Source organism: Nicotiana tomentosiformis, chromosome 11, assembly GCF_000390325.3.
Source record: "Nicotiana tomentosiformis chromosome 11, ASM39032v3, whole genome shotgun sequence".
NCBI classification, from domain to species: domain Eukaryota; kingdom Viridiplantae; phylum Streptophyta; class Magnoliopsida; order Solanales; family Solanaceae; genus Nicotiana; species Nicotiana tomentosiformis.
Window position 1 is genome coordinate 111,322,569 of NC_090822.1, and position 72,089 is coordinate 111,394,657.

Sequence of the window (72,089 nt, forward strand, 5' to 3'; positions counted from 1 at the left end):
GTGAGACCAGAAACCCAGCAACTTACCAGAGCTGACCCCGAACGCGAACTTTGCGGGGTTAAGTTTCATGTTATGCTTCCTCAGGATATCAAATATTTCTTGCAAATGCTTATGGTGGTCACCTGCATTCAAAGACTTAACGGGCATATCATCTATATAAACTTCCATCGTTTTTTCTATTTGCTTTTCAAACATCTTATTTATGAGCCATTGATAAGTGGCTCCGGTGTTTTTCAACCCGAAAGGCATTACATTGTAACAGTATGTACCGAAATTTGTTATAAACGATGTCTTTTACTGATCTTCGGGGTTCATCTTAATTTGGTTGTACCCAAAATAAGCATCAAAGAAACTCTTTAACTGGTGCCCGGCCATGGAATCAATTATTTGATCGATATTTGGCAGTGGAAACGAATCTTTCGGGCATGCCTTATTAAGATCTTTATAGTCTACACACATACAAAATTTATTATTCTTCTTAGGAACTACTATTACATTGGCTAGCCAGTCTCAATATCTTACCTCTCTGACCGAACCGATTTTAAGCAAGCGGGTTACCTCTTCTTTGATGAATTTATTCCTGGCCTCGGTAATAGGGCGCTTCTTCTGTCGTACCGGTGGTACGTTGGGATCCAAACTCAACTTGTGCACGGCTATTTTCGTCAGGATACCTGTCATATCCTCGTGCGATCATGCAAAATAATTAGCGTTAATTTTAAGAAATTTAATAAAACCAGACATGAGCTCGGGGTGTAGTCCTATTCCCAAGTGAAATTTTCTTTCTAAAAGTTCTTCGAACAATGACACTTGCTATAGTTCCTCTGCTGTGGATTTTGTTGCGTCCGTTTCTTCTGGAACTTAAAAATATCTCGGCACCTGATATTGTTCTGATGATTCTTCCCCTGGAATAACCTCTTCTAACTCAGGATTAGGCATCGGTTCCTGTTATTGTTATGTCGTTAGCTCCTTCCCTTTGCTGCTGGAAATTGAGATTGCATTCATTACCCTTGCTATCGGTTGGTCACCTCTTATCTACTTGATTCCTTCGAGCGTTGGAAACTTCAGTAATTGGTGATACGTCGAAGGTATGGCTTTCATCTCGTGTCGCCATAGCCTTCCCAAGATTATGTTATATCCCATATCACCATCCACTACTTCGAAGAGAGTTGTTTTCATTACTCCTTCAGCATTCGTGAGAAGCAGGATCTCTCCCAGGGTCGTCACGCTCGCAAGGTTGAATCCAGTAAGGAGTTTTGTTGCCGGAATAATGCTTCCGGTGAGTTTAGCTTGTTCCACTACCCTCAATTGTATGATATGAGCCGAACTTCCTGGATCCACTAGAACACACTTAATTTTAAAATCTAACACATTTAAAGAGATTACAAGTGTGTCATTGTGTGGTAACAGTAATCCGTCTGCGTCCTCCTCCGCTAAAGTGATATCTTCCTCCCGGAGTCTTTTGCTATGAGTTATTGATATTTTAGTCTTCTTTGTTGCCGAAAAGGTGACCCCATTAATTTCGTTCCCCCAAAAGATCATGTTGATCGTCTTTCGTGTGGCTTCTTCTCCTACTTTCGAAGATTCTACATTGTTGCGACCGTAATTGTTCTTAGCTCGATCAATGAAGAATTCTTGGAGATGACCATTCTTTAATAGCGTTGCCACCTCCCCCCGAGGATGTCGGCAGTCCCCTATCCAGTGACCGTTCGTCCCGTGATATTCGCACCATAAATTGGTATCCCTCTGGTTAGAATCGGATCTCATAGGTCTCGGGAATCGTGCTTCTTCAATGTTCTTCATGGCTCACACCAGTTCCACTACATTGACGTAGAAGTTATATTCTGATAAACTAGGGTAAGAAGGATCTCAAGACCCCGACATTTGTTTATCTTGAAGTGATCTATTGTTTCGATCATGATCAGTCCCTCCGTCAACGGTGAACTTGTTTGTTGCTCGAAAATTTCTGCAATGGCCTTCGGAATGCTCGTTGGGCAAAAACTGATCCCTTGTAGTCCGCCTATTCGCGTCGTATTCATCCTTTGATTTTTCTCTGTTCTTCTCCCGTCCTTTGGCCGATGATGTAAAACCGACCTGGTCATCTTCGATTCTTATCTTCGACTCGTACTGGTTGTGAACATCTACCCAGGTTGTTGCTTGATACTCAAGCAGGCTCTTCTTCAGCTTCCGGGAAGCGTTTGAATTTCTCGAATTCAATCCTTTAGTGAATGCTTAACCGGCCCATTCACCAGGGATGACCGGGAGCAACATTATTTCTTTCTGGAACTGGGTAACAAACACTCGTAATAATTTTGATTCTCCTTGTGCGATTCTGAATATGTCGGTCTGCCGGGCTTGCACCTTTCTGTCTATGGAATTAGCTTTAATGAAAGAATTCGCGAGTATTTCAAAAGAATCTATGGAATGCTCGAGCAGTAATGAATACCACGTTAAGGCTCCCCTTGTGAGAGTTTCACCGAATTTCTTTAGCAACACAGATTCAATTTCGTGAGGAGCTAGATCATTTCCTTTCACCGCCGTTGTGTAGGTGGTAATATGTTACCGGGGGTCTGAAGTTCCATCATACTTTGGTACTTCAGGCATTTTGAAACACTTCGGAATCAGTACTGGTGCCGCACTTGGCTTGTACGGTAATTGAACATACTTCTTCAAGTTCAGACCTTTCAATACTGGTGGTGCTCCTGGGATTTGATCATGCAGGCGTTCACTTCCCTCATAAATAGTAAAAGCTCATCTTTGAATGAATCGTTCTCGTTATTAAGACCTTTTATGCTCCCCCCCAGCCCCATCAGACCCAACTTCACCCCTGGGAGTATTTTTATCGACTCTCTATGTTGTTTGGTCTGCGGGAACAACGGGAGGAATCGAGTCATGCCTGTTTGCATTATTCGAAGCACTTGATAGCACCTGCTTTAGTTCCGTCATAACTTGATCCTCCCGCGTGAGATGGCTTAGAATGATTGCATGTTGCTCTTGCAGGATCCTCACAGCATCCACTACTTGTTCCTCGTCAGCATCATCAAGGGTTGTCTCCCGAACCTGTCGAGGGTACCGTCAGTCATGCATCGGCGTGGCGTCATTCCCCTCATTGCAGGTGTCACTGATCGAGTCCTCGAAATGAGGCTGATCTCCTCGAATTTCAAGGTTGCGTGCATCGTTAACAGTGTTGTCTGCCATTTTTTGCGATTTTTTCTAAGACAAAATAGTCAAAAAAAGTTAGTAAAAAAGGCAAGAATCAATTTAATTGCATGACTGTCTAGGCCCCACGATAGGCACCAAACTATTTACCCATAAAACAGTACAGTTGAATTTGTACGTGGTTTCTAGACAAGTGAACTAATTTGATCCTGAAATAATATAATAATTGAAGAAATACATAATACTTAGCCTTAGAACGTAGATGAAATAACAAAGATGATGATTCTGTGAACACGGTTCCCGAACACAGCAATGATGAGATCTAAAAGCAAGAAAGTAAAATTGTACAAAGCTTTGTATAGAATATAGTATAACTTCTTGCCAAAAATTCGTGTTCTTTACAATGGTAACTAAGCTCAATATTTATAGCTATGCCTAGGGAAAAAGGTCCTAGGTCATGCCCTCCTTTAATGTCAATTATGAGGGTCATTGATGAAGATGTAATGTTGAGTATAAATTCCAAATTCTGTGTAACGGACCGTCGCTCTTAATGCTGTAGAATATTCCTTAGTAAATGCTACCGGGCGCAGAACATTTAATACACTTTTATGAACGTTATCCATTCCGGTGACAAGCGCAGTGGCTGCGTTCGGTCCTCAACTATCCCATCTTGGATTTCACGTGTCCTCCTTTTAGTCAGCCACGTGTCATATCATATTTTACCATATACATTGAGTTATCTGTATTTCATGTAAAAGTTTGTGCATATATTTGTTTGAACTTGATTTTTTTTAAAGTTACGTTTAAAATAATTTTTGGAAGTTGAATTTATGTTTGAATATGTATTTTCTTAAAAAAAAAAGTTATAGTTTCGTGAGTGAAAGTAAAACTTTCATCCAAAAATTGTCTCATACTAGTCTTTAGAACTCGGAAATTTGTCTATAATTTTTAGAAGAACAAATAATATTTATAAATTTTTATTTTTGAAAAAAGTAAAAATAAACTATGTCCAAATAAGAGCTGTATCTTTAGGAATTCCCTCGCATTATTCTTTTTGTTTTGTTTTTTGTAGCTTAACTTTTAGGTTTTCTAATCCATTGAAGTTACTGAAATCTAACTTAATAAATTTTTAAGACAAATATAAAATATGAATCAAAGCTGCTAGGTTCCGCCCACTTGTACTCGTATTTTAGCTCCGCACTTACGAATACCCCTTGGAGCTTTTGTTTTCAAATTTTGCTGCATAAATCTGGTCAGTTTGAACATTTTTACTTGACTAATATGGATTAATTAAAGCGTTATAATTTGGGAGCGCAGCTCCTACATCCTGCACTTCAAACAAACAAACAAATAAAGCGATATTCACTACTAAAAATCTGCTAAAAATCGATCAACTATTTCCGACCAACGTTGGTCGGTCAAACAAAGCGACCAAAAATCATCCGGGTTGGACGAAAACTGGGGAAAAAAAATTATATTTTTTTAAATCTAAATACCGACCAACGTTGGTCGGTAAATTGGTCAACGAATTGACCCAACTGGTCAGACAAGAAAATTTTGGATTACCGACCAACGTTGGTCGGTAATCTGGATTCAATTTTTTAAATTTTAATAATTATTTTATTATTTAAAATATTTTATAATATTTAAGAATTTATATTTAAAATTACCCACGAACGTTGGTCGGTTAATGTAGGGAAAGCATTTACCGACCAACTTTGGTCGGTAATTGTTATTTTCTGCAAAATAATCGACCAAAGTTGGTCGGTTATTACGTCAACATTGATCAAACTTTCGAATTATTTTTATATTTACTATCTAAATAATATAAATGTAATTCGTTAACACTTTTATAATACAAATAATGAATACACTAACATATACTATATATAACATGCTATTTGTAAATTGATTCATCGACTTATAACTTACTTAGATGCATCGATGAATTTTAAAAATAAAACGTTTGACCTATATCGACTAATAGTAAAAACAAAACGTCTCGACTTATATCGATTAATCTAGCTATGCCATGCATTATTAGTGATGAATGAATGAAAAATAAAAGAATTAATACTAAACATCTTTGACATATATATATATATATGGATCACAAATTAAATAAACGAAAGAAGCTATTAGTATTAAGTGAACGAGTTAAATTAATAGGTCAAATATGGTCAAACTTTAACAAGCTATATATATACACACTAACATATACTATAACAAGCTATATATATATATAGTTAAAGTATTACAGTGAAGTGTGTTTGTGTGTGTATATATATATATATATATATAAGAACACGAAGCGCTAGGACCATAGGGTCGGGTTCTTTTAGGGATAGACTTGGAAAGATACTAATTAGTATATATACTTTATTATTAAATATATCTATTTGTAAATTGATTCATCGACTTATAACTTACTTAGATGTATCGATGAATATTAATCGATGATTCATCAAAACGTCTTGACCTATATATCGATTAATCTATGTCATGCATTATTAGTGATGAACGAATGAAAAAAGAAGTTATTAGCATCAATTACAATATAGTGTATGTGTGTGTGAGAGAAATTACTCACATACTTAATTATAACTTAGAAAATTTACTTAGATAGATGCTATTATAATTTATTAAAATTAAATAGTTAATATAATTATTTATAAAGATTATGCTTATAGTTTATAATTATTTATAATAATTGCATAGTTAAATAAAATAAATGCTTGTAGTTTATAATATATTTTTTTATAGTTTATAATATTTTAAGGAAAAAAAACACAAAAAAAAGAATTTAATTTTTTTTTTAAACGGTCAACACTTAATGTACCGACCAAAATTACCGACCAACTTTGGTCGGTAATTCTCAAATCAGAGAATTGAAAAACGGGGGAAACCCCCATTTCTCTGAAAAATTTTCCCATCTCTTCACTCAAAACCTTCCCCTCTCCTTCTCTATTTTCCTCACATTCCCCACCCCGCGTTGCCACCGCCCAGCCCTCGTCGTCGCCGCTGCCACTGTCGCCCCTCTCCTTCTCCATCTCCTAAAAATTCTAGGTTTGAATTACAATCCATTTATTTATTATTTCTAGGTTTTGTTAATTAGTTATGAATTAGTTTCAACTGATTAGTGTTTCAATTATTTGAACATTTTATTTTATTGAGGATTAGGGTTTAGGTCCTTTTTTAATTAGTTTTGTTAATTAGTTTTATTAACTAATTAGTTTTGTTAATTAGTTAATTAGTTATGAATTAGTTTAGTTTAGGGTATGGGTTGAATTTCTTTAGTTTAGTTAGTTTATGTTTAAACTCGTGGGATATGAATTGAAATTTTATTTTTTAGGATTTGTTCTTGTGAATTGAATTTTTAGAATATGAATTGAACTTTTAAGATATGAATTGGACCTTTTCAATATGAATTGAACTTTTAGGATATAAATTAGTATAATTAGGAAAAAATAATTATTTTGAATTAACTAAAAAAAATATAATTAATTTATAATTGTAGAATAAATTAATTTATTCTTGTGAATCGAACTTTTAAGGTATGGGTTGAATTTTTTTAGTTTAGTTAGTTTTTGTTTATACTCGTAGGATATGAATTGAAATTTTAGTTTTTAGGATTTGTTCTTGTGAATTGAACTTTTAGGATATGAATTGAACTTTTAAGATATGAATTGGATCTTTTGGATATGAATTGAACTTTTAGGATATAAATTGGTGTAATTAGGAAAAAATAATTATCTTGAATTAACTAAAAAAGATATAATTAATTTATAATTGTAGAATAAATTAATTTGTTCTTGTGAATCGAACTTTTAGGGTATGGGTTGAATTTCTTTAGTTTAGTTAGTTTATGTTTAAACTCGTAGGATATGAATTGAAATTTTAGTTTTTAGGATTTGTTCTTGTGAATTGAACTTTTAGGATATGAATTGAACTTTTAAGATATGAATTGGACCTTTTGGATATGAATTGAAATTTTAGGATATAAATTGGTGTAATTAGAAAAAAATAATTATCTTGAATTAACTAAAAAAGATATAATTAATTTATAATTGTAGAATAAATTAATTTGTTCTTATTTTATTTGTATAGATGGAACATCGTACTTGGATGTACAATAGAAATTATCCTAATCGGCGGGGATTGCGGGAGGATTTTGTAGAAGGGGTTGATGACTTTATTAGACATGCAATGTCACTTCCACCATACCAAAGTGAAGGAGTAATTAGGTGCCCTTGTGTCAGGTGCGATTGTATGAAGTTTAAAAAATCGGAGGAAGTTAAGCTTCATCTTTATAGGAAGGGGTTTATAGAGAATTACTTTGTGTGGACTAATCATGGAGAGATCGATGGTAGCCGTGGGATATTTCATAACATGGTTGTTGGTGAAAGTAGTAGGTCGGTGGAGAATACAAATCTTGATTCTAGAATTCAGGATATGGTTGCGGATGCTTTTGGGGGTGAGCCCAATGAAAATGTTGAACAAACTCTTAATGATGACGCAAAACGTTTTTATGAACAGTTAAAGAAAGCTAGTCGTCCACTACGTGAAGGAAGTTCGCACTCTGAGCTTTCTGTTGCAGTTAGATTACTAAGTATCAAATCTAATTGGAATATTTCTCAAGCAGCCATGGACTCTTTCATTGACCTTATGAGTGAACTAGTTGACCCTAATATCAACTTACCTGGTGATTTCTATAAGGCGAAGAGATTGGTTTCTAAGTTAGGACTTTCGTCAATGAGAATTGATTGTTGTGAAGATGGTTGCATGTTATATTATAAAGATGATGCAACTTTAGACAGTTGTAAATTTTGCGAAAAGCCTCGTTTCAAGAGGCTTTCCAGCGGGAATATGGTCGCTGTCAAGGCAATGCATTATTTACCTCTTATACCTAGGTTAAAGAGGTTATATGCGTCGATGAGTTCTGCTCCTCATATGAGATGGTACTTTGAAAATAGAAGACCACCTAGTGTTATGTGTCATCCTTCAGATGGAGAAGTTTGGAAGCACTTTGATAGGACATATCCAGATTTTGCTAGTGAACCAAGGAACATTCGGTTAGGTCTGTGTGCGGATGGCTTCACGCCTTTTTCTATATCTGCGACACCATATTCATGTTGGCCTGTCTTTCTTACACCTTATAATCTACCACCTGAGTTGTGTATGACTAGTCCATATATATTCTTAAATTGTAAATATCCCCGGTCCACGTAATTCGAAAAGTTTGATTGATGTATATTTGCAACCTTTGATTGATGAGCTAAAACAATTGTGGTATGATGGTGTTAAAACATATGACATATCAACCAAGCAGAATTTTAATTTGCGTGCTAATTTAATGTGGACTATTAATGATTTTCCTGCGTATGGAATGTTGTCTGGGTGGATGACTGCTGGGAAGCTAGCTTGTCCTTACTGCATGGAAAATAGTAAAGCGTTCACTTTGAAACATGGCCGAAAGCAATCATGGTTTGATTGTCACCGTCAATTCTTGCCTGATGATCATGAGTTTAGAAGGATGAAAAATGCATTCAAAAAGAATAAAGTGGAATATGATTCTCCACCTCCGATACTTTCAGGTGAGGAAATTTGGGAGAGGGTCCAGAACTTCAGTAAAGTTACTGAGGCTCCACCTTATAGATTCCCCGGATATGGTGTTAATCATAATTGGACGAAACAGAGTATATTTTGGGAGTTGCCTTATTGGAAGGATAATCTTCTCCGACACAACCTTGATATCATGCATATTGAGAAGAATTATTTTGATAATTTGTTCAACACAGTGATGGATGTTAAAGGTAAGACAAAAGATAACCCGAAGGCTAGAATGGACTTACAAGAATATTGCAGGTGGCCTGAATTATACTTGCAGACAGCAAACAATGGTAAGGTGTTCAAGCCCAAAGCAAGTTACATATTCACTTTGGAGGAAAGACGACAAATTTGTGATTGGGTTACGAAATTGAAGATGCCTGAGGGTTATGCGTCGAATCTTGGAAAAAAGTAGATATGGAGGTAGGGAAGTTGCGCCATTTGAAAAGTCATGACTGCCATGTTTTCATGGAGACCTTAGTGCCTATTGCATTTTGTGGTTTGCCTGAAAGAATCTGGAAACCCATCACAAAGATTAGTTTGTTTTTCAAAGACTTGTGTTCTACCACATTAAGGGAAGAAAACCTACTTCGGATGGACCAGAACATCCGTGTAATTTTTAATAAGATGGAAAGAATATTCCCATGTGGTTTCTTTGATGTGATGGAACACCTTCCAATACACCTTGTACACGAGGAACGACTTGGAGGGCATGTTCAATGCAAATGGATGTATCCCTTTGAGAGGTAATATTATAAGTTTGATGTAATATTCTATTTTATTTGAATGTTCTTGGCTAACATGAGATTATGTAGGATAATTGGCAAATGCAAATAATTTGTTAAGCAGAGGAATAAGATTGAAGGATCTATATGCGAAGCCTATCTTGCAAAGGAAACTGCACATTTTTGTTCTTATTATTTTGAGAGTAACGTGCCATGTTCTAGGAATATGCCCAATAGGCACACGGTCGAATGTGTGAATGATCCATTATATCCACCAATGTCTAGATTCAATCAATCGGGCCGATGTTCTAAGGATGTTAGAAAGAGAAGTTTGAGTGATATGGAGTACAAGTCAGCTACACTTCATGTGTTGCTAAATTGTCCCGAAGTTGTACCATTTCTCAAGTACTGATTTATTAGTTATCAAAATGTAAAATTTACTGTGACTACATATTGATGCAACTACTAAAAATATTTGATATGTCACAGTCACTTCGTGGGTCAATTTGGCTATGATTTGTATATACGAGATTTGATACGTGGTTCAAACAGTTTGTAAGTGTGTGTGTGTGTGTGTATATATATATATATATATATATATATATATATATATATATATAGTGAATGTATAAAAATTGATTCATAAGTTGTGCTAACTTATGAATTTTTTAACTCTATGTAGGTAAATAATCCAAATAATGGTGTAAATTAATTTTTGAAAGATATATCTTGGGGACCTGGGCTTCAGGTCACAATAATGTCTAAGTACGTAGTGAATGGTTATAAGTTTCATACAGAGGATTGCTCTAAAAATAAAAATACCAACAACAGCGGGGTGTGGGTTCAAGGTGGTGATGGCAACCAAGTTGGAGATATTGATTATTATGGTGTGGTCAAAGAAATATTACAACTAGAATATACAGGTTGGCCATAAGAAATTGATACTCTTTAGATGCAAGTGGTTTGACCCAAATCCAACAAGAGGTACAAGAGTACACAACCAATACAACATAATTGAGGTTAATCATACGAGGGAGTATGATCGCTATGATCCTTTCATAATTGCACATAACGTTAGGCAAGTGTATTATGCTCCTTATCCATTGCGGCGGAATAAGTCCGATTGGTGGGTTGTAATAAAAACTAAGCATGTAGGTAGGGTGGAAGTCGAGAATGTGTTAGATGTTGCATATCAAAACGATATCTCCAATGTTCACCAAATAGTGGACGATCAGTTAGAAAATGATTTGGAACATCCTGAATGCATATTGGAAGAAGTTGATATAAATGAAGTAACAATTATAGAAAATGAGGACGAAGAATCAACTGATGAAGCTCAAACAAGTGAGGACGAAGAATTCTCGGACGAGGAACAATACGTCGATGAGGATTAAAAAGTTGGTTTTTTAAAGCACTCTCGTTTTATAGCTAGTTTCTTATATGTTTCAATCTAAATGTGTATTATATTATGCAGATGGCAGGCAAGGGTCAAGGTAACAATGACCCTACTAGTTCTCGGGGTCGAGAAAAGGGTAGGAAGGGAAAGAGGAGGGTAGAAAATAATACTCCCTCTTGTCCACCCTTTTCAGAGATGCCTATGTCTTATCCTCCACCACACGGCTATACTGAGCTGCCACAGCATCACGAGCCGTACACCTTCATTCAGACACCCAGTCTTCCATCACAAGGCCATAGGACTATACATACGACATATAGTCCAGCTGCCTCACAGCTATCTGCATCACATCTACATGGATCACATCCCTACATATCACAGCCACATGGATCGCATCCACCCATGTCACAGCCACTCGGGTCACAGCCACTCGGGTCACAGCCATCGGTATCACATTAACTTGGGTCGCATCCAGCTATGTCGCAGTCACAGGGATCGCAACCATCTTCATCATCAACTCCATCTATTCTAGGCCTTCGCCTGTGAGGCATTAGCTCTAACCCGCCTACACCGTCTTCACATGCCTCTGATACACATGCTTCGGATGGTGATGATGAGGTAGTGCATTATGATCGATATGGCAGGATCATCATAGTCCCTGAGGGTGATGGGTAAGTGTTATTCATTATTTTTGCGTCTATTGATTTGTAACATTTTTACTAAGATATTAATGTGTTTTTATTGTTAAATTGCAGGTTCAGGCCGGGTAATAAGACTACGAGGATAATCACCAATGCCATCAGAAAGCTTTATGATGGCCCTTATGCGACTTGGACTGATTGCCCATTCTCACTGAAGGAGCAAATTTTCAATCAATTTAAGGTATAAATGTTCTTTTAAACAGTTTAATAATTTATATTTATGATGTTTCCATCTAATATTTAACTTTTGAAATACAGAGCAAGTGTGTATGGGAAGACCGCTATAGCGCGGAAGTGGCTACAAATTTTCATCATAAAGCTCGCAAGAGATTGGCGGATGCTTTCTCGGATGCTAGAAAGAAGAACAAGAGGCCTGGCTGGTTACTTGAGAATTTGTGGAATGATTTGCAAAGGCAATGGCTTACCGCAAAGTTCTTAGAGAGAAGCGAAATAGGAAATAAAGCTCGCGCATCCGAGAAGGGAAGCTCCTTGCACACTGGAGGTGCGATCAGCCTAGGGACAATAAAAAGAAGATTGGTACGTAATTGCTTAAATTATTTTACTTTTCTAAGTATATCTATTCTGTTTATTAACTAAATTAATTTGTTTTCAGGAAAAGAAGTATGGGCGTCCAATGAGTCATGATGAGCTATTCAAGGAGACACATGTTGTGAAGAAGAAGAAAGAGGGGGATCAAGATAGGTGGGTCGAGGACCGGGCCTCGACTGCATATGTAAGCTTTTCAATTTTATTTAAGTATTATAATTTACTTTTATAAACAACTTGAAATACTGATTTAATTTAAAATAATATAGGGTCGCTACCAAAGTAACGTGGAGGAATTCATCCGTAGTCATCCAGCTGGTGAATCGGGTGAGCCAACCCAACCTTCGGACGAGGATGCTGAAAGAATATGGTTGGAGTCTGTTGGCGGTCCAAAATGGGGGAAGGTATACGGGCTTCCTACTAAAAACTTCCATCGCTATAAGTGTGGAATGCGAGGAATAGGGACTTCCTCGCAAGGCGAGCAACTTAATAGGGAGAGCCTCTCCGCTATGCGGGAGACAGTGACAAAGCTCACATCAGAGCTAGAAGTGGCCAAGGAAAGAGAAAGGCTTAGAGATGCTCAATTCCTTGGCATGCAAGCTCAGATCAGAACTCTCCTATCTAGTGGAGCTTTTCCGTTGCCCCGATCTCATGAGTCATCTCCAGAGGGTCGACCTCCATGTGATCGTTCCTCCCGTCCTGCTCGTGATCGTTCCTCCAGTTCTCCCCGTGATCGTGCTTCCCGTCCTCCACAAGACCGTTCTCTATATCGTCTTGTAAATGAAAGTTCATCAGACGGTAATGATGATGTTGTAGAAAATACCCCTTGACTTTTATATACTTTGAACTAGACAAATAGAACCAGTTTTAAACTAGTTGTAATTAGTTTTAACTTGGTTTTGGATTTTTATGTTCAATTGAACTTTAATTTGTTAGTTTTAAAGTATTTATTGAATGTTTTGGTTGTTGTTGTTGTGTTGTTGTTGTTGTTGTTGTTGTGTTGTTGTTGTTGTTGTTGTTGTTGTTGTTGTTGTGTTGTGTTGTTGTTGTTGTTGTTGTTGTTGTTGTTATTGTTGTTGTTGTTGTTGTTATTGTTATTATTGTTGTTGTTGTGTTGTTGTTGTTGTTGTTATTGTGTTGTTGTATTGGTATGCTGACAGGTGGTGTAGCTGCCAAAACAGGCATTTTATGCCAAAATTAAACCCAGAAAAACCAACCAAAGTTCGTCGATTTTTAATAAAAAAAATAAATTATTCCAAAATACCGACCAACGTTGGTCGGTTAATGAGCATTGAATTCCCAGAATTCAATATTACCGACCAACTTTGGTCGGCATTTTGCTTTCATTGTTGAGATTACCGACCATAGTTGGTCGGTAATGTTTAATTTTAATTATTTTTAAAAAATATATATTTTCAATTACCGACCAAAATTGATCGTTTTTTTTAATTTTAATAATTAATAAAAAAATATAATTTAGTTAAACTGACCAACTTTGGTCGGTAAAATTAAATTAATAAAATATATTTCCGACCAAAGTTGGTCGGTAAGTAATTAAACTTGTCAGATGGTCGTTTTAATATACCGACCAAAGTTGGTCGGTAATTACCGACCAACTTTGGTCGGTAAGCCATTTCGACCATCAAAACACCGTCCACACCGTAATGGTCGCGTTTTGGTCGGTAATTTGCCATAACCGACCAACGTTGGTCAATTTTTTTGATCGATTTTTAGCGAATTTCTAGTAGTGATTCTGCATAAAAGGATATTATTAAGTGATCATCTAAATGTCTATATTGTCGAATTTATTTTATTGTGTAAAACTAGTTAAGTGAAGGAAGGCACTACGAGCCGACTACGGAAAATTTGTCCACCCTCTATCTTTCTTTAAAAATAAAATTTCACTAAATCTTAATTACCAAATTTTTATGGAAGTTCCAAAAGGGGCTTTTGCATATATATCCGGTTTTAGAGTCATAATTGAACCTATACCCACGTTGCAAAAAAATTTATAAGTCTACCCACTTTACGATCAAGTTCAGACTTATCGGGTCTGAAGTTAAAAAAAAAAATTAGTTTGAAGTTAAAAAATTGCACTCCTGATGCACTTAAGGCCAAATAGGTCTGAAATGCAGCCAATGGTTTCATGCACTTAAGGCCAATAAGTCTGAACTGAAAAATTATATTTCAGATGCACTTAAGGTCAAAAGGTCTGAAGTGCAGCAAATGATTTCCTACACTTGCCAATAAGTCTGAAATAAAAAATTGCATTTCAGACGCACTTAAGGACAAATAAATCTGAAGTATAACCAATGGTTTCATGTACTTAAGGCCAATAAAGTCTGAATAAAAAATTGCACTTCAGATGCACTTAAGGTCAAAAGGTCTAAAGTGCAACAAACGTTTTCTTACACTTAAAGCCAATAAGTCTGAAGTGAACAATTACATTTCAGATGCACTTAATGCCAAAAGGTATGAAGTGCAAAAAACGTTTTCCTACACTTAAAGCCAATAAGTCTAAAGTAAAAAATTGCACTTTAGATGCACTTTAAGGCCAAAAGGTCTGAAGTACAACCAACATTTTCATATACTTAAGGTCAAATAAGCCTGAAGTGCAAATTGCCCAGAAATAAAAATTTGTTCTTCGAGTTTTAACAATCTAGTATACGATTTAATACTTAAATCTCTTGCAAATGAAAGCTCAAATTTGAAGCTAATCTCCAAATATCATCAAGAACAAACCCCAATCATTAATTTGTCAAAACAACAAAAAATCTAACGAACCCATTTTGCAATTAAGAAAAAGAAGAAAAAACTCTAAGCAATAGTAAAAAATAAAATGCCACAAAAGCTCACTATTGTAAAATATCATAAATTACCTTAAACTATGTTCACAAAGACCATATAGAATCACTCTAAGAAGAAGAAGAAGAAGGAGGAGGAGGAGGAGGAGGAGGAGAAAAATGCATGAAGAAGAAGGAGGAGAAGGAGGAGGAGAAAATGCATGAAGTTGTTTAAATAATAGTTTCAAATTAAATTTTTTTAAAAGATGGGTATAAGATAAATCAGGACGACCAAATAGGATGTCAGTACAATTTTTACTTTCCAAAGAAGTTCCAATATAGATTTTCTACCAAAAAACTTTTCTTTCCTGGCCCACACAAAATGCAAATTAATTAAATCGCCCAAAAACCCCCACACTAACTTTGTTTACCGTAGGTAAAAATTAACCAAAAGGATGCTAAATTATGGAAGTAATCCTTGTTTATAGTAGGTTAAAATAGGGTTTATCTTGCTTAAGGCCAAGTTCTTTCCACATAAAGAGAGAAATAATTTTTGAGTCCCTGTTATTTTAATTTAATTTAGGATGAGGTTTAACCTGATCATAAGGACACTCTACTATACTAGCAATTTATTTATCTTTAGACCAACTCATTTTTAACCTATTAATTCAATAATTTACTGATCCTTGATATTAGTTTTGATAAATTGTCAAACGATTTGAAATTCCTCTGGAAAGATGAATTAGGAGATAAATGATTATACATCTTCTTTACTCCACACGAATATAGTTGGAAGACGTATATGCTTATGAGTAACTTTTTACGTACTGATATTGTACAAGAATTTTATACTGTTACGTTACTTAAAACACCGCACATAATAGGTCATGAGATTATTCGATCAATAACGTATCAAATAAGATAAGTAATCTACAAAAAAAAATTTAAAAATCTCCAACCCTTGCATTATTTTTTACACCAAAATGGTGCAAATTAACTCCAACCCATTACACTATTTTTTACACCAAAAAAGAACATTCCTTTTATATTCTTCTCTCTCTTCTATATTATATTATTTTCTTTATAAAACAAATCCTTTCTTTTTTCCTTTTTACATATTTATCCCATATAATTCATATTTTTTTCTTATATAACCATTTTCCTTCTAAATACTTGCAAAAAATGTCTACTCGATCTACATGATATTCTACCAATGAAGATATACTATTATGCCAAGTTTATTTAAATGTTTTTCAAGATCCAATAACAGGTGTATATCAATCTAGAGATTATTTTTGGGGTCGAGTAGAAGAAGCATACAATAATGTAAAAGATGCGTGCTGGGAGTATCGCAACAAAAGATCAGTGCAATATAATCTCGAATTCAACTTATTGAGAAGGATATAAGAAAATTAAATGGATATGTACGTCAAGTTGAAAATTTGCATCCTAGTGATGCTTTGGATAAAGATATTGTGAGTATTTATTTTGTAATTACTTAGGATACTTTATTTATATATATTTACTTACAATTTTTCTAATATTGTTTTAAAAATATTGCACATTAATCAAGCAAAAAGTTTACTTATGCAAGTTCCGAACTACAAAAAAGGTTTTAAATTTGATCGTGTGTGGGATATGTTGAAGGATTTTGAGAAGTTTAAAGATGTCGATGCTGGAAGAAAAGAATTTTGAAAGCAAGGCTCTTCTTATATTTCATCTGAGTCTGAGACTCCTACTCCTGATTCACCTCTAATATCATCTCCTAACTTATCATCATTTTCACTAAATTTGAATGAGGATCTTGCAGGTGATTTTCATATCATCACAACGACCTATTGGGTTGAAGAAAGCAAAATTGAAGAGAAAAATCGATTAACGTTTTTCATCGACTATGAAAATGGTCCAATCAGAAAACAATCGGCTTGTTGAATTGTTGGCAAAGTCAAGTGCAGACAGGTAGCGAGATATGGAGATAAAAGATAAAGCTTTGAAACTAAAAGAATTTAATAAAGAAAATAAAATTTTATTGTCGAATTTAGATTCTATTAATGATCCAAATATTTGTGAATTTATTCGACAAGAACAAAAATAAATAATGGATAAAAGATGTCAACAATTTCAACAGTCACAACCACAACAATCCTCTGCCCCATACACTTAATATTTTAATAATATTGGTGGATCTGGAAGCGGCCTTCTAGAGTACTAGATTATTGTTGTAATTTTCTCATCCCATTATGTTATTTAATGTATTTTTAATTTTAATCTATGTGAGTCGCTACTGTATTAAATATTTGTTTTATGATAATCAATGAACATTGTGTTATTGTAACGACCTGACCAGTCGTTTTAAGCATTTACGCTCCTTTCAACTATTTGAAGTCTTGAATAACTTCCTACGAGATATTATGACTTGTGTGAATTATCGGTTTTGGTTTTAAGGTATTTCGGAGTTAGCTTGGAAGAATAAATTTTCATGTTGAAAGCTTAAGTTGAAATAGTTGACCGGATATTGACTTATATGTAAACGACCTCTTTAATTCTGATAATTTCAATAACTCTGTATGGTGATTTTGGACTTAGGAGCGTATCCGAAAATTTTTTGGAGGTCCGTAGTGGAATTAGGCTTGAAATGCCGAAAGTTAAATTTTAAAAAGTTTGACTGGGGGGTGGACGTTTTGATATCAGGGTCGGATTTTGATTCCGGAAGTTGGAGTACGTCTGTAATGTCAAATGAGACTTGTATGCAAAATTTGTAGTCAATTCGGATCTATATCATAGCAATGTATCAAGTGAGGGTAAGTAGAGAAGCAAGAAATAGAAAAGAAAATCATTGGGAGCGTGCTAGAGTACGTGCAACGTGAGAATTGTGGCATGCCAGCCCTGTCAGCAAGTTTGAAAAACCAGTGAAGTATAGAAGTCGGCGTTGGCACGGGCACGCTACCCCCACCTGAAGTCTTTTTAAGTACTCATTTCGGGGGTTCATTCTCCCCATTTCTCTTGGCCGAATTTTGGAGATCTTCTCCACTCTCTCAAGACCACCAACTCCTATCTTCTTCAAGGTAAGTAATCTCCATTATCTTGGTGTGAAATTTCATCATTTCTACACTAGTATTGATGAAATCTACACATAAAATACCTAGATTTTCAAAGAATTTCTTCAAGAACTCAAATGAGAGTTTTACAAGATTTCTTCCAAAAGGTAAATCTTCACCCCTAAACATGTGCACGAATTTATTATGAGTATGTGAGCAAGAAATAAGTATTAGTACTTGTTAGATGGTGCTTGGAAGCCATAAATACTTAAACTAGATTATTGAGTGTCGTAGAGATTTTGTAATGAATTAATTAGTAACAATTGGGTGGATGTGAGTTCATTGATGATTGTAATAGTGCTAAAGAAGGGTGTTTGTAGAAAAAGAATGGTTTAGTATCTCTTGTTGGTGGGAAGAAGGAATTGTTGGATGAAGAAACACCATTACTAGATGTAGTAAAATGCTATGCACTCTAGGTGTTTGATAAAATGTCTAAATGACCAAAAACCTTGAAATTGTTTACTAATATTGGTCAAATTGAATTATGTTGATATAGATTTAAGTTGTAAGAGTGGTGGGAGGTTTTAATATCACTAAAGAGTTGAAACAAGAAAGCTCGATTTGTGGCGATTTTATTTTTGAGGAATTTTCAAGGAAATCATCGGGATTTGAGTCGTTCGGAGGTTGATACGTGCATAATGAAATTTCTGGAGCATTGTTTAACTTGCTCGATATTGGACTCAACTTGTTCTAGGTAAGTAACTCTTCTAATCTTGGAGCTGAGGGTATGAACCCTGAATATATATATTATGTGAATTGTTTGGAGGTGACGCACATGCTAGGTGACGGGCGTGTGGGTGTGCACCATGAAAATGGTGACATAATTATTTTCGTGGAATTTTGTAGTCAAATAATTTTAGCATTTTCTATTTAGTTTTATGACCTAAAGAAATTGAGCTGAGAATCATATTAAAAATTATGTTGAGGCTATGTGCCAGTATTATTGGGACCCACAGATGTCATATTGCTGTGAATTATTTGTTTTAAATTAAAAATTCATACTCAGTCATATTCATGTCATTACATATCATATCTCAATTTTTGTTATTATTTATTGATACATTATATCATCATTTGCGAGCTATTTTTATGACATTGTGAGCCCATGAGAGAGAGACTGGAGAGATTGATGATTGAGTGAGGCCGAGGGCCTGATTGTGAGGATAATTATGGGATCGGATTGCACGCCGCAATAAGCCATATTGGCTTTATATACTTTATTATTATGTGGATCGGGGTTGCCCGCCTGCAGCAGTCCAACTTGGCTTAATATATCACGTGAGTTGTTCGTGCAGCACGTGAGTTGTCCGTGCGGATCCAGATATTATTATAACACGTGAGTTGTCCGTACAGCACGTGAGTTATCTGTGCAGATCCAAATATTGATACTATAGCACGTGAGTTGTCCGTGCAGCACGTGAGTTATCCGTGCGGATCCAAATATTGATACTATAGCACGTGAGTTGTCCGTGCAGCACGTGAGTTGTCCGTGCGGATTATAGCACTTGGGATGAAAGGAGCCCCTCCAGGAGTCTGTACACCCCCAGTGAGCGCAGTCGACTATAAATAGGGATTGGGTTGCACGCCGCAACGGGTATGATACATCAGTATGTGATTGAGTGTGCTGAGCATAGCGAGAGAGAATACGAGACAGTGAGACTGAGTAATCTGAGAGTGTGAGTACATGATTCATCTCTGAGATACATGGCATTGGCATGCACACATGATATACATGCATAAAGATGTATTTTTTTCTCATGATGTACGGTATCACGTCATTCATGACTTTTTACACACATTGATATGTGGGCATAGAGAGGTATTTCACACTTGCTATCTGGAAAGAAAATGAAACATCTTATTTATTGTGGAAAGGATATTTGAAAAAATTACAGTTTTCAAACTTACTCGTATTTTTGGTAAAGCATAACTATTTTCTGAAACTGTGAACGAGTTTAGCATTTTACTTCTGAGATACATCTTTTATTACTTGTATTATGTTGTTATGAGTTGTTGTGGGATATTGGTATTGGACCCGACCTTGTATTAGCTCGTCACTACTTTCAACCTAAGGTTAGGTTTGTTACTTACTCAGTACATGTGGCCGGTTGTACTGATACTACACTTCTGCACATTGCGTACAAATATTGACTGTTGTTGTTGCTGTGCTCGATGGTTGCCGGATTTGAAAATGTACCTGTGTTCCTCTTGTGGCTGCCTCTTGTTCATAGTAGCTTTAGATTTATAAAACTTTGTTTATGTACTATTCAAACAGACTATGTACTTATTTCATTTCCGCTTTGTAAACTCTATTCTTAGAAGCTCATGATTTGTACTACCAGTTCTTGGGGAATGTATAAGATTAAGATATTTCACTATTTAATTACTTTATAAATTGTTATTGGAATTGGCTAGTGGTTAATTGACTTACCTAGCGTGTTGGGTTAAGTGTCATCACGACTAGTCGTATTTTGGGTCGTGACAGTTATTTATTAACAACATATTATATTTCAGTTTCGCACTTTTCGTTTTTTTTATGGTTATATATTTTTATACAATTATAACTTATAATAAAATTAACTTACAATTTTATATAAAAATAAAATATACGAAAATTAATTTATAAAAACTATACACCAAAATTAAAATATAAAATTAATATTATAAAGATATTACATAAAAATTATAAGTAATTACAAAATTATAATATGTTAAATTAAAAGTGTTATATAATAAAAGATAATAATAAAATAATAATGAATAGTAATGGTGTTGATGAATAGTGTAAGACCAAATTTGGTATAACACTATTCACACACCAAAATGGTGTTGGGTTGGAGCACCAAAATACCAAATTTTACCCTAAAATGACGTTTGGTGTCAAAATTAATGTTAGGCTGGAGATGATCTTAGATTATCAATGTATATATATTGTGTATATAAGTTAAACCCGATGCGAACATACAATAAAAAGCCAGCATCCAAACTACTTTGCACCCAGTAGTACAAACGTGAAGCTGAGAAAGAAACATAAAGGGTCAAGATAATTGATTTCACAGTCACGATGACCATTCATAGAATATAGACTATCAATTATATATCTAACTTATCAACAAATCAAATCAAAGTGGGGGCACCTTAGAACATATCAATATCAACCTATCTACTCATCTATAACCAAAATTGTTCCTATATCAAATTGACAACCACACAATTTTGGACGGTCAATATACAAACACATTAATAAAAACCTTTCTTGAAAAAGCAGGTTAGGATTCTATATCTATATATATGAAACATTGGGAAGAAATGGAATGGCACGGGCCATTCTTTTTTCCACTAGAATAATAATCAAACTTGGACCACGTTTGGAAATGTCTGGTTCTATTTAGTATTCATGTTTTGTCCCCCCCTTCTATAAGTTTTTAACACTTTGAGATTCTCCACTTTAGGCTTTTATGCATATCAAGAAATGATGAAGTTGTGTTTCTTTATGAGACTTTGCTTAAATGCATTATTATATCTACCTGTTTCCCATAATCAGTCATCTATAGAAAAGAGAATTTTCAAACGTGACAACTGTAATAAAAGGAACTAGGGGTGTCAAATGTGGGCGGATAGGACGGATCACATTTTTTGGATTAATTTTGTCACCTCTAACTATAATAATAGACTTGGTGTAATCCTATAAGTAAAGTGGGAAAGGTAGTATGTACACGGCCTTATTAATCCTACCTTGTAAAGGTAGACAAACTATTTTCGATATACTATTGGCTCGAGAAAAATATAGTCTCAGCATTATTGAAAAAAAATACAATATTGGTTAAACCACGAAAAGAAAACAGTAACACAAAGCAGTACTAACAATAATAAGATAACAAAAAAACTGAAGCAGCAAAACAATTGGTAGTAATACAAATCTAAGTATAAGAAAGTATGAGAGTACAGAGGCGGAGCTAGGATTTGAATTTTATGGATTCAAGATAATAATCTTTTTAAGTTAATGGGTTCTAAATTAATATTTTATACATATGCATTGAATTTCTTAATACAAATATAGGGTTTGAACAAAAGTTATTGGGTTCAGCCGAACCCGCAAACGGCATTGTGCCTCTGCCCCTATGAGAGTACAATTGGTACTACACATAAGAAAAATGATCGCGACTATTTACAAGCCTTCTACCCTAGTTCTCGATCTCCGCCCACCTAAAAAGAACTTGTAAAATGCAAACTTTCCTATTACTTTTAGTTGATCAAAAGAAGGTGCATGTTTTTGTGTGGGAAGAATCTGAATATACAAGAAAGATGAGTTCTCTCTGAATTGTTTGAGTCATAGCTTCCATTAATGTGATTGGGACTTTGTATTTGGAGTTTACAAACTTTTGAATAGCTTAAAGTAAAAATTGATTCTACTTCATGAGAACTGTGGCCCAATGGACAGCCCATGTATATATTTCATTAGATTTGTCTTGCTAATATGTTTCTTGATACTTTGCGGAAGCTTAATTAGTGAAAGAGATTAATGTTAGTTTTATTTTCCTTTTCCCAGTTTCTATTGAGTGTACAATTGTCAAATGATATAACATTGATTTTGCGTATATTGTTGACTACAATATCGTTTAATCTTGTGTTTGCTCCATCACTAGTTGCTGTTAGTTGATAGAGAGGAGGAGCAAAATTTGTTGGAGAAAATCTGAATCTACAAGAAAGAAAGAAGGCCCAAATGGAAAACATATCTGTATATTTCATTGGAGCTTCGCAAGGCCCAAGTCTACGAGTGAAAGGAAGTAAATTCAAGTTTTTTTTTTTTTAAAAAAAAAAAAAAATTATAAATGTTTTCCAGCTAAGATGTTGCCAAGTAACTTTCTTTTCAAAAAGTTTTTACATATGAGTACTGAAGTTTGAATCGAATCGAGACCATGCACTAAAGATCAAGCTGAGCCCCTCTAAATCGGCTAATGTAACTGTCTAAAATTTGAATGTTAGGGAGCTAATCAAAATATTTACGTGTTATTTAAGATATATACATATTGTTTTTGGAATTACGGGGTCCGGTGACCCCGTTACATGGTTTTAATGGATTGATTTTTTTATTTTTTATTTTTGGAAAGAGAAAGAAGGAGGAGATTCAATAAAAGTGCACTTGGAGTAGAGAATAGTGGTATCGAAATTCGGTTCTTATACCATATATGAGAAAATCTAATTAAGCATCCATTCTAAAATCTTAAGGATAAAAGTAAAGTAGCCTAAGATTATATAAACTGCATTAGTAGAGGTGTACAAACTGAACCAAAAAATCGCATCAAACCGAAAAGTCAAACCAAACCGATTAAAAAATCTGACTTGGTTTGGTTTGATTTGGTTTGGTATTAAGTAAAAAAACCTGAACCAATCCGACATATAAATATATAATTTTTATATATACTTTTAAGATTTTATATAGAATTTTCTTTAAAAAATATCTAGAAATATTTGGGATTCTCTTGCGGGATATAAGTTTTAATAGAATATGAAGTGCTCCATATTTATTGACCTTAAATAATGGGTTGTATGGTCATTTTCTTATCAAATGTTACTGAAATGTGTCTATCCTTTTGTTCTTTCATATTCATATCATATGTTAAGATCTATTAAATTCTTATATCTTTTTCGAATGTGAAGTGATTATTAATATTTAAATATCATATTAATTTTTATGTTTAATTATTAAATTCGGTTAACCTGAAAGTGTATATCAATGAAAAATTATTGTCAGACGACTAAAAATATAACTATTATGTGTTACTAATAGAATTCACCCATAAGAATATTTTTGTCACAATCCAAAATCTAACTAGTCGTGATGGCACCTAACTCAACCCGCTAGGTAATTCAATTATCAACTATCCAATTCCAATAACAATTATTAAAGCAATTTAAGTAAAAAAAAAATCTTAATCTTATACATTCCCAAGAACCGGTAGTAGAAATCATTAGCTTCTAAGAATAGAGTTTACAAAGTTGATATGAAGTAAATACATCATCTGTTTGAAAAGTGCATAAACAGAGTTTTATGAATCTAAGGCTACCATGAACAAGAGGCAGCTACAACCGGCACGCAGGTACATCTTCAGATCCAACTCCCAACGAACACAGCAACATCAGCAGCCAACATCTGCACGCAAGGTGCAGAAGTGTAGTATGAGTACAACCGATCCCATGTACTCAATAAGTAACAAACCTAACCTTAGGTTGAAAGTAGTGACGAGCTTGTACCAAGGTCAAGTCCCAACTTCAATAACCAACAATAGTTCATAATAACTTAAACAAGTAATACCAGAAGTAATTCAACAATCAAATGCTCAGCAAAAACATAATTTCTGAAAATAGTTCTGCCTTTCAAGTACATCAATGAAAACCCAAATCGTTTACCGGAGTTGTCAAAAATATGAATAAGTTTGAAAACAATAATTTTTTCAAAATCCTTTCAATAATAAATAAGATATTTTATTTTTCTTTCCAGATAACCAGTGTAAAATAAATGCATCACTATGCCCATATGCCAACATGTGTGAAATCATAAATGATGTAACATCGTACATCATGAGGAAAAATACATCTTTATGCATGTATGTCATGTGTGCATGTCAATGCAATGTATCTAAGAGATGAACTTATATGCATACTTTCAGAGTATCAATTCACTTAGTCCTCCCCATCACTCAGTCCTCACAGTCACTCAATTCTCACAGTCAATCAATCCTCCTAATCGCTCAGCACTCGCACTCAATAGGTACATGCGCTCACTGGGGGTGCGTACAGACTTCGGAGGGGCTCCTTCAGCCCAAGCGCTATAATCTGCACGGACAACTCACGTATTGCACGGATAACTCACGTGCTATAGTATCAATATCTGTATCCACACGGACAACTCACGTTCTATAATAAGCCAATCTGGCCTGCTGCGGCGTGCAGCCCGATCCCATAATAATAAAGTATATAAAGCCAATATGGCCTACTGCGGCGTGCAACCCGATCCCATAATTATCTTCACAATCAGGCCCTCGGCCTCACTCAGTCATCAATCTCTCTAGTCTCTCTCTCATGGGCTCACAATATCATAAAAATAGCCCGAAAATGATGATGTAATGTATCAATAAATAACAACAGAGACTGGGATATGATATCTAATGACATGAATATGACTGAGTATGAATTTTTAATTTAAAATAAATAATTCACAGCAATATGACCTCTGTGGGTCCCAATAATACTGGCACATAGCCTCAACATGATTTTTAATATGATTCTTAGCTCAATTTCTTCAATACATAAAACTACATAGAAAATGCCAAGATTATTTGACTACAAAATTTCACTGAACCAATTACGTTACAATTTCTATAATGCACGCCCACACGCCCATCACCTAGCATGTGCGTCACCTCCAAACAATTCATATAATACGTATATTTAGGATTCATACCCTCAGCTCCAAGATTAGAAGAGTTACTTACCTCAACCTTCAAGCTCCGAAAATACTACAATGCTCCAATTAATTAAAATGTCCAAATATCACCCACAATTCAATACATATCATTAGATATCCCAACTACATCAAAATAAATACGAAAAAATTCATAAATATCCATTTAGGCTTCATAATTCGGCAACAAGCCTTTAACCATCCCAAATTATCCAATAGACTCATCCATTAGCCCATTCAATTCCATTCTTATCATTTAATACTCATTTGGAGTCATTAATAATACTATGTTAATTACCCAACATCATTAAGTCACTATTCATTGTCTTCTCCAATAAAACCCTATGTTCAAGAACACCCATTTTAAGAACTAGTATTGTATCTTGTCAAAATGGTGATTCCCTATTCAATTCATTTATCAATTAAGTTATCAAGTCTATTGGAATCATTAAAAACTTAAAACAATTCCTTTTATATCAATTCACCACTATTCATCTTCTTCTTTGCCCAAAATATTATTTTCAAGACCCTCCCTTAGGGTTCTTACAATATCCCATTACAACTTCAAATAAAACTCATAAACATTCTACCCATACTCCAATATGACATATATATGAAGCTCAAGTAAAGGGATTACCTCTTAGTAGAAGAATCTAACTTTTTCTCTTTTTGGTGTTCTTGAAAATTCAACCCATTTTCTATAGATTTGATCCATAATAATGTTAGTATTATCACTAAATGATATTATATAATCATCCTTGTACCAAAATAACTTACCTTGAAGTGTATCCATGGTGGAAGAGCTTCTCCTTCTCTCTAGAAATCAATTTCAAGTTGAAGAACTAATATTTTCTCTCTCTAAACCCCTTATTTCAGTCCCTTTAAAATGCCCCTTGAAGATGCGTAGCCTCCTGCGTAGGATACGCAGGGTGGACTTCTATCCCTCTTCAGTTGGAAGCTGCTGGATTTGCCTACGCAATGGTGCGTAGGCTACGCAAGGCTCGCGTAGCTGTTCTTTCACTGTTTAGTAAAAATGCCATAACTTCTTGTAAGAATCTCCAAATGACAAAAGGTTTAAAGCATTAGAAATTAGACACATAGACCTTTCGTATGATAGGTTAAGCACCATATAACTATTCATATATTGAGAGTTATGCTCGTTTGAAATTAGGTCTTGTGCGAACTCACTTGAAACTTTATCCCATCATATAATTTTCAACTTGACTTAGCCTTAGGGCTCTTCTTAGACCATAAACCATTCTTAATTTACCTCATACATATATTATCATGATTAAATGATATCATTTAAATTATCAGTCTTGTTCATACCCGAATTAATATAATTAGTACCCGCCAATCTCCTTAATGGTCTTAAAACTCTTCGAAATTTTTCAGGGTGTTACAATTTTAATCGATAATATGTTTGTCAATTTTTTATATTTTTACCAAATATATATTTACTTATCAAATATTTAACAAAGTAAGATTGAAATAATATGTAAGTAACAAAAAACTCGAAAATCCGGAAAACCCGACAAAATCGAACCAATCCAAACGATATAATTATTTTAGTTTGGTTTTGATAAAAACCGAACTAATCCGGTCCATGTACACCCTGTGCATTAGTACTTTTACGGAATCCATGATGGACGAATGTCGTGCCAACACGTAACAGATGGTGTTTATACAGTATTGATTTAGTTTTGATTTAGCTTTACAAAAAAAATTAATTCGGACAAAAGTTGTACTTTGAACTAGTCCTTGAGTTTATATTATTTGTGTTTAATATTTGGGAAGGTAAATACTCCATATTGACAGAAAGTCAGTCTAGGATAAGCAGCAAGTCAAGCTTTATATGGAAGTATTTAGGTATCATTTGTTTGCACTTAATGGAGATCTGAATTTTAATTATTTAGATCTTAGTCACTAAGTGCTTTTACTTTTAGATTTAAATCTTAATCAATCAAATCTTAATTATTAAGTCTGTTATTTTTTTTCAATTTTACAACCACTTAATGGGTCTAAATAGAACTTAATCTTAATACCATTAAGAAGTTAAACATTCAAGAGTTTATGTAAATATGATATTTCAATGTTACTCCTACACTTTCACCACTAATCACCATTACCACAGCTATCGATGTCTCTCATGATTATAGACTACCATCACCCACTACTACCATCCTCGGCCACAACCACCACCGCTGTCAAGCACGAATGTTAGGTATCACTGCCACTTGCCATCATTTAATTACAACCAACAACACTAACCTATGGACCGCAACAATCACCAATCACCACTATCAACCACCATCGTATATCACTTATCACTATTATCAGTCACCATCACTACCAACCACCACCGTTAACCGTACTGTCATATACCATTTACTACACAAATTACCACTATCAACCACCACCACCAACCACTAACCAATCGGCATTCACAACCACGACTAATAGCCATCATCACCACCTCCTACCATAGAAGTTTTTAAAAATATTTTATTAATTTCTATTAGATTAATTAGTACTATTTGATTTGAATTTATACTTATTAATTTTTAAATAAAGACAAATTTTACACATTCAGATGTAGAGAAAACAATCTTAATTATTTTGTATTCAGGCCTTAATACAACATCGTAATATTTAGATTCATACATTTTAAACTTAATACACAAATTAATATTCATATGTGTATTCAAATTTAAATATTTTAATCATAATAAAAACAAATGGCCCTTAGTCCGTCAAGCAAACATGAGGGGTAATAGATCAAAGTCAGTCAAGGAAACGCAGCAAGCCATTAGCTTTATGTGAAAATGTTTAGTCAGTCTACTTTCTTTTGACGTCAAAACTCAGAAGTCTAGTTGTGCATCCAGTCAAGAATCCACCTTCATTCGTTTGCTTATTGCCTATATAAATTCGCTGATTTTGCTCAGACTTCTTCACCCCACAACATCTCTTAACCACTTTGATAGCAAAGCAGCAATTGCTGGCTAATCTAGTGACGTTTCACGAAAGGACCAAGCATATTGACATAGACCGTCATTTTACAAGAGCGAAGACCTTGCAATGCTTAGTTAAAATAAAGTAAAAGGTATGCCGGTACACTAAGTTTCGTTATGTGCGGAGTCCGAAGAAGAGCCGGACCACAATGGTCTATTGTATGCGGTCTTACCCTATATTTCTGCAATAGGTTGTTTTCACGACTCGAACTCGTGACCTCCCGGTCACATAAGATCAACTTTACCAGTTACACCTAGACAAACCTTCTTTGTCGAAACAAAATAAATTGGAACAAGAGATCAACATGCAAACTTATTAACTAAAGGTCTTAGCAAAGTTCAGCATGAATATTTGAGTTCTGTTATGAAATAAAAGCAATTTAGTAAAACATGAATAAGAAATAGAGATAGAGAGAAGGAAGAGATTTTCTTCTTCAATTGTATATATTTTTCTATCTATTACAAGTCCTTTATATCGGCATGAAAAGTGAAGAAAAATATGTCATTGAATATGTTATTAAGCATTTGAGATGAAGATCATGGAGGAAGAGTAGACATCCACCATAATTTGATTTTTTTTATACACTCCCCCTTGGATGTCCATAGATAATGTGCCTCATTAAAACCTTATTAGAAAAAACCCTCTATAAAAAATTCCAGTGAAGGAAAAAAAGTATACATGTTTATAAATACGCCTTTTGGTTGCCTCGTTAAAAACTTTCAAGGAAAACCAAATGGGACAAAACCTTGTAAGGGAAAAATAGTACAACGCGTATTAACTCCCCCTGATGAGACCATCAATTCATATCATTACGCCTTCGCATCCCAATCTTGTACACTAGTTTCTTGAAGGTTGACGTTGGTAGAGATTTGGTGAATAAATCAGCCATATTATCACTTGAACGAATCTGTTGCGCATTGATATCACCATTCTTTTGAAGATCATGTGTGAAAAATAATTTTGGTGAATGTGCTTTGTCCTATCTCCTTTTATGAATCCTCCATTCAATCGGCTATGCATGTTGCATTGTATTCATACAAAATTATGGGTAGTTTGACACACTTCAAACCACATTTTTCTCGAATAAGATATTTTATAGATCTCAACCATACACATTCTCGACTTGCTTAATGAATAGCAATTATCTCAGCATGATTAGATGAAGTAGCCACGATTGACTGCTTAGTCGATCGCCAAGATGTGGCAATGCCTCCACATGTAAACACATAGCCTGTTTGAGATCAGGCCTTGGATAGGTCAGATAAATACCCATCATCGGCATAACCAACAAGATCGGGATTGCAATCATTGCCATAAAATAAGCCCATATCGGTAGTCCCTTTTACATACCACAATATGTGTTTGATTCCATTCCAATGTCTACTTGTAGGAGCAAAGCTATATATTGCTAAGACATTTACTAAAAAAGTTATGTAAGGCCTTAGTATTAACAAGATACATTAGTGCACCAATTGCACTAAGATATGGTATATCAGGACCAAGAAACTCTTAATATTTGCATGAGGGTCGAAATGGATCTTTATTTATATCAAGTGATCTCACAACCATCGGGGTACTCAATGAATGTGTTTTATCCATATAGAATCGCTTTAAAATCTTTTCGGTGTATGCTAATTGATGGACAAAAATTTCATCTTCATATACTCAATTTGTAGAACAAGAAAAATTTTTGTGTTTTCAAGATCTTTCATTTCAAATTTTTTCTTTAAACAGTCTACTGATTTAGGAAGCTCCCCAGGGGTTCCAATAATATTTAAATCATTAACATACACGTCGATTCTAACAATTCAGATCCAGATCTTTTTACAAAGACACAAGGACAAATTGAATCATTCTTGTACCTTTCTTTCAACAGGTACTTACTCAGGTGATTATACCACAATATATACTTCTTTCAATTGAGATAAGCAAACATCATCGTCTTCACTATTATTGGAGTCTTTTCTTTAAAGAAAAGTCACACATCGGTTGTGTGTTAAGTGACTTGATTTATCAGTTGCTAGTATATTGGCATGACTTGAATAAGTATCAGCAATTGATTGCCTTGTGAAATAATTATATGGTAGTATCCTCACATACAAATAGATTGTTTGAAGAACGAACTTCAGAAAATGCCTGGATTTGCATAACCATCAAAACTTTGGCAATATTTTTTAGAATAAACAAATATATATATATATATCAAGGATTCCTTTTGCAATATAATCCCAATAATATTCCAATATATTCATATAGGAATAAAACTAAATCTTGCTAGTATATTGTTATACTAATAGTTCTAGCAAGATACATTAGTGCACCAATTTCACTAGACACAAAAACAAATCATGTACAATTATAATCCTTCAATGATTTCCATTATACGCATATCAAGTTTTTCATGTATTACCATATTAAAACCTGAAATGACTACATCCACCACAGGAGAGCATGTCTCTATATAATCAATGCAGGATATTTACAAATCTTCTTGTGACACAAGTCGTCTCTATGTATATAGACTTGACTTTTTTCGCATAAGAACACATTTATATCTCCACTGGCTTTATACTTTCAGGTGTTGGGACTATCCGTCTAAAATCATATTTTTCAAGTGAAGTCAATTTTCATTGCGTATTTTTTATTTGGCCAATCATTTATCTGTCCAAATATTTTTTATTTGGCCAATCATTTATCTGTCCAAATTTCATGACAGATTTTAGCTCAAGATCCTCGTCAATATTAATAATATTGAAGTTTACATTATATTAACAACATCGTCGATGATCATTTATCTCAGTTCTATTATTACCCAATAAAGACATAACTTAATGAGATATTTTTATCTCATTACTTTCAGGTACCTGAGCCTCTCCCATGAGATCTTATGAAGTGTTATGTCTTGGTGCTTTTCTAGAGTACTTGTCTCCTTATTATGACCATTTTGAACATTTGCTCCTCTCCTTCTTCAAGGAGATTTAACTTTGGAACCAATTAGTCTATTATGCTTTATGCGTGCCATAAAATTTGTCCATCAGGGACGTTATTTTATTTGGAGCATTAGCAGCTGAAATATGATATTTAGCTTTGGGTCAGCAAATGTGTCTGGCAATAATTTGTAAATAAATTATCATTTGAACTTCGAGTTTATATTTTCTTGTACGATGATCTATATGTATTCATAATAATTCATTCCACGTATCACTTTTTCAGCTGCTCATTTTCTCCCCCTAATATTGGGATCATCAACACATATCTCTAACCTTCTTTGGAGACCCATTTTTGTATTGTGGTGGAATAATTAAATCATATTCATATTTTTAGATAGAAATTATTTGGTTCCTGATCCCGAACCAATTGTGATAGGGAGAACATATCATAACTTGGCTATATGCCTTCCTCACTCACCCATTCCCTTTCACGCAAAAGGAAGCCGAGAATTCTCCATCATGCACACACATCTCACCTATGAAAAAAGTTAAAAGAAAATCCCTGAATTCCCATTTTTCTACATCCGGATCTGAAGAAGAAAAACGAAAAAAAATATTAAAAAGATTTTCTGATTTCAGTTGTATTACTTGGAGAATTTATGGGTTTCTCATTTGTTTTTGGATTGAAGTTGAGGAGGTATTGTTGTATATTAAATAATACATTACATACCAAATTTCGTTTTGGAAGTCTTGTTCTCATAACCAATGGTTTTAGCTATAATTGGAGGCATACAATTTCTGTTAAACCAACTTGGATTTAAACTAACATTATTAAGATAAATTATCATAATTTATATTCTGGAACTGTGCTCTAATAATTTCAGCAAGCAACCTTGCAAAAGCCAAACTGCAAGTTGATAACAAATGCACATGTGACCATAGAATAGATGCATTTATTAAAATCATATTATAGTAAACGATCCACACGGCAGGTGACTGGGCCCATATATTTATCACCTTTTATTCGTTCTAGAAATCAAGGGATTCAATCCCAACCTTAACTAGTATATCATGAGAATAAGCAACACAAGAGAATTCTTGAAGAATCTTCTATTTATTCAATATACATGAATTCTCAATTAATTTTTGCATCATAATTGAATCAGGATGGCCAACCGGTCATGCCAACTAATATTTATTTCAGTAAACCTCTAGTTTACTTGTAGCTTGTGATTGCACCATCATACTTATACTTGTGTAGTACAAATAGAAAAAAAGTCAGGTAACCTTTCATATTTACCCGGTATGATTATAATAATATAAAGATATTTAATCTTCTTTTCATTTAAAGTCTCAATATGCCAACCACTTTGGCTAATACATTTGAAACTCAAAATATTTCTTTTGAGACTTATTACATTATCAATGTCATGAACAATTTCATTCATCCATGTAGTAACAAATTAGTTCTTTCGGAACTCTCAATTGATCTTCTACTGCAAGATCTTTTGTCACACCATCCACATAGTAAATGTCTCTTTCATAGAGAAAATCATATCATAATAAATTGTCATGGTCAAAATCATTATAAGCAAAATTATTTCTTACTTTAATTTTGCCTTTAATAACTTTTATAAGATATGCCAAAATATTTTTGATGTATCACATGTATAGGACCAATGACATATCCATGTAACCGCACAATAATATTTATTCTCTTTATTTCACTCAAACCTTCCTTAGAGGTGAGTTGTATGCTATTCATCCAATCATGCATTGCATGTCTTTATTCATTACTTTTATCACATATTGCCATATTCACCTTTAAGAATGAGTCTACATTCTCAATGCTTATCACAAGTCACATTCTCTTCAAGGAATAGATCATAATCAGCGGCGTGCTTTATTATTTTTCATACCAATTTGATGGTAAACATTGCCTTCACACTTTGAAGGACAATTTTGAGAACTCTTATTGTTCTCCTTTTTATAATCATAACGATGACTATTATTATTTTGATCTTTGGAACGCCCACGTTTATTGGTTAACCACTTATCTTTTTTTAGACTTATTATGCGCCACTACCACATTCACTTCAAGAATGGAGCAAATCAAGTGGTACAATCTTCATGCCTTTTTCATGAAAAATATATTGATTTTTAATCATCATTACTGTCACGACCCAATATTACCTGTAGGTCGTGATGGCGTCCAACACTACAGCTAGGCAAGCCAACTAATAAATTAAGCATACATTGATAAAATTTAAAACCAAAAAATATATAAAAACAAACTCTACCAATGTGTGTGCCAAGACCTGGTGTCAATAGTTAATGAGCATCTAGTAGATTATACAAAACTCCAAATACTGTCTGAAATGAAATAGACAGAATGTAATTATAAGAAAAGACACCGGTAGCTGCAGAACGGCTCAGAAAGGCAGCTCACCACTATGCCTCGGGATGACGTGGGTATGTGATGATAGGTTATCCACTAGTACCTGTCTCAGATCCTGCACAAAAAGCGCAGCAAGTGTAGTATGAGTACGTAAACAACGTATACCCAGTAAGTATCAAGCCTAATCTCGAAGTGGTAGAGACGAGATGACCGACTTTGACACTCACTATGGGTCAATAATAATAACTGAAATAAAATTAGGATATTTAAATCAGCATGATTTACAGAATTTACAATAATTTATTTAATCAGCGGAAATAATCAAATTTCTTCAAATATAACAATTCTCAATATATTAATTAAATTCGTTCAATTCAAATAATTTTCAATTTATCAATTAAATCTCATTTACAGGAGTAACAATTAATTCCTTAACAGGCAAGAATAATAATTCATTAAATTTCAAGGATTTTTTAATTTATTAATTATCTTCATAAGCTGAAATAAATTATTAAAGTATTCTGTAATTATTATTATTAAGCACGATTTCTACCGAGGTCGTTCGGCCCGATCCAGAATATTGTGTACACTGCCGAGGGACGTGCGGCATGATCCATAGATGCATCTATCCCGCCGAGGCGTTCGGCCCGCTCCACAAGAAAGGAGGACAATTTTTTATGTATCTCCGGAAGAAGAGTATATTTATTATAATATAAATTCGGGAGAATGAACAGTTTCTTTTAACAATGAATTAATTTAAACAGAAAATCAAGTATATGAGATTTTCATCCTTTAATATTTTTATCTAACAATTCACAATATATATATATATATATATATATATATATATATATATATATATATCAAATAATATTAATTAAATAAAGAATATAATTTACACAATTTATTCATGCTTTGAGTCCTAAACTACCCGAACTTTAGCATTAATAGTAACTACGCACGGACTCTCGTCACCTCGTGCGTACGTAGTCCCCATAATTAGCAACAATTATTAAATTTTAATTACCTATTAGGTAATTTCTCCCTCACAAGATTAGACAAGAGACTTACCTTTTCTTACTCCAATTTAATCCACTATAAGGCCTTTTCCACGATTATCCAACTCCGTCTAGCTCGAATCTAGCCAAAATAATTTGATACAATCACTAAATATTATAGGAATCAATTCTATAAGAAAATACTATATTTTTAAGAAAAGATCTCGAAATTAATTAAAAATTCGCCCGCGGGGCCCACATCTCGAAATTCGGCGAAAGTTATGAAATCCGATAACTCATTCAATTACGAGTCCAACCATACCAGTTTCACTCAAATCTGACTTTGAATCGATACCGAAATCTCAAAAAATTCGTTTCTATGAGATTTCTAAAAATTTTCAAATTTCAATCTCAAAACACTAATTAAATGGTGAAAACAATAATATATTTGTGTATATAGACCAAATCCGAGTTGGAATCACTTATCCCAAATGTCTTTCCTTAAAAATCTGTCAAAAGTCGCCTTTGTTCAAGCTCAAGTTTGTCAAAAATGGCAAATGGGTCGAATGCCTCTATTTTTAATAACTTACAGATCTGTCCAGTTCGATCTCGGGAGCTCGATCTCGAGAGCTCGATCTCGGGAGTTCGATCTTGAGAGCTCGATCTCGGGAGCTCGATCTTGAGAGCTCGATCTCGGGAGCTCGATCTTGGGAACTCGATTTTGGGCCTCGATTTTGGGCTCGATCTTGGGCTCGATCATAGCCCAGAATTTCCAGCAGAAGAGAAAAATTGCAGTAGCTGTTTAAGTCCAATTTTTGATCCGTTAACCATCCGAAACTCACCCGAGTCCTTGGGACCTCAACCACATATACCAACAATTCCTAAAAAATCATACGAACTTAGTCGAACCTATAAATCACATCAAACAATGCTAAAACCACGAATCATACCACAATTCAAGCTTAATGAATCTAAGGATTTTCAACTTCTACATTCGATGCCGGAACCTATCAAATCAAGTTCGATTGACCTCAAATTTTGCACACAAAGTCATAAATGATATAACGGAGATGTGAAAAGTTTTAGAACAAGATTCCGAGCCCGATATCAAAAAGTCAACTCCCCGGTCAAACTTCCACACTTTAAATTCTTGTTTTAGCCATTTCAAGCCTAATTTCACTATGGGCTTCCAAATAAAATTTCGATCACGCTCCTAAGTCAAAAATAAACATACGAAGCTGTTGGAATCATCACAATTCTATTCCGGGGTCGTTTGCACATAATTCGATATCCAGTCACTATTTAAACTTAAACTTTTAATTTTTTATCAAAATTTCATATCTTGGGCTAGGGACCTCGGAATTTGATTGCGGGCATATGCCCGAGTCCCAAATCACGATACGGACCTACCAAAACTGTCAAAATACTGATCCGAGTCCGTTTGCTAAAAATGTTGACCAAAGTCAACTCAATTGAGTTTTAAAGCTCTAATTCATATTTTAATCCATTTTTCACATAAAAACTTTCTAGAAATATTTTTTTTTACGGATTGCGCACGCAAGTCGAGAAATAATAAATAGTACTTTTCGAGGTCTTAGAACACACAATTAATTATTAAATTTAAAGATGACATTTTGGGTCATCATATTCTCCACCTCTTAAACAAACGTTCGTCCTCGAACGGGTTTAGAATTATACCTGAAGTGTTGAATAAGTGTGGATATCTGTTCCACATGTTTTTCTCGGCCTCCCAAGTCGCTTCCTCGACTGGTTGTCCCCTCCACTGGACTTTTACTGCAGAAATCCTCTTGGACCTCAACTGGCGAACCTGTTTATCAACAATGGCAATTGGCTCCTCTTCATAACTCAAGTTATTATCTAGCTGAACTGTGCTGAAGTCTAACACATGTGATAGGTCGGTATGATACTTTCGGAGCATAGATATGTGAAAAATCATATGAACTCCCGATAGGCTGGGAGGCAATGCAAGCTCATAAGCAACCTCCCCAACTCGTTTCAACACCTCAAATGGGCCTATAAACCTTGGGCTCAACTTGTCGTTCTTCCCGAATATCATAATTCCCTTCATCGGGGAAACCTTCAAGAGAACTTTTTCACCTACCATAAATGATATATCACGCGCTTTCTGATCCGCGTAACTCTTTTGTCTGGACTGTGCTGTACGAAGTCGCTCCTGAATCAACTTTACCTTTTCCAAGGCATCCCTTACCAAATCAGTACCATATAACTTAGCCTCACCTGGCTCAAACCATCCGATAGGTAAACGACATCGCCGGCCATATAAAGCCTCAAATGGAGCCATCTCGATGCTGGATTGGTAACTGCTATTATAAGCAAACTCGGCCAAAGGCAGGAAACGATCCCACTGACCTCCAAAGTCGATCATACATGCCCTGAGCATATCCTCAAAAATCTAAATTGTCCGCTCTGACTGTCCATCAGTCTGCAGATGAAAGGTTGTGCTGAGCTCCACACGGGTCCCTAACTCACTCTGTACCGCTCTCCAAAAATATGAAGTAAACTGAGGGCCTCTATCTGATATGATGGAAATTGGCACACCATGCAACCGAACTATCTCCTGAATATAAATCTGGGCCAACCTCTCTGAAGTATACGTAGTCACAACAGGAATAAAATGTGCCGACTTGGTCAACCTGTTAACAATCACCCAAACTGCATCAAACTTCCTCAAGGTCCGCGGCAACCCAACTACAAAGTTCATAGTAATTCGTTCCAATTTCCACTCTGGTATAGTCATCTGCTGAAGTAGGCCACCTGGCCTCTGGTACTCATATTTCACTTGCTGGCAATTTAGACACCTAGATACATACTCAACTATGTCATTTTTCATTCGTCGCCACCAATAATGCTGCCTCAAGTCACGATACATCTTAGTAGCACCTAGATGAATAGAATACCGAGAACTGTGTGCCTCCTCCAGGATCTTTTTCCTCAGTCCATCTATATTAGGAACATATAGATGATCTTGGAGTCGCAGAACACCATCCGCTCTAATAGTAACTTCCTTGGCACCACCTCATAGTACCATTTCACGAAAAGCCATCAAGTATGGGTCATCATACTGGCGAGCCTTGATCTGTTCAAATAGTGAAGATTGGGCCACCACACATGCAAGAACTCGGCTGGGCTCTGAAATATCCAGCCTCACAAGTTTGTTAGCCAAGGACTGAATATCCGAGGCTAATGGCCTTTCCTCTGCTGAAATGAAAGCTAAACTACCCATACTCTCCGCCTTCCTGCTCAAGGCATCTGCAACCACATTTGCTTTGCCCGAATGATACAAGATAGTAATATCATAATCTTTTAGTAACTCCAGCTATCTGCGCTGCCTCAAATTTAGATCCCTCTGCTTGAACAAATGCTGCAAACTGCGATGATTAGTGTAAACTTCACAAGATACTCCATAAAGATAATGCCTCCAAATCTTTAGAGCGTGAACAATCACAGCTAACTCCAAATCATGTACTGGATAATTCTTCTCGTGGGGCTTCAGCTGACGTGAAGCATATGCAATAACTCGCCTTTCCTGCATCAATACACAACCCAAACCAACGCATGATGCGTCGTAATACATGGTATATATTCCCGAACCAGATGGTAATACTAACACGGGTGCTGTAGTCAGTGCTATCTTGAGCTTCTAAAAGCTTGACTCATAATCATCGGACCATCGGAACTGAACACCCTTCTGGGTTAATTTGGTCAAAGGTGCTACAATCGATGAAAAACCTTCCACGAATCGACGATAATAACCTGCTAAACCCAGAAAACTCCTGATTTCAGTCGCCGAAGTAGGACGATGCCAATTCTGAACTGCCTCAATCTTTTTGGGATCAACTTTAATACCTTCGCCCGATACAATATGTCCCAAAAATGCTACAGACTCTAGCTAAAACTCACATTTAGAGAACTTAGCATATAGCTTTTGTTCCCACAATGTCTGAAGCACTACTCTCATATGCTGCTCATGTTCCTCCTTACTGCGCGAATAGATTAATATATCATCAATGAAGACAATGACAAACGAATCAATATATGGCATGAATACCCTATTCATCAGATCCATAAAAGTTGCCGGGGCATTAGTTAAACCGAAGGACATTACCAGAAACTCATAATGACCATATCTAGTCCGAAAAGCAGTCTTCGGAACATCCGAATCCCGAGTCTTCAACTGATGGTACCCCGACCTCAAGTCGATCTTAGAGAATACCCTAGCACCCTGTAACTGGTCAAATAGATCATCAATATGCGGCAATGGGTACTTGCTCTTAATAGTGACTTGTTCAATTGGCGATAATCAATACACATCCGCATTGTTCCATCCTTCTTTTTCACAAATAATACTGGTGCATCCCAAGGCGATACACTCGGTCTGGCGAAACCTTTGGCTAGCAAGTCTTCAAGCTGTTCTTTCAATTCTTTCAATTCTTTCGGAGCCATGTGATACGGTGGGATAGATATAGGCTGGGTATTTGAAGCCAAGTCAATACAGAAATCAATATCACGATCAGGTGGCATACCTGGAAGATCTGACGGAAATACATCGGGGAACTCCCGAACTACAGGCATTGAATCAATAGCCAGAGTCTCTACAGTAGTATCCTGAATATAGGCTAGATAAGTCAAACAACCCTTCTAAACTATGTGTTGAGCCTTTATAAAAGAAATAACTCGATTAAATGAACTAACAGATGAACCCTTCCACTCCAGCTTAGGCAATGCTGGAATAGCCAAGGTAACAGTATTGGCATGACAATCTAGAATAACATGATATGGAGATAACCAGTCCATGCCCAGAATAATTTCAAAATCGGTCATCCCAAGCAATAGAAGATCTGATCTAGTTTTATAACCACAGAATGTAATAATACAGGACCGATAGATCCGGTTCACAATAACAGAATCGCCCACAGGAGTGGACACATAAATAAGAGTACTCAAGGACTCACGAGAAACACCCAGGAATGGAGCAAATAGAGATGACACATATGAATACGTAGATCCTGGATCAAATAATACTGAGGCATCTTTGCCACAAACAGAAATAATACCTGTAATCACGGCATCTGAGGCCTCTGCATCTGGTCTAGCCGGAAAAGCATAGAACCGAGCTGGAGCGCCAACTGTCTGGCCTTCGCCTGGCTGACCTCCACCTCTAGGACGACCCCTACCCACCTGTCCTCCACCTCTGGGTAGTCGGACTACTGGTGGAGCAACTGGTCCGGTAAGCATAGGTTGCTGACCTTGCTGTACTGGTCTACCCCGAAGCCTGGGGCGAAACCTCTGCATGTGGCTGGGATCCCCGCACTCGTAACAACTCTTCGGTGTGATGGGCTGCTGACTAAGTGTCTGGCCCCGGGGACCTGAATACCCACGAAAGAACCCTGAATAGATGGTGGGCGATAATAACTCTCTGGTATAACACTAAAATAAGGTCGTACTGGAGCACCCTGAGGAGGCGGGGGTGCTGGATATGGGGGGCCTGCTGGACTGCCCTCTCACGAACTGACCTCTGCCCCCAGACGGAGCACCTCTGAACTCTCCAGAATACCTAAATCGCTTATCTCTAGTAACTTGCTCTCGGCTACGCTGACGTACACCCTCAATCCTCCGAGCTATCTCCACGACTAGCTCATAAGAAGTACCCATCTCAACCTCTCGAGCCATAGTAGCCTGAATGCCAGTATGTATACCCGCAACAAACCTCCACACTCTCTCCGCCTCAATAGGGAGTATCATAAGTGCATGGCGAGATAACTCAGAAAACCTCGCCTCATAATCGGTCACTGACATCTGACCCTGCTAGAGCTGCTCAAACTGAAACCTTAACTCTTCCCTCTGGGAGGGTGGAATATACCTATCCAAAAAGATACGGGTGAACCTGTCCCAAGTTATGGGAGGAGAATCTGCCGGTCTGCCAAGAACATAAGACTTCTACCATCTACGGGCTCTGCCCTCTAGCTGAAAAGTAGCAAAGTCTACCCCATGAGACTCTAATATCCTCATGTTGTGCAGTCTGTCCCTGCAACGATCAATGAAGTCCTGTGGATCCTCATGTCGCTCACCCCCAAAGATAGGAGGATGTAGTCTAGTCCATCGATCCAATAATTTCTGAGGATCGGAGGCTACAACTGGCCTGGGTTCAGGTGTAGCTGCTGCTATTAGCTGGGCTCTACCTACGAATAGTGCACCCTGGGTCTGATATACAGCAGCTGCCTGTCCATGAGCCTGTGCGGTTAGGGTCTGTGCTCCCCCGCCCGCCTGAGATGTGGCTGGGTCTGCCGGAAATAAATCGGCCTGAGTCATATTGTCCATGAATCGCAGCATACGACCCATGACGTCCTGAAATCCTGGTGCAGATGTGAAATCCATCAGAGCTGGCTCTGCCACAGGCACCTCACCCTGCTCCTCAATAATGGGATTCTCTGCTGGACCCGCTGGCGGCATAACTAGAACAATCCTGGGACGTCTTCGCCCTCTACCACGGCCTGGAGCCCTCCCTCGGCCTCTGCCTCGGCCTCTAGCGACTGAGGAAATAGCTCTTCCCTGGTCTAGAATCTTATTAGAGTGTGTTCTCATCATCTGTGAGAGAATAAGAGAAGGATATTTAGTACTACATCAATTGCACGATGGAATATGAAGAAAGGTAGTTTCCTAACACTATATAGCCTCTCGAAGATAAGTACAGACGTCTCCGTACCGATCCGCAAGACTCTATTAGGTCTGCTCATAACTTGTGAGACCTACGTGAACCAAGTGCTCTGATACCATGTTGTCACGACCCAATTTCACCTGTAGGTCGTGATGGCGCCCAACACTACAGCTAGGCAAGCCAACTAATAAATTAAGCATACATTGATAAAATTTAAAACAAAAAAAAATATAAATACAAACTCTACCAATGTGTGTGCCAAGACCTAGTGTCACAAGTTAATGAGCATCTAGTAGATTATACAAAACTCCAAATACTGTCTGAAATGAAATAGACAGAATATAATTATAAGAAAAGACACTGGTAGCTGCAGAACGGCTCAGAAAGGTAGCTCACCACTATGCCTTGGGATGACGTGGCTATGTGATGATAGGTCCTCCACTAGTACCTGTCTCAGATCCTACACAAAAAGTGCAGCAAGTGTAGTATGAGTACGTAAACAACGTGTACCCAGTAAGTATCAAGCCTAATCTCGAAGTGGTAGAGACGGGATGACCGACTTTGACACTCACTATGGGTCAATAATAATAACTGAAATAAAACTAGGATATTTAAATCAGCATGATTTACAGAATTTACAATAATTTATTTAATCAGCGGAAATAATCAAATTCCTTCAAATGTAACAATTCTCAATATATTAATTAAATTCGTTCAATTCAAATAATTTCTAATTTATCAATTAAATCTCATTTACAGGAGTAACAATTAATTCCTTAACAGGCAAGAATAATAATTCATTAAATTTCAAGGATTTTTTAATTTATTAATTATCTTCACAAGCTGAAATAAATTATTAAAGTATTCTGTAATTATTATTATTAAGCACGATTTCTACCGAGGTCGTTCGGCCTGATCCAGAATATTGTGTACACTGCCGAGGGACGTGCGGCACGATCCATATATGCATCTATCCCGCCGAGGCGTTCATCCCGCTCCACAAGAAAGGAGGACATTATCTTATGTACCTCCGGAAGAAGAGTATATTTATTATAATATAAATTCGGAAGAATGAACAGTTCTTTTAACAATGAATTAATTTAAACAGAAAATCAAGTATATGAGATGTCCATCCTTTAATATTTTTATATAACAATTCACAATATATATATATATATATATATATATATATATATATATATATATATTAAATAATATTAATTAAACAAAGAATACAATTTACACAATTTATTCATGCTTTGAGTCCTAAACTACCCGGACTTTAGCATTAATAGTAACTACGTACGGACTCTCGTCACCTCGTGCGTACGTAGTCCCCACAATTAGCAACAATTATTAAATTTTAATCACCTATTAGGTAATTTTCCCCTCACAAGATTAGACAAGAGACTTACCTCGTCTTGCTTTAATTTAACCCACTATAAGGCCTTTTTCACGATTATCCAACTCCGTCTGGCTCGAATCTAGCCAAAATAATTCGATACAATCATTAAATATTATAGGAATCAAATTTATAAGAAAATACTACATTTTAAAGAAAAGATCCCGAAATTAATTAAAAATTCGCCCGCGGGACCCACATCTCGGAATCCGGTGAAAGTTATGAAATCCGATAACCCATTCAATTACGAGTCCAATCATACCAGTTTCACTCAAATCTGACTCCGAATCGATATCGAAATCTCAAAAAAAATTATTTCTATGAGATTTCTAAAAATTTTCAAATTTCAATCTCAAAATACTAATTAAATGGTGAAAATAATGATATATTTGTGTATATAGACCAAATACGAGTTGGAATCACTTACCCCAAATGTCTTTCCTTGAAAATTTGTCAAAAGTCGCCTTTGTTCAAGCTCAAGTTTGTCAAAAATGGCAAATGAGTCGAATGCCTTTGTTTTTTATAACTTATAGATCTGTCCAGTTCGATCTCGGGAGCTCGATCTTGAGAGCTCGATCTCGGGCTCGATCTTGTGAGCTCGATCTTGGGCCTCAATTTTGGGCTCGATCTTGGGCTCGATCACAACTCAGAATTTCCAGCAGAAGAGAAAAATTGCAGCAGCTGTTTAAGTCTAATTTTTGATCCGTTAACCATCCGAAACTCACTCGAGGTCCTCGGGACGTCAACCAAATATACCAACAATTCCTAAAACATCATACGAGCTTAGTCGAACCTATAAATCACATCAAACAATGCTAAAAATCACGAATCATACCCCAATTCAAACTTAATGAATCTAAGGATTTTCAACTTGTACATTCGATGCCGGGACCTATCAAATCAAGTCCGATTGACCTCAAATTTTTCACACAAGTCATAAATGACATAACGGAGCTGTAAAAATTTTTAGAACAAGATTCCGACCCCGATATCAAAAATTCAACTCCCCGGTCAAACTTCCAAACTTTAAATTTCTATTTTAACCATTTCAAGCCTAATTTCACTACGGGCTTCCAAATAAAATTCCAATCACGTTCCTAAGTCAAAAATCAACATACGGAGCTGTTGGAATTATTAAAATTCTATTCTGGGGTCGTTTGCACATAATTCGATATCCGGTCACTATTTGAACTTAAACTTTTAATTTTTTATCAAAATTTCATATCTCGGGCTAGGGACCTCAAAATTTAATTCCGGGCATACGCCCGAGTCCCAAATCACGATACGGACCTACCGAAACTGTTAAAATACTAATCCGAGTCTGTTTGCTCAAAATATTGACCAAAGTCAACTCAATTGAGTTTTAAATGTCTAATTCACATTTTAATCCATTTTTCACATAAAAACTTTCTAGAAATAATTTTTTTTTTACGAATTACGCACGCAAGTCGAGGGATAATAAATAGTACTTTTTGAGGTTTTAGAACACATAATTAATTATTAAATTTAAAGATGACTTTTTGGGTCATCACAATTACATCATCAATATGTCATCAACTCTTACCCATATAAGGGCATGTTAGGCCATAATGAGTTGGGTCTCAAAACACAACTCTTAAAATCACGGTGCATCGGGACTCACACCCGACGCCTTACCCTCATGGTGCATTGGGACTTGAGCCCACCGTCTTATCTTTATATAACGTTTATCATAAATTATCTGATTCACTTAGGGAATGTAACATAATTTTACATAGCCATAAATTCAAACTTTAGTAAGTTCAACATATTAAACACTATGATAAAAATAAGTGAATTAAAAATGATAAGGAATATTATCAATGATACTTTTGGTCTAGCAAATACTCACGTACTAATATACTAGATGTAAACTTATCAAAACATATTATTTAGATATAGTACTATATATCATGAACTATCATTTCATTAACCATAAATTAATTCAAAGTATAATGAGATATATTCTACTCCAGAAAATAATAAAGCTTAATCATTGTTACTAGCATATTCTGTATTTACACAAAATATGTCCCAATAGACTAGCTAGATATAAACCTTGATGATATTACTTTATTTAAGTATTAGTTAATGCATACTGCATCTAGTAGTAGATTAAATAAATAATTTTTAAATTATTGGTTGTATGAAAAATCGTAAAGACTATTGTAATTAACACATAGCATTTCGTGCAAATAAAAAGTCGTGGAAACCAAATGACACTTGCATATGACTAGTAATTTTGAACGGAACTCTTTTAGGAAGGAGATAATACTTTTTAGAAATAGATATTTCAATTAGTAAGAGTATCGTGCTGATAACGTGTTATGAAATAAAAATAATTTAGTAAAATATGAATAAGAAATAGAGATAGAGAGAAGGAAGAGATTTTTTTTTTCAATTGTGTGTATTTTTTATCTATTATAAGACCTTTATATATGTATAAAAAGTGAAGAAAAATATATCATTAAATATGTTATTAAACTTTTGGGACGAAGATTATAACCGTAATTTTATTTTTTCTTATAACAAGTTCAATGTTTTTAGGCCACCTAACTTGAGGGGACTGTTGAAGAGTAAGAAGTGACTTGAGATTAGAATGAACGAACGAGGGTAATATAGTCTATTTACATCTGGATAGTGGAGATCAGTAAGGATGTGTTTGTAGTTGAAGAATATACAGAATTTTCTCATTTCCTCTTCACTTCTCTCTTCAATTTCATGCTCAAATTATGGTTCTCCCCACTCTCAAATCACTGTTTCACCATTGAAGTACCATATACTCTATCCAAAATGACCAAACATCAGTTTATTTTTTCTGTTTTGTTCCTAGCTCTTATCCAAACCCCAATTGCTAGTTGCATAGCCATTTACTGGGGTCAAAACGGAAACGAAGCAACCTTAAACGAAACCTGTACCTCCGGCAGATATTCCTATGTCATCTTAGCGTTTCTTAATGAATTCGGAAATGGCCAAACTCCAGAAATCAATCTCGCCAGTCACTGCAACCCCGCCGTCAACGGCTGTGCCGCCGTCGGTCCAGAACTCAAGTTTTGCCAAAATCTAGGCGTCAAAGTAATGTTATCCATTGGTGGTGGAGCTGGAAATTACTCTTTAGCTTCAAGAGAAGACGCCAAAATTTTTGCACGTTATTTATGGAACACATTTTTGGGCGGAAATTCCTCTTCTAGGCCTTTAGGTAATGCTGTTCTTGACGGAATTGATTTTGATATTGCGCGTGGATCATCTCTTTACTATGAAGATCTAGCTAAATACTTGAAAGATTATGGTAGGATTGGAAAAAAAGTGTACTTAACAGCAGCTCCACAATGTCCATATCCCGATAGTTTGCTTGGTACTGCTTTAAATACAGGTCTTTTTGACAATGTTTGGGTCCAATTTTACAATAATCCTCCGTGTCAGTACACTCCTAATAATACTGGTAATATTGAAAATTCTTGGATCCGGTGGACGTCTTCGGTGAATGCTACAAGGATATTTTAGAGTCTTCCGGCAGCACGTGATGCTGCCGAAAGTGGGTTTATTCCGGCGGATGTGTTGATCGGCGAAATTCTTCCGGTGATCAAGAAATCGCGCAAGTATGGTGGTGTTATGTTGTGGTCACAATTTTGGGATGAGAAGACTGGATATAGTGCCTCCATTCAGGAAAGTATGTGATAATTGTTTGTGGGAAATTTATAAATAATTAAAGCCAAAAGACTGCGATTAACATGTGTTGATGAAAATTATTTGGATTTTTCTACCTTGCTGAAATATGAATGTCTGTTTTCTTATACTTACTAGTACTTTTTACTCACTACTAAGTAAAAATGGGTGAAAATCAATTACACCCTTCAACTTTGCTCTAAAAATCAAACTCCTCCCTTAACTTTAAACAATAGTCATTTCCCCTCTTATCCTATGCAATATCAATTTTGCTCTTGACATTTGTAATTCTCCATCTATATAATACCTTTTTATAATATATAGAATAATATTTATTTTTTAACCTAGACATTTTGCCTAAAATTTAAATAATTTTCTATCTTAGTATAGATTTTTAATTTAGTTCATTAACATTATAAGTAAAATAATCTTTTTATAATTTTATTACAAAATATAATGCTATTTTTTACGATTATACATACATATATATATGTATGTGTACGTGTACGTGTACGTAGATCTTACTCTACCCTGAGGTAGAGAAGCTGTTTCCGATAGACCCTTGGCTTCAACTCTCCAAGAACTCCCCACCTTGCTCTTGGGGTGACTCGAATTCACAACCTCTTGGTTGGAAGTGGAGGGTGCTTGCCACTAGAGTAACCCACCCTTGTCTTATTCTTGGGGGGACTCCATCTCTAATTCTCTATCACCTATATAAATAAATGAGTTTTGATCGTTATTAATGAAATAATTTTTAAATTATAATTTAGAATGCATTTATGATATAAATTGATAATCTTTTAGAATTTTGTTATAAAATTTATCTTAATTTTTATTTTATTAATGCCGATCAAAACTCATTTATAAAATTTTACTCAATTTTATTGTCACTTTATAAATATATATTAGATCTTCGATTGCTATAAATTAAATTAAAATATTTTTATTCTGCTCATTTATTTTACTATAGAGCATATTACTTAATTACTATTTCTCACTCTTCTTTTTTCGTCTCAAAAATAGTCTCTCTGATTAAATCTGAACTTTATGAGGTAAACTAATATAAAGCACTGTGAAGGTATGCAAGGACACGTTGATGGACTTATCTTTAGGAAAACGTCTCTCGAATCTTCTCCTAACTTGGTTTAGTTTTATTATATACATTTTAAAAAATAAAAGAAACGTATCCTGATTTTAAAAAGTAAAGAAAAAAAAAGACAAAGGTTGATATCGAAGGGTAAAATATGTATTTAAAAAGGTCAATGGTATAAAAGAGGGGAAAATGACTATTGTTCAATGTTGGGGGGGAGTTTGATTTTTAAAGCAAAGTTGAGGGGTGTAAATGATTTTCACCCAAGTAAAAATTAATTAAAGGGTTGTACGGTGCACAAAGTATCCCGCATTCACATAGGGTCCGAGAAAAGCCGCAGCCTAAGGAAGTGTGATGTAGGAAACCTATTAATGCAAGTATCAGTGGCTGATTCCACGGCTCGAATCTGTGCCACAGAGACAACTTGATTGTTGCTCCAAGAAAACAATCAAATATACTACTATAAATTAGTAAGACTATAAAAAACAATGTTCTAGTGGAAATAGTGGTCATTTTCCTTTTTTTTTTTTGTAAGTTTGTTCACTTATTTTTCAGTGTCACGCGATCCTTGACCTCTGTTATTACTCGTTGTATTATTTGCTTCCATTGTCTTATTACTTTGTAGTTGCTATTGTTTCTCTATTTCTTCATTTTTACTGTTTTTGAGCCGGGGGTCTTTCGGAAACAATCTCTCTAACTTCATAAGGTAGGGGTAAAGTCTGCGTACACACTACCCTCCCCAAATCCCACTTGTGAGATTTCACTAGGTTTTTTTGTTGTTTTTGTTGACACGATCCTTGACCTGCTAAATTGGAGGTGATTCAATTTAGCAAAAAAGTGGAAGCAAAATGGAGATGTCCGGGATTTGGATGGAAATCTGGAAATAATAGTACTGGAAATATACTCCTGCCAGTTGCCAGTTTTGCCTCAGGAAAATTCGAACGAATTCCTTGCACTTATACTTGCATGTCTAGCATGTTATTAGCGCCAGTAGATTGTGCTCTAACTAGAAATTGTGCAATGTCTTTTCCTAGATTCGGAGCCAACAAGAAATGGGAGCGCTACAAATGTACCAAGCACAATCTCAATTCCTCCGGCTTTATCACCAGCACCATCTCCCAATTCAACGCCAAGATTATCTGATTCATCTCAAAGAACTTGTACGTATAGTATACAAATTTTGTTTTTGCATTTTGTTAACTGAATAGTACCTCCTGAATTAGTAGATTAATCTCACTTTTTAAACTGCATTTCTTCTAGCTTCTGTTAGTTTTTCCTTTGAGATTGCTCTATCGAGGTCTCATAGCTAGCCGTCTTTTTAGTTTTTAATCTGAAGTTCTGAACTAAGGTCATAAAGAGGAGGTAGTAGATTCCACTACTTATATGTTTTCTTTCTCTTTTTGTAGATATGAGAAAAGAGGGGTTAATCACCATTGTATGTATCCTATTTACTCCTTAAAATTTTCTAGTGAAGTATTGTTTATGATTGAAGGTGAAAACATTTTTTTGATTGCTCCTCGATATGGTCCGTTTAATAGAGTATCATAATGGTCCTTGTGTCTGGTCATTGTATCGAGTGTATAATGGTCCTTTAGATAATCTGTATAAAAATGTTGAATGTAAAATGCATCTCACAGTTCCAAAATTTAAGTGGGCAGGATAGATGCATATATATATATATATATATACATATATATATATATATATATATATATATATATATATATATATATAATATGTCCCAAAATATGCTTTATATTTTGATTCATTTTGTTGATGCAGCAATAAAATGGTGGATATGGCTTATAGTTGCAATTGGTTTGACAATATTCATAGGACTTAGCTCCCTATGCTACCTTCTGCACAGGAAAGGTGAGAACTTGAAGAATTTTGCTATAAAGCTTGATACAACAATAAACTTTAATACTTGGCTTCAATATTTCGGGCTCAAGCCGTGGAAACAGCCTCTTACAGAAATGCAGGGTAAGGCTGCGTACAATAGCGGGAGCTTGGTGCACTGGGCTGTCCTTTACTTGGCTTCAATATCTCATTACTTTCTCTTTCACTATCAGGGAAAGCAAAAGCAACAGCTTTGCTATTGCTTAATCAAACAACAAATAGAGCGAAAAGGAGAAAGATGGACAAGAAGATGAGTGAAGAAGTGCAATTAAACAGCTTCGAGAGCCTGGCAATTGCCACGAACAGTTTTTCACTAGGAAATAAGCTTGGAGAGGGTGGCTTTGGACCGGTTTATAAGGTAAAACATTGAATGAATACGATTCTTGTAAGAAATAAACTGAAACCAGTCATTATATTCAGGGAAAGTTGCCTGATGGTCAAGAAGTAGCTATAAAAAGGCTTTCAACAAGTTCTGGACAGGGTCTGCTGGAGTTCAAGAATGAAATTCTATTGATTGCAAAACTTCAACACACTAAACTTGTTAGGCTTTTAGGCTACTGTACTCAACGCCAAGAAAGGATTTTAGTATATGAATACATGCATAACAAAAGCCTAGACTTCTTCCTTTTTGGTAAATACCGCACTTTGCTTCATCAACAATTAGAATATATACTTGTAAGCAACTTGCAATGTACTTGTCCACAAGCTGCTTCATTTTAATCCTGTATAATGATATGAACAGATACTAACAAAAAAGAGCAAATAAATTGGGGCATTCGATTCAGAATCATCGAAGGGGTTGCTCAAGGTCTACTCTATCTGCATAAATATTCAAGGTTGACAGTTGTTCATAGAGATTTAAAAGCGAGCAACATATTACTTGACAGTGACATGAATCCAAAGATATCGGACTTTGGCATGGCGAGGATTTTTGGACAGCAAGAATCTGAAGCAAATACGAAAAGAATTGTTGGAACACAGTAAGTGAAAAACCATAGTTTCAACCAAATTGAACTTATAGTCATATACAAGTTTATATGTACTCAAAAGTCTAAATACACTTTCAAACATAACTTCAGTGGCTATATGTCTCCAGAGTATGCCTTAAGAGGCATTGTTTCAACAAAGACAGATGTATTCAGCTTTGGAGTTTTACTCTTAGAAATTGTTAGTGGGAAGAAAAACAACAGCTGCTATGATTCTGAGCACCCACTAAACCTCATAAGACTGGTATGTCTCTAGACTTATTTATGAACTTATCTCATGAAACAGAGAAACATAATACCATGCATTTGTATGTTTCAGGCATGGGAATTATGGAGAGAAGAGAGAGCTTTGGAGCTAATAGATGCAACACTAATTGAGTCATGCTCGCGCGACGAAGTAATGAGATGCATTCACGTGGGACTCTTGTGTGTGCAAGACTATGCAAAAGATAGGCCTTCAATGTCAACTGTGGTTTCCATGCTTACTAACGAGTCGAGGCAACCACCACCATCACCAGAGCGACCCGGATTTTTCATAGAAAGGGGGGATCAACAAGCACAGATCTATGAAGAAGTAGAAAGATATTCGATAAATGGACTATCAATTTCAGAGTTGAAAGCAAGATAAGTCTACCAATGCAGTAAAATTTGAAAATACAAAAGTATTGATAGAAAGGTAACTTGTTAACATTCTTTTTTCTCATGAAATCAAGTGTATGCATTTTCCAACTTCAATGACCTAATAGAAGAGCTGAACCTTCTGTTCAAATCTTCATTCATATGTGCAACCTTATTTGCTGGACTGATTTCGAGTCGCATTCTTGATTATATTACATTATTATATCATTAAACTAGAGTTATCGCCCGATATGGCAACATTTATGCAAACAATTATTTTTATTTCTACCATCCATCCTTGCTTGGATGTCCTTTCATACATTTTTTTGGAAATTATCTACTATTACATCTGAATAAATACAAGTTCCTCGTTCTATGGAAAAAGTCATTCAATATATAGCATACGAAAATCTGGGAATTAGGCGGAATTCTAGTTTTATGATTCCTAAAACGCCAAAAACGAGGAATGGTCATGACGAGGCGATGACTATTATTCCTTAGGTTGTTTTTGACCACTCTTTTAGTTGGCATTCATAACAACCGTAAGTCGGGTCAAATACATAAGGTGCCCCTAATCTTGTCAGTTTTTTTACTTTGGCACTGTAACTTGGACTTGTTACTATTGAACACTTGAACTCTTCCAAAGTGTATATATTAGACATATTTTTTTCTGACATGGTAAAGTGTGTATTTTGCACTTGTCTTTGAGCCCGTTCAGTAGCTTACGACCTGTGCTCCATATAACTTAATTATATTTCCCTATTACTGTTAGTTTATCGAAAGAATGGTGCAAGTTCTTTTTCTTTTGGGAGAATCTGAATATACAAGAAAGATGAGTTCTCTCTAGGGATTATTTTGGGTCATAGCTTCCATTAATGTGATTGAGACTTTGTTTTGAAATGAATTTACAAACTTTTGGAAGGGTTAGAGAAAAAATAATTCTATTTCATGAGAGGACTTAGGCCCAGTGGAGAGCCCATTTGTATGTTTCATTGATTTGTCTTGCTACATGTTTCTTGATACTTACTTTGTGGAAGATGAAAGAGATTAATTTTAGTTTTATTTTCGAGTAACGATACTGCAAAAGTTAATTTGTAATTTCATTTTCTCAGCTTCTACTGAGTGTACAGTTGTCAAATTATATTACATTGATTTTTTGCATATATAGTTTACGAACAATATGGTTCTGTGTTTGCTCCAACACTAGTTACTAACTTGTTGACAGAAAGAAGGTGCAAAATTTGTTGGAGAAAATCTGAATATACAAGAAAGAACTCGGACAAATGGAAAACACATGAGAGGACTCAGCCCAAGAAAAAGACATTCGTATGTTTCATTAGCAAAAAATTGCAGAAATATGATACTTCGGGTGGTCTTTTAACTTGTGACCCTTGCTTGTCCCATGAGCATAACTCAAGGTCAAAAGTTAAAAGTATTTTTCATAGGATGAGTGATGGACAACACTTGTTAAACTTGAATTTCTCCGGACAAACGTTCAAGACCATCCTTTGAGGGCCATTTGTGTACTTCACCCTTTCATTAGAGCTTGTTTTGATACATATTTCGTGGGGTTTTTTTTCACTTTCAGTCAGCATCAGAAACTATTTATATTTGGTAGCCGAAAAAGTGCATAAAATTTATATAATTTTTGTATATAGCATACAATATATATATATATATATATATAATATTCCTTTGTTTTGCTATTATTTTTAGAGCGCTATATAGTGTCATTTTCTCTGATACTTCGACGAAGCCCAAGTGTAGAGTGAAAGGGAGAAATTTGAATTTTTGTTTTCAGGTAAGGATGCGCAAAGTAATTTTCCTTTTAAGTTTCTACTTATGAGTGTGAGCCTTTTTAAATTTGGCTCTTCTACCACATGAGACATCTGCCTATTCACTCCAAAATCTTAAGGCAAGTGATGGAGTAGACCAAGACTATTTAAACATTTTTTGAAACACTTTACCCAAACGATGAAGGAGGGAATGTTTACATTTTCTATCATGTGCCAACACGTACTAGATGGTGTTTAGTGTTTACATTTGATTTTGATTTAATTTTGTTCAAAAACAAATTTGGAGATAAGTTGTACGTTTGAACTGGTCCTTGAATTTATTTTGAGATCATATGTTTCTTTGTGCGACAGTTTACCTTTGGGGAAGTACTTTCTTTTCAAAATTCAGTTTGGTTTGATTCCGGAAACCAAAATATTTTTGAGAAAATTACACGGGTGATCACTTTTAAAAAGTTATTTAAAAAAATGATATCATTTTTTGTTTATTTCATATATAGCAATTGTTTTTACAATATTAGCACATTAAATGGCACAAATCAAGGGATATGATGTCTATCCTTATTTATGTTTCACCCTCTCTCTCCTCTTAGCAGTTTTAAAAATAAACTAATCCACAAATCAAGGGGTCACACAACTCTTCTTTTATTTACTTAAGGGATAAAAAATGGAGAAATTTTCACACAGTTCCTTAATTATCCCATAATCGAATCCTCAAAATGTTGGATAATATATAGATAAAGTACGTACTAACTAAACCCAATTAGATAAATAGAATATACCATGTATTTTGAAGACAGAGTACATACAATTTTTATACCTAGTTAATACAATTAAATAAATATAATATTCCATGTATTTTAATTGTATTTAGGTATAATAATAGTATATGCTTTTGTCTTCGAAATACATAGTATATATTCTATTTATTTAATTCTGTATTTTGAAGACAAAGTACATACAATTTTTATACCTAGTTAATACAATTAAATAAATATAATATACCATGTATTTTAATTGTATTTAGGTATAATAATAGTATATGCTTTTGTCTACGAAATACATAGTATATATTCTATTTATTTAATTTTGTTTAGGTATATATATGTATAATATACTATATATATATATATATATATATATATATATACACACACACAAACTTAATATATACTCTAAAATTTATTATGTGGGGCAACTTAAACGTGATTTATGGGGGAGGAGGAGGGGATAATGTTTTAGCAATGAATGTGATTTAGGTGATGGCAAGAAATTTGATGAAGGATTTTTAGGAACTGAAATATTTGGAATATTTTTTAACGTGATTCACGGTCTAGATTTATAGGTTTTATTAAGGAATGTAATTAATTAGCTGTTATATTTGTTAATCATGTATTGCTGCTAGGATTTTATAAAATTTTCTTAAATATTGGTTATTTGTGTTTTTGTCCCAATATTGTTTTGGGCTTTTAGCCCGCGGTCGAAATTATTTATATCCGATAACTACAAAAAGTATAAAATTTATATATATATATATATATATATATATATATATATATATATATATATATATATATATATATACTATGCTAATAACAAGTATTTTCATGATAGTCGAGCAGTAGCAATATTATATAAGTTTGTGGCTTTAGCAATAATGAATTCAACACCAGATCTTATTATAAAGCAAATCATTCAAGAAGTTTGTTTTAGGGGATCAATGAATCCAAGGCTTGCTCGAAAATTGGAAATGTTGAACTTTTATCCTTAGCACTAAGGTAGCAGTAGAAGTTTGTAGTATCAGGTAGTAGATGTTTTGCTTAGTATCAGCTGTTGAACAATATGTTCAACAGTCTGCTGTTTCTTTTCTCCTTATGTCCATAATGACCAATTGGTAATAAAATTCTTTATTTACCAAAAAAAATAAAAAAAATAATGAATTTGCAAACTGATGATGATGGTAATTAAGTTTGCCCTTTAAATTGACATATGCAGTCTATATATGAGACGTGAAAGTTAATTTTCGTATTACAAAAAAGAACCAATAAACTTAAATTTCCTTTCTCTTGAGAAAGTCAAGTCAAGTAAACATAAAGGGGAAACAGAAAGTCAGTCGAGGAAACGAAGCAAGCCATTAGCTTTATGTGAAACTATTTAGGGCCTGTTTGGCCATAAAAAAAATTCCTTTTTTTTTCCGAAAATTTTTGTAGTTTTTTTACGAAATCAGTGTTTGGTCATGAAATTCTTGAATTTCAAGATAAATTTCGAAATTTTTTGAAAATTTTAAAAACTCCAAAAAATAATTTTTCAACTCACAAAAATTCAAAATATCCCAAAATCATTATATTCATGCCCAAACACAAATCTAATTTTAAATAAGTTTGAGTCAGCTTTTGACGTCACAAGTCTAGTTGTGCATCCACTTTCCACGCAAGTTCTTTATTTGAATAGTCAAGAATCCACCTTCATTCGTTTTCTTATTGCCTATATAAATTCGCTGATTTTGCTCAGACTTGTTCACCCCACAACATCTCTTACTCATTAACATTCACATTTTTACAAACATAGCCACCAATATGATCATTAAGCTCATCTTTGTTTCTCTTTGCACTTTCACAATTTTCATCTCTTCTTCTTCTGCCATTTCCTCATGCAACGGCCCTTGTCAAACCTTGAACGATTGTGACGGCCAACTTATATGCATAAGAGGAAGATGCAACGATGACCCTGATGTTGGTACAAATATTTGTAAGAATTGCCAGCCATCTGGTCAAGTCAATTGCCACGGTACACATCCCATTTACCGGTGTTCGCCTCCTTTCACAGCCTCCACCTCCTCCTAACTTACCCTTAACGATTTCAGTGAAGGCGGAGATGGTGGCGGACCATCAATATGTGATGGTCAATATCATGATAATAATGAAAGAATAGTGGCATTGTCTACTGGTTGGTACGCTAGAGGTTCAAGATGTGGAAACAAGATACATATTAGGGCCAATTATATAATGGGAAGAGTGTAACGGCTAAAGTTGTGGATGAATGTGACTCAACTACTGGTTGTGATGCCGAACATGATTTTCAGAGACCGTGTAAATATAATATAGTTGATGCTTCAGTTGCTGTGTGGAGAGACTTGGGGTTAGATACAGATACGGGTGTAGTTCCTATTACTTGATCCATGGCTTAGGATATAGTAGAATTAAGTACTTGAATAATCTTGTCATCTTACATGCAACAAGATGTACATTAGAGTGATGATTCCTTATGAATTAGCTATGATATAATATATTCCTAATTATGTGTAACTAGTGAATATGCCGCGCTTCGCGTGATCATGAAAAACATAATTAGAATAGTTCAGTTTAAAAATAACATTTTACACTATCAAAAATTCTTTCGGAAAAGAAGAAATAGAAAAATATTTAAGCAAAATGTTCAGTTTAAAAAAATATATTTATACATATATCTTTGGGTGGAGAAGAGGTAAATACATGATTCTCTTAGTCAAATATATATTAAGGACTTATCTAAAAGTATTTTATTTTGTTACTCATGCTAAGGAGAAACATTAATTTTTTAACATTTAGATCACACAAAACGGACTTTTAGCGTTCAAAAAATCATTCAAGTTAAATTAGATTTGAAACTACTCAAAGTAATATTTGTTACTTCCAAAAATGCTTCTAAAAAAGGACATTAGTTTATCAAATGCAAGAGTTCTTCTGAGTCTTAAGCAAAATCAATCAAAGATACTCAATGAAAGAATTTGGTGAAGGAAAATAAGTTGAAATGAAAAGGCAAATAAAGAGCTACTTGCACTGATAAAAGATGTGGTCATACAACTACTTCAAGTTAAAAAATAATACATAAATATTGATTACAAAAGCAAGCTTTGATGACAGACATATGAAAGAAATTATTTCATCATTAGTAATATCTATCCAAACCGATTCATTAAGTAACTCTTGGATAAACTATTAAATTAAATAGAACTGTCGGTAAATACTAAGTTTAACTATTAAAATGGAGATAATTCAAATGGAGAAGAAAAGATAGATTTAAGCAGTCATAATAGAGGCAACCATAAGGAAGCATCGCCTCCTGTTCACTAATTTGTATAATAGAAGGCAGGCTCTTCACATCAATAAGCTCCACATCTTGCTGAAACAGCTATGTTCTCGATCTCTTTGCTTGCCGCAGCATCCTAGCAAATTACATTAGGTCATGATTCACACTTTTTTGCTTATAAGTTATAACCAAGGAAACATGGAAAGAAAACAACCCAAGGTCTTCTTGTACCTATCTATTAAGTCAAATCCTAGGAAGTTCTCAACCACCTAATTCCTACTTATTTTCTCTTGCACTTGAAGCCTATACCAAGATATTGAGGGACTTAGTTAACTATCAATTGCTTCTCCAGCTAAAAAAATGCTTCATTACCATCTTTCTATACCAAATTGGTCGCTTCGACAGTCTTTATAAATTTCATTCCAATCCTAAGCTTAAGCCATACAAATACTTCAAGTGAACTTTTAAGTACATGCACATGATTTTGATTCTGAAGTTTGTGAAAATATAAAGGTTCCATACAAACAGACAAATGCCTCTATTAGATTTAAGTGATAGATAAGAAAATAGATATAGGCTTTACTTAAATAGAAGTGCTAGAGAGCACTCTCACCTTCCTTGTTCTTCCAAAGGTGTTGCAGCAGGCTATTAAGAGGGCTCTCAATATTTTGTTCTGCAAAAGAAATTACAGTTAGAATAAGGTAAAAATATTAAATAAACAATGAAGGGAAGGCGGCGCAGAAAATTTTTGAATCTCCTAATAAACTTTGGACAAACAGAAGAATCGTTCGACAACCAAGAGCTGAAGACATCTTGTCCTGCAAAAAGAAAAAATGAAATAATCATGTTAAACGAAAGTAAGGTGGCTTTTCTGATGACATAACATTCACTATTTTTCATTGAAAGACTACATGCATAGTCAAATTGCTGCGGTATAAAGGAGATTGTTGTTCATGCCTATACTGTGACTTGGTTATCATTTTCTAGTATAACTCGTTATTGCCCTACTCTATTACAAGTTACAATAACAAATAAAATAATTATAGATAATTGTTACAAGAAAGAGGGAAATAACCAAAACAATGACAAAGGAGAAAAAAGATTTAGAAGAACGATTGAAATACTTTATAGGAAATAAATTAACTATAAGTTGGGCATCCAAAATATATAATTTTGTACTCACCCCATATTATATAGAAGAATTAAGATTGAATGTTATAAAGTAAAATTTTTTCCGAACCCAGTTGAAGTAAGTTGTTGATGTATTACAAGCATAGAGTAATATATATCAAAAGTCATAGCAAAATTGGAAATTGAAGCTTAAAACAAACAGGAAAAATGACGAACACAAGGATGGCCAAAGATGACGTATAAATAAAACATATCTTCAAAGCCTAATCCCACTGTCAAGACAAACACTGGAAATCCCAATAAAAAGAAAAAGAAGTAAGAGTCGAAAAATTCACAGGAATCCAATGCTTTGACTTATACTCTGCAAAAAATTAATGTAAGAAGCTGGTAAAAAAAAGTTTAATAAGGAGACACATGATCAAACACCAATCAAACATGAAGAATTTTGTACCTCAGATATTTTTACAGAGAGAAATTGCTTCTCCTCAATTGATTTCTTACTCTATCTTTAATTTATTCTCCATTCTGGCTGCAATTGGAATTGAAGACCTTATGGTTTTGGTTGAAACGCTAATGTGTTTAATTCTTTCACCCCTGTTGATTTATTGGTAAAAGCAAACGAAGCAAACGGCTGCCATATTAGGGAAAACAAACGACGCTTATTAGAGAAACGGTTTTAAAAAGTAAAATTGGGTAGCAACCGTTGTTCATTCATCGAGAAACCCCCCAAATAAAAAAAGAGAATACATCAGAAGCTCTTTTCTTCTTTTTCTTATTTTTTGTGCTTATTTATGAAAAATCATTCTAAGTTCAGTGGTTATAAGGCAGACTCTTACGTGAAGCCTTACCTCCAAAATATTAGTTCCAGATTCTCGGACGCACTTTTGTTAGATGTCTGATAAAATTAATGGTTTTTATATATGGTCGAAATCGGGCATACCCGATTTCGTTGGCAGGGGAGTTGCCTCGAGGGTAACCTCATAATAGATCGGGCTCGAGCTCGAAGATAGAACATCAAGCCTGGAGATCGAAGTGTTCATTGAGATCGAGGCCAGCAACAATCGAGATCAAGCATGACTGACGTCGAGTAAGGAGTAAAACGGAATGGCGAGATATCAGTAACCGGTCGAAGATCACGGCGAAAATCCCGAAACAGATCAAATTAAAGCGGTTATTAGTGCCAATCATATGATCTACTTCCATTATTAGAGTTGTACATTATTTAGGATTCCTCTATTATATAAACTGGGATCTCATTCACATGTAGAAAAAAAAACAATCATTATTTACTGATAAGAATATACATATATATTATTTCTTTGTTTTACTTATTGTTCATCGCCGTTTGTTCCATCCTCTATTGTTCTTATTAACTAACCTCGAGACTATCTCGAATCGAGGTCGAGGTATTATTTGCAGACCGGTTTGATTTATTTTATAGTCCAATTTATTCATTTAATTCGTTGTTTATCAATTCGTACTGGGTTAAATCACATATCCTTAAAATCATAATATAAGTTTAATTGTTACTCAATTTTTAGGGTAAACAGTTTGGCGTCCACCGTGGGGATAAGGATAATAGTGATTGTTCAGTACTGATTCAAGTAAAATACACTATTTTACGCTTGTTCTTGTCAAGTATCTTTGCTTTCAGGTTAAAACATGCCAAACTCACAAAATGCATCCACACACAGTGACAATGGCCTCGGATTCCATGGTGAAAACGAAAATGTGATTGCTCCAGGAGTCGAGGTGCCACAGGCTAATCTCGGGGGAGCACCGGTTGCCAACCTAGTCGATGTCAGTTCGCACATCGATGTCAGTTCGCATGTTGCCAACCTGCGACGGGAGTGTACGCAGAGAAGGCCGATCTAGTGACCAAGGAACACAGGGCAGAGAAGACGAATGAGTCAGTCTCCAAGTGATATACGAGATGCTTCAGGCTCAGCAAGCCGTTATTGCTCAGTTACAAAAATCAACATAGAGCTCCGAATATGATCGAGCCGGAAATTACTCGCCATACCGAGCCAGTACCGGAAAGGTCGAATGGTAACGAATCGGGGACTGATCCTGCGGTAATGAAAATGCTCGAGGAGCTCACCAAAAGAATTGAATCAGGGGAGAAGAGAATCAAAGCCAACGATAAAAAAGTGGAGACATACAACTCTCGAGTTGATCAGATACCGGGGGCACCGCCAATCTTGAAAGGGATAGATTCGAAGAAGTTTGTACAAAAGTCGTTTCCTCCAAGTGCGACTCCAAAGCCTATTCCAAAGAAATTTCGTATGCCATACATACCCAAATATAATGGGACCACCGATCCCAACGAGCATGTTACTTCATATACATGCGCCATCAAGGGTAACGATTTAGAAGAAGATGAAATCGAATCTGTGCTGTTGAAAACATTCGGAGAGACCCTTTCGAATGGAGCAATGATTTGGTATCACAATATGCCACCAAACTCCATCGACTCATTTGCCATGTTAGCAGATTCTTTCGTAAAGGCACACGCCGGGGCCATAAAAGTCGCAACAAGGAAATCAGACCTTTTCAAGGTAAGACAAAGGGATAATGAAATGCTGAGGGAGTTCGTGTCCCGATTTCAAATGAAACGCATGGAGTTGCCACCGGTCACAGATGATTGGGTCGTTCAAGCTTTCACCCAAGGGTTGAACGAGCGGAGTTCGACAGCATCACGTCAGTTGAAATAAAATTTGATCGAGTAACCAGCTGTAACTTGGGCAGATGTGCACAATCGATATCAATCGAAGATCAGGGTTGAGGACGACCAATTAGGAGCCCCTTCCGGTTCAGTACATCCAAACAGGTTGGCAGTTAAAAACCAGAGGTACGTCGACAGGGAGCCAAGATCGAATAGATACCGATATCAACCATATACCGCAGATCGAAGGAACAATAGTTCAGGACGCAATCCCGCTCGGAACGATCGAAGAAGTGATCGAGGACAGAATTCTCGGGGACTTATGAGCAAAAGTGGTTTTGACAAGTATGCCGATCCTACAGAGGCACCTCGGTTATCGGAATATAACTTTAGCATCGATGCATCGGGCATTGTATCGACAATCGTAAGGATCAAAGATACTAGGTGGCCGAGACCCATACAAACCGATCCTTCCCAAAGAAACCCAAATTTGATGTGCAAGTATCATGGCATATATGGTCACAAGACCGAGGATTGCAGGCAATTAAGGGAGGAGGTAGCCCGTCTATTCAATGAGGGCTACCTTCGAGAGTTCCTCAGCGATCGAGCCAAGAATCATTTCAGAGAAAAGAATGCCAATAGGAAAAATGAATAGGAGGAACCCCAACATGCCATTCATATGATCGTCGGTAGGGTCGACATTCCGCAGGGACCCATATTCAAACGCACTAAGGTATCAATCACTAGGGAAAAATGAACCCGAGATTATGCGCCCGAAGGCACTTTATCATTCAACGACGAAGAAGTAGAAGGCATTTCTCAGCCCTACAACGACGCTCTCGTAATTTCTATCTTATTAAATAAAGTTCAAGTTAAGCGTGTTTTAGTGGATCCAGGTAGGTTGGTGAATATCATCCGATCGAGGGTCGTGGAGCAGCTCGGCCTACAAAATCAAATCGTGCCCGCAGCTCGGGTCTTAAACGGCTTAAATATGGCCAATAAAATAACTAAATGGGAGATTATTCTACCGGTGAACGTGGCTGAAACCATTCAAGATACCAAGTTCCACATAATCAAGTTCGACATGAGGTACAATGCCCTACTCGGATGGCCTTGGATCCATAATATGAGGGCAGTCCCTTTGACTCTCCACCAAATAATGAAATTCCCAACGTCGGACGGTGTAAAAATAGTATACGGGGAGCAGCATGCTGCAAAGGAAATATTTGCGGTCGATGAGGTAACGCCGACATCGACACTATCAACCTCGGAAAGGTCGAGCATCAAAGGTAAATAGGAAGTCAAATAGCAATCACAGCCACCGGCCTCGACCGAATCAGGGAAGCAGGAGATAGAAGAAGAAGAGGACGATTTTCTGACCCTTCGAACTTTTATTGTTCCCAAAGATTCTGTTGCCACCAAATCAATGGTCGAAGAACTGGAACAGGTTATATTGATCGAGTACCTGCCCGAGCGAAAGGTATACCTGGGAACAGGATTAACCCCCGAACTCAGGAAAAAGCTTATTCAATTTCTTATTGATAACATAGATTGTTTTGCTTGGTCCCATTTAGACATGACAGGGATCCCACCGGAGATAATGACGTATTGGCTAAGCCTGGACCCTAGGTTCAAACCGATGAAGCAAAAGAGAAGACCCCAGTCCGAGGTAAAACACGCATTCATAAAGGATGATGTAACTAAACTTCTCAAAATAGGGTCCATTCGGGAGGTGAAATATCCCGAATGGTTAGCTAATGTAGTTGTAGTCCCTAAAAAAGGGAACAAACTTAGAATATGTATAGATTATAAGGATTTAAACAAGGGGTGCCCCAATGATTCTTTTCCACTGCCTAACATTGATCGCATGATCGATGCCACGGCCGGCCACGAGATCCTTACTTTTCTCGATACCTATTCCGGGTACAATCAAATCCAAATGAACTCGGAGGACCGAGAAAAGACTTCATTTATCACCAAGTATGGAACATATTGTTATAATGTAATGCCCTTCGGGCTAAAAAATACAGGAGCTACTTACCAACGCCTAGTAAATAAAATGTTGGTAGAATAAATAGGTAAATCAATGAAAGTTTATATTGATGACATGCTAGTTAAGTCCCTGCGAGCAGAGGAACATTTGGCTCATTTGCAGGAAACGCTCGAGATTTTAAGGAAATACAACATGAAGCTCAACCCCGATAAAATCAAGGCCATCGAAGATATTACCATCGTGGACAGTGTAAAAGTTGTGCAGAAGCTAACTGGACGGATAGCTGCCTTAGGCCGATTCATTTCGAGGTCGTCGGATCGAAGCCACATATTTTTCTCTCTACACAAAAAGAAGAACAATTTCGCCTGGACCCCGGAATGCCAACAGGCATTAGAGGAATTGAAGCGATACCTATCGAGCCCACCACTGCTTCACACTCCAAAGGCAGATGAGAAACTTTACCTGTACTTGGCAGTTTTGAAAATCGCGGTAAGTGGTGTCCTAGTTCGAGAAGAGCAAGGTACGCAATTTTCCGTTTATTATGTAAGTCGAGCCTTAGGAGGAGAAGAAGAAACTAGGTATCCACACTTTGAAAAATTGGCACTTGCACTGATAAGCGCCTCTAGAAAGTTAAGACCATACTTTCAATGTCACCCCATATGCGTATTAACCACTTACCCACTTCGTAATATTTTGCACAAGCCCGAACTATCAGGCTGATTGGCCAAATGGGCCCTCAAACTCAGCGGGTACGATATCGAATATCAACCCCGGATGGCCATTAAGTCTCAAATTTTAGCGGACTTCGTGGCCGATTTCACTCCAAAACTCGTACCCGAAGTTGAAAAGGAACTCTTGTTAAAATCAGGTACATCATCGGGTGTATGGACCCTCTTCACAGACGGTGCTTCGAATGTGAAGGGGTCCGGGCTAGGCATCGTTTTAAAGCCGCCCACGGGTAGCACTATTAGGCAATCTATCAAAACTTCTAGGTTGACTAACAATGAGGCTGAGTACGAGGCCATGATTGCAGGTCTCGAGCTAGCTAAAAGCTTAGGAGCAGAGGTCATTGAAGCCAAGTATGACTCTTTACTGGTGGTGAACCAAGTAAACAAAACTTTTGAAGTTCGAGAGGATAGGATGCAAAGGTATTTGGACAAACTGCAGGTAACTTTGCACCATTTCAAGAAATGGACTTTACAGCATATACCTCGAGAACAAAACAGTGAGACCGATGCACTTGTAAATTTGGGGTCATCGGTCGAGGAAGATGAGATCAGCTCGGGGACAGTTGTTCAATTCTCGAGATCCGTGATCGAGGAAGGTCATGTCGAGATAAACTCTACAAGCTTAACCTGGTATTGGAGGAATAAATATATTGAATACTTGAAGAACAGAAAACTCCTATCGGACCCTAAAGAGTCGAGGGCCCTACAAACCAAATATGCTCGATTCACATTGGCTGAAGATGGAACATTATACAGAAGGACATTCGATGGACCATTGGCAGTATGCTTAGGACCAGGATACACCTATTATGTTCTACGAGAGGTCCATGAAGGCACTTGTGGGAACCACTCCGGCGCCGAATCACTGATTCACAAAATCATTAGAGCAGGATACTACTAGGATAGCATGGAAAAAGACACTAAGGAGTTTGTTCGAAAATGTGATAAATGTCAAAGTTTTGCACCGATGATCCATCAGCCCGGAGAACAACTTCATTCAGTCTTATCCTCATGGTTATTCATGAAATGGAGAATAGATATCGTCAGCCCTCTGCCATCGGCCCCAGGTAAAGTTAAGTTCATTTTATTTATGACTGACTATTTCTCTAAATGGGTTGAAGCACATGCGTTCGAGAAAGAGAGAGAGAAAGAGGTTATAGACTTCATCTGGGATCACATCGTATGTTGATTTGGGATACCCTCCAAAATAGTGTGTGATAATGGAAAATAATTTATTGGCAGCAAAGTGACGAAATTATTCGAAGACCACAAAATAAAAAGGATATTATCAACGCCGTATCACCTTAGTGGGAACGGACAGGCCGAATCAACGAACAAGACTATCATTCAAAACCTAAAGAAAAGGTTGAATGACGCTAAGGGGAAATAGAGAGAAATTCTACCCGAAGTCTTTTGGGCATATCGAACAACATCAAAGTCCAGTACGGGGGCAACCCCGTTCTCCTTAGTATATGGCTCCGAAGCCTTGATTCCAGTCTAAGTCGGGGAACCCAGTGCCAGGTTTCGACATACAACAAAAGAGTCAAATCACGAGGCTATGAATACTAGCCTCGAATTAGTGGATGAAAAATGAGAAACCGCACTCGTTCGAATGGCTGCACAAAAGCAACGAATCGAAAGATACTACAATAGGAGAACCAACCTTCGCCACTTCAAAGTCGGGTACTTAGTCCTGAGGAAAGCCACCATTAACACTCGAGATCCTAATGAAGGGAAGCTCGGCCCAAATTGGGAGGGACCCTTCCAAGTCCTCGACATTTCCGGAAAGGGATCTTATAAGCTCGGCACGATGGACGACGTACAACTGCCAAATAATTGGAACATATCGCTTCTCAAACGGTATTATTACTAAGGTATGACTTTATCCCCTTTTTCATTTATATATTCGATACTAACTCACTGCAGGTGTTCGATCGAAGACATCGAGACCTCTTGTTTTAAAGCACGCGTTGCACTCTTTTTCCCTTAGATCGGTTTTTGTCCCAAGTGGGTTTTTCCAGCGAGGTTTTTAATGAGGCAACAATTATGTGCTACCTGAGGACAATTCAATAGTATCCAAAGCTTCTTTACAATCAACCTCGAATACTGGGGGCATCACCCTTGGATGTTACACTTTCGAGGAAAATACTTCATGTCAAAGGGTCTCGATAGAGAAACATTGTAATGGGACAAACGGTCGAATGAACCGTGTCCGTATAGATTAGTCGAGCCCCGATGGCAAAGCATGTACGCATATATAAATTATACAAAGAAGAATTCTTTCTATATCAAACATTTGGTGTCTCAAAGAAAATTTTCTACTATACAAGCTCCATACTTATGATTTTGTGAGAAATGACTCAAGGGCCAAGTGCAAATATACCTCGTACACTCGGAGATTGCTGTCAACGATCGACATATTCGATTAATCTAAACTCAAATTCATAAGATCTCAAAGAGGCACCCCTTGATCTATAAGCCAAGGCCATCATTCTCAGGACTAACACTTCGAACAAGTTCGAACTGTTATTGGGAAATAAACCCAAGAGGCATACCCAAAGGCTACAGCCAAATTAAGGCGGCTTGAAGACGTCTAAGCAATAAAAAGAGGCCTTCGAATTCTTTGAAAAACCGGTTAAAAAAGGCTACCCTCGGCAAGTAATCAAAAGGGCTTCGATAAAATCAGCCCTCGAAAAACCTTAAGAGGTATCAAATTATCTTAACACAAACGTGCTAAGGCACAAAAAGCAAAGGGGTTTCAATCAATATCGAACCCTAAAAAAATCCAATGGGTAAAGAATATGTGTTAAGTCATAAAGAAATGTTTTACTAAGTCTTCTAAGCCGAAAAAGGGAAAAAATAGCCATCTTTTAGAGGCCATATCGGCCCAATCTAAAGAGCTTAAGGGCCGATACACTTAGAGTTCGAGATTTTGTTTTCACTCAGTTCGGACCTAAGGGTTCCACTATTCCGAGATCAAATAAAACTGACTTGAATATATCCCGAGGATTCATCATTATTTGATATAAAATCTTAAGGAGTCTGTTGCTGTCAGTTCGAAACTTACTCGAACTCGGCTATAAAAACAGTACAATTACGGCTTCGATCAAGCCATCAGAAATCAAAATCCCGAACATATTATTGAGCTCAGGGACTCGCCCTCGCTTAACTAAAAACCCTAAGGGTTTGTTCTACTCTAAGTTCGAGCTATTGCTCACTCGATTATAGAGGCTACAACAACCCGATTGCAACAAAGTTTTCACAAGGCAAAACAAAATTTATCATAAATCAGAAGTCGGAAACGAAATGGAAAGAAAAGGAATCTTTCATATATGCAAAGTATTTACAAAGACCACACAGGGTCTTACACAAAAAACAAAAGGAGAAAAAATCCTAAGTGCCTAGTCTGCCTCGGGAGCCGCATCTTCGAGAGCTTCATCTTCATCTCCTCCGCTCTCAGATCCACTCGCAGAGTCTTCATCATCGAAAAGCAAAGCTCCGGCCTCATCCTCCAAAACCTTTGCACTCTCGATATCAGACGTGACGTCAAAGCCACGAGCATGTACCTCCTCAAAAGTCTCTCTTCGAGACTGGCGCCTAGCATGCTCGGCAATACAGGATAATTTAACCTCAGCAGCGTCAGAAATTTCCTTTGCCCGAGTATTAGCAGCTTCAGCGTCGGCTCAGTAGGAGGCCACGAGCGCCTCTGCCTCGGATGTGGCCCTTGCAAGCTCAACGGCCAACCGATCTAGAGCTCTTCAGTCTTCTGGGCTCGGGCCAAGTTCTCCTCCTTCACACTTTGGAGTTGATGCTCAACCAAAGACAGTTGGGCCCAAACCGCATCTTTTTCCGAGGCGAGATGATCCATGTTCTGCTTCCACCCCAAAGTCTCTACCTCTTTCATCTTGGCCTCCTCACGAAGCTGCTCAACCAATTCGACCTTCTGCTGAACCTGCAGGATCATAGTGTTAGTCGCCAATATCAAGTTAATACATAACAAGCTCCCAAACATTTACATTACTCATTTAATGAGCTCGGTCTGATCTTGATGAGCTTTTGTCAGCTCGGCTCGAATATTCATGATCTCCTCTTCTTTTTGCACATAAAAAAGTTTGAGGGCGTCTCTCTCCTCCGTAAGCTTTTTGAGAGCAGCCTCACATTGGGCCATCTCAGCTCGGTATTTGGAGGACGTTTCTCGATGGAGCGTCGTAGTCTGTACAGAAAGGAAGAAAATCAGGCTTAGAGAAATAAGAAAAAACGCAAGCATGGTAACATGGTCTAAAACTCACTTGGTTCAGAAGTCGCTGAGCCTCATCAAAAATGAGTGATGCGTCTAGGTCGGGAACATCATCGACCCCCGCGAAGCAGCCACGAAATATATCATCCCCTTCGGGGGCCGTTCCTACATCGGGGTTCCCCATGGACCGGGCATCCCGAAACTGCCCCTCAGAGAACGTAGGGCCGGGCGGCGAATCATCAATGTTAATTCTTAATTATGTGAATAATTAGTTAATTATTGGATTAGTGAGGGATTAATAAATTGATTAAGGAATTAAGTGGATGATTTTTGGATAAACCTTATAACTATTTACGTGGCAGCCCATCACTATAATTAATGACTCATGAATTATGTTGCAAAATGACAAAGTTAGGTGAATTTTGGGTGGCTTAGTCATTATGCAAATGGGGCCCACAAATCTTAATTTTAAAGGACTTTCATATGTCTTTAAGTGAGGCACTTACGGATGGAAAATCTAAAACAAGATTCATTTGACTCTTTTACAAAGTGAGATAAAGTAACGTAAGTTTGCTTCAGCAAGCTCATACAAGAACATGTATATACATGTAACGTGAGAATTTTAGCATCCTAAAAAAATTCATTTAGTAAGGGAGTTATACAGAAAGGCAAAGCCAAGAACGAAGGTGAGGGAATTTGGAAATTCATATGAGACTCCATATTATAATATCAATGGGATTTTGCGATTCTAAGGGAGTACGATGCAATCTTTCTTAAGAATATCATACGGAATTCTCCCTACTCCAGGTATGTTAACGTTATCCCTTCTTTCTTTTTGGCATGATCCAAATGATACAAACGAAAAGAGCAAAATACACAACTTTCATAAATGACTCTATTCATAGAAATACTAGGGGTGTCTATATTCTTGATTCCCTATGTGTATTATTATTATATCCTTTGTTCATGGGTCTCAGAAAAATACGTATTTGATAAAGTTTGTCCGAAAGGCATATTGATTTTATGATATTCGAGAAGTCTTATTAACGTATTTATTATGCATTTCATGCATTTATACATGTACATTGACCCATGACCATAAGGCGTTATTTACGCGTATATTATATGTATATGGGATATGGGAAAAGGTTATGGCTTTATATATGCACCACCACCTGATCAGCTGGTATATGTTGATGATTTGCCCACAGTGGCTGAGATGATATGATGGGATGCCCTCAGAGGCTTGATGATATTATGAACCCATATACCTAAACATGGTATAATATTTATACGCATATGCATGACATTGTAAATATTAATGATTCATAGAGTTATTCAGGCATACATGTCGAGTCTTTTACTCCATATTTTTCTCATATCTATTGTTTACTAATTTTCATTCCTTACATACTCGGTACATTATTTGTGCTGACGTCCCTTTTGCCTAGGGATGCTGCGTTTTATGCCCGCAGGTCCCGATAGACAGATCGAGAGCCCTCCAAGTAGGCTATCAGCTCAGCGGAAGATGTTGGTGCGCTCCATTTGCTCAGGAGTTACTTGTTTGGTCAGTATGATTTAGACGTGTATTGTTTGGTATGGCGAGACTCTGTCCCGACCTTTATAAAAATTATATATTCTTAGAGGCTTGTAGACAGATGTCATGTACGTAAAAGATTGTACGGCCTTGTCGGCCTATGTTCAGTGTACGAGTGGTTATTTTGGTCTTATAGGCCCGTATGTCTTAAGTATAAGTTGGTACTTCATGTTGTATTCTACTTATCTCACGGTAGCCTCTCCGGCTCAGTTATCTATGATAGTATGATACGAAAAGATATGTTATGTTTGTACTCAGTTGAGTAAGGTATCGGGTTCCCGTCGCGGCCCATCGGTTTGGGTCGTGACAAAAGTAGTATCAGAGCAGTTCTGTCCTAGGGAGTCTACAAGCCGTGTCTAGTAGTGTCTTGTTTATGGGTGTGTTGTGCACCACACTTATAAGCAAGAGGCTATAGGGCATTTAGGATTGTCACTCTTTCTTCTTACTCTAGATCGTGTGGTAGAGCTTAGTTGTAAGAACTCAATTCCCTAAACTTTATCTTATTCATAATACGACGATACTTTCATCTAGAAAGGCGGTTGTGGAAGAGTTGAGTCAGAGGAACTCGATTTTGCATCATGCTTATGCTGAGTAAATGTAAGGTCTCAAATAGATCATGTGTGTACTAAGACGTGTGAGCTTCTTGAAAAGGAGCCTAAGGTATGAATATCTATCCACCCATATGGTAAAAAGCAACGAGAAATTCATAAGGTAGATACAAACTTCAACAAGTAAAAGGAGCAAGGTGAGAAGGGTACGAGGTACCCAGTTAATGAAGATTATCGGTATTTACAATTCAGGCAGAAAAATATAAGCATTTTGAGTTACCTTCAACAGTAACAGAGGTATGCATAATTGGCCACACCCATCTTAGCTATACCCTATGGAAACTAATGTATATGGTTTAAGAGAATGACAAGATATCAGGATCCGGGTGGGGTTAGAGTAACCCAAAATGTTGAATGGATTGTTTATGTTAGTTGACAATTCCGAAGGATATTGCAAATGTGATAATAAAACTCATTGTGAGACACCCAGATGGTGCACTCTAAAATAGTACAACTAGATATGAGTACTACAAGGATAGGCACTAGAAGCCTTGAAGGGATAAATATTGCCTTAGTGTGGCTCCCGCCCCTAGTAGAGTGAGAATGTTAGGCAAACCGAAGAGCCAGGGGATGGAGCAAGGGGAGCTAAAAGTAAAAGAATGTCTTGTTGGAATTTTCAAAATAAAGTGATAGACAAAGATGTTAGTAGAGAAATAAGAAGAGAGTTAATGAAGCATTATGAGTAAGATGTGATACATGGATGACAATAGTAAATCAAAAAAATAACAGTATTACAGAGTCTATAGTTAAGTGAAGGAAGAGACGAGATGTGGCAGGCCTTGAGACAACAAAAGAGTATAGGCCATAAAGTCATATCCTCATTTCGAGAATTGTTGTGAACTACTTGTGTGGGGAGTTACGTACGCACTAGGTGACGAGGGTCTGAGCGTAGCTATATTTTCCATGAGATGTTCGGGTAGTATTAGATTTACATCATGCTTTAATTCTACTGTCATGTTTGTTGTGCTTATTATTATCTTAAATAGAGCTGAGACTAGAGATTTTTAGTTGAAAAATTCCAAGCTAGATTTATTATTTTTGGGAAAGAATTGAAGAATACATAATACTTTGAGAAATCCATGTCCTCTCGTATCACAAGTACTTCCGCGAATGAGGTAAACTTCTCTATTCTCATGGGAGCGGGTTGTTCGCCTAGGCAGTATAATAGATGCATCTATGGTTTGTGTTGTTCGACCCTCGACAATGCACACAGTATTTTTATATCGGGTCATACGACCTCGGCATAAATCGTGCATGATAATACTCGGAATCCGATTACACTTAATATTTTGTTATGGCTTGAGAGATATAATTTATTAAACGACCGAAAGTGAGTGGGAAATAGTATATATTAGATGGAAATTTTGGAATTTGTTTCCAGTTAAGGAATCACTTATTCACTGCTTGTTGTTGTGTTATTATTATTATTTTCATATTCCATACTTTTTTAGAATTTCTCCAGTTTATTATTGGCACATAGTATCGATGTCGACCCCTCGTCACCACTTCTTCGTAGTTAGACTGGATACTTACTAGGTACATGTTGTTTATGTACTCACGCTACACTTATGCACTAATCGTGAAAGATTTGAGGAAGGTGCATCTGGTGGTCATCCTGGCGCGCACTCATGATACCCTGAGGCTTAGTGGTGAGCTGCTTTCCGAGTCCGTTCTGCAGCACCCAGAGTTTCTCTTTTGCATTTACTTTCTATCTACTCTATTCCAGACAGTAGTTTAGTGTTTTGTATATCCTACTAGGAGCTCATACACTTATGACACCAGGTCTTGGCAATATGCTAGTAGACATTTGATGACTTTTGAATATTTATTTCACCACACTTGCTCTTATATTTGTTTACAATTTGTTTTATTAAATTTTTCATATCGTATTTACTTCATAAATAAAAATCAATTATTTTGAAATTGTTTAAAAAGAATAAATACATGGCTCGCTCACCGTTGGCTTGCCTAGTGGCGACGTTGAGCGCCATCAAGGCCTATAGGGGAAAATGAGCCGTGACAACATGGTATCAGAGCACTAGATTCATGTAGGTCTCTCAAGTTATGATCAAGCCTAA

General features: G+C 36.1%; 1 protein-coding gene and 1 pseudogene across 1 annotated transcript; both read left to right on the forward strand.

Annotated features, from left to right (window-relative positions):
* The first annotated feature begins 45,587 nt into the window (after nt 1–45,587).
* Nucleotides 45,588–51,479, forward strand: LOC104085713 (G-type lectin S-receptor-like serine/threonine-protein kinase CES101). The gene is made up of 8 exons (XM_070188137.1): nt 45,588–46,131; nt 48,723–48,848; nt 49,471–49,560; nt 49,761–49,945; nt 50,008–50,218; nt 50,330–50,567; nt 50,667–50,817; nt 50,893–51,479. The coding sequence occupies exons 1-8, from the start codon at nt 45,654–45,656 to the stop codon at nt 51,199–51,201; spliced, it is 1,788 nt and encodes a 595-aa protein (XP_070044238.1). The 5' UTR covers nt 45,588–45,653; the 3' UTR covers nt 51,202–51,479.
* Nucleotides 51,480–55,515: 4,036 nt separating this feature from the next.
* LOC104085714 (kiwellin-like) lies at nt 55,516–56,283 on the forward strand (annotated as a pseudogene).
* The last annotated feature ends 15,806 nt before the right edge of the window (nt 56,284–72,089 follow it).

Excerpts from the sequence above, each read along its gene's own strand:
- LOC104085713 (XM_070188137.1), top strand. The coding sequence starts at position 45,654 with ATGCTCAAATTATGGTTCTCCCCACTCTCAAATCACTGTTTCACCATT. Across the intron at positions 49,561-49,760 it reads CTACCTTCTGCACAGGAAAG|GGAAAGCAAAAGCAACAGCT; the intron begins GTGAGAACTTGA and ends TTTCACTATCAG. Across the intron at positions 50,568-50,666 it reads AAAAGAATTGTTGGAACACA|TGGCTATATGTCTCCAGAGT; the intron begins GTAAGTGAAAAA and ends ACATAACTTCAG.